Genomic DNA, 72,089 nt, shown 5'->3' with positions numbered 1-72,089 from the left:
AAACCTTTTCTGTGCGGTTGTTTCTGGATCCCCATTACAACTGCTCCACATCACTCAAAAGCTTTTCTTCCTCAACAAAATGCTGGCCTACCCAAATTTTGCCCCTTGCAGATTCCATATGAATGTCACAGACATTCTTATGAATGTCACAAATGCATTGATGGTGTAAACCAAAAATAAAATTCAAAGGCCCTCCACAACCATCTGACTGGACTTCCTTCTCAGCCATGGTACCTTAAAATTTAACCCAAAAGACTGGTCAGTCCATGTGGGGAAGTAGGGGTTGGACATGCCTTATCAAAGCCCTCCAGCACTAACGTCAACACAAACCTTAAGTCTGAATAAAAAAATATTTACAGTCTTCTCTCTACTTGGAGGCTTCACCTGCATGATAGAATCTAGGTCTCCACAAATTCCCATCATATCATCACATGTACCCCAAAACCTAAAACGCAATAAAAAAAAAAAGTAAAAAAAAAAAAAAAAAAAAATTCCCATCATAGCCCAGACATTCCTTTCTACTGATAACAACTCTTTCAACCAATTGCCAAGCAGACTATGTTTAAATCTACCTATGGCCTGGATGCCCTGCCCCCACTCTTTGAGTTGTCTCACCCTTCCAAATCAAACCAATGTAAATCATACACATAATGACTGATGTATTATGTATTCTTAAATGTATAAAAGCAAATTGTACCCCAACCTCCTTAGCCACATGTCATTAGGACATCCTGCGGCTGTCATTGGTGTATCCCTAATCTCGGCAAAATAAACTTTCTACATTGACTGAGACCTGTCTTAGATATGTGGAGTTCACAATGGCCTTTAGTTATTTGAATGACTGAAATATCTATTTGGCATTCCAATGAGTAGCCTTAAACTATGACTACATGAATGCAAAGCATTTATCTGAAAATTTTAAACTTCATCAGACCCTATGACACTTAACTCTCCCAAGACAAGTAACAAATTTATTACACTTGTTACTAAGGGCATAGAATTGATATGCTGTAGATTGACTAAGATTCTTTGCTTGACCAAACCTTAGTCGGGTTTCTCAGTCTTCTCGTAGGCCCATTTGTGAACTTCCTCATAAAATCTAGTTTTAGCAAGAACTCCTCACCCTCAGTATCTATACCCTCCAGGCCTGATCAAGGTTCCTCATCCTCCACTATCCCCCAGGTGGTTTCTGATCAACCTGGCCTGTCTTTAGCAAGAATCCTATTAGGTGAGGTTAGCCAGTATTCCTGGTGTTACCTCTTAGAAATTTTCCATCCAACAACTCCCTACTCTGCTTCTTGGCTATAAATTCCCACTTGCCCATCCTGTATTCGAAGTTAAGCCTAATCTCTGTCTGACTGTAAAATCCCACTGCTATGGTCTCTGTACCAATCATGATGGTCCTGAATAAAGTCTGCCTTACCTGTGCTTTAATATCATCAAGTAATTTTTTCTTTAGCAAGAAAAAAAAACTGGTCTATAGAAAGTTGTATTGGTCCTTTTCTTGTTGCATAACAAATTACTGTGCTTACCTATTACTTTCTTCCATGGCATGTATTCCACTTTTTCATGCAAAAGGGGATAGAGTTAGAATAATCTTACTGAAATTTAATTCATTGTTTTGGGATTTTACTGCTGGAAAATCATTAACATGGCACCTGAAATAAAATTATTTTAAAAGAAAAAATTATTCCAATTAGAACACTCCCTCCTGTTTTGAGACACACTGCTGGGGCTTTAAAAAATTTGTAATCTTGTAACTTTGGTATTTTTCAGAAGAGCAAACAGGATTTTCAAGGTAGAAGGGCACCTACCGTGCCTCTCACTTATCTTACTTAAGTCAGACTGGTAGCAATTAGCTCAAGAATTGGCTGTGTTTCTATTGAATGTGCCTTGCAGGTTCACCTCATTAGCATGCCTGCGTTTTCTGCATAAATCTACTCGAGGACGTTCTCCAAGGGGTTAAGCCTAGATGTGGAAGCAGTACAGCCTTTATGAAGAAATCCCTGACAAGATTCTCTTGGTTCAATTCAACTACGGTCCACAGTAGAAAAAAAAAATGAATTTGTTCTTCACAATGTAATTTTCCAGCATAAGAAATGTGCACAGTTCCTAGGAATATTTGGCAAGTTGACAATAGCGTGTTTGAGAATTTCTGCTCTGGGATGTGCCATGACTGGAATCCTTGATAATTTTTCAGATGAGAACTGAAAGCCACAAATAGTATGTAGCATTTATCCTCACAATGTTTGGCTTTGCCAAACATGATTCAGAGCAAGAAATAACCAGAGGTCCTATATTACTGCTTTCAACATAGGTTAAAACAAAATTAATCCTCAAGAATATATTCACCTGAGTGCATAAAAGACAATGACTCAGCATTCTTTAACTTTCATCGCCTCTCCTTATCACTCAACATTACTACTGGCCAGATGATCTGGTTAAAGACATATTCACAATTATCTGGGAAATCTATCTAAAGTAAAGATGAGGCAATTATCACAATGACTACATCAAACCAAAACAGAACCCTAAGAACATTTTCTTCGATAACAACTAAAAACCTGAAATAATTTTTTGCTTTAATAATGTAAATGTTACAAAAAATTGGGAGTAGAAGCAATTATTACTTTTCTTATAATTATCTCAAATGTCTTCTTTGCACCACCTATATAAATGAACGTAGCAAAAAAACTGAGCCAGAATTTAGAAAGCTCAACATTCATTCTTCTTCACTCACTGTTATACAAGTCTGCAAGATTCTCTGCTGGGCATTCTAGTAAGTACAATGGTGAGGTAGTTATACAGTAGTCCTAGCCTCACATGTTTATGTAATGTGAAATAAGCATTCAATTCTGATAGACAGTAAATTAAATAAGTGAACCCTAAATATAACTCCACTGAAACATGCAGATCTGTATTTACATCCGCAGTACTGGTGTCCAAAAGAATGACTGAGCAGGGTTAAATGCATATTTTCCTCTTTTCATTTATTCTTTATTTCATTTATTTCTTCTGAATGCGTATATTATTAGACATCAATTGTGTGTGAAATTCTCAGCTCAGAATAAATGTTGGCATACAACATTTACCAAAGTGTTTACATCTTATTTGTTTTCATCCTCTATTTTAATCTGTCATTAAAAATAATAGCGGAATCTTGCTTTCAGTTAGTACATCATAAGCAACACAGTCTTTAAAAGAAGATAGAGGCCAAACTCAGAAGTCTTCATTCAACTGTCAGATAATTCTGAGACAGGCTGGTTCCTTAACCTATTACGGCTGTTTATGTGGGGTGGTGAGATAGTGAGGCATGACAGAGAGGCAGGAGCAGGTTTGTGAAGAGGCATCAGACAGGATGATGACAGACGAGAGATGAATCCCATTGTGCATCCTTGGGCACATTACTTCCCCCCTCTCATACTCAGTGTCCTTTCATCTGTACAATGGGTATAAGTACTACTGCAGAGGTAAATACTAAATGGGATAAAGTATCCATATCTTGACTATTACAAACAATGCTGCAATGAACCCAGAAGTGCAATATCTTTATGAGGTGCTGATTTCACTTCCTTTGGGTATATACCCAGAAGCGGAATTGCTGGATCATATAGTAATTCTATGTTTAATTTTTAATGCCTCCAGAGTTTGTTCCATAATGGCCATACCAATTTACATTCCCATCAACAGTGTACTCAGGTTCCCTTTTCTGCACACCCTCGCTAACACTGTTATCTCTTGTCATTTTGGTAATAGTCATCCTAACAAGTGTGAGGTGATATCCAGTTGTGTTAGATTAAAACCTAAATACATCGAAACATTTATATAAATAATGGAATTACGTATTTGAAACACTTTATACATAGAGAGCACCCAGAAAATGGTCACTGTTTCTTCATCTATAAGATGGGGATAATAAAATACCCACCTCACAGATTGTGGAGGGAACCACATCAGTTCATGTGTGAGGAAATGCACAAGCATGGCATCCAGTGCTTCACAAAAATCAACAGACATTTACCATAGATGAACAGGGTGTGTTTGTGTGTGTCTGTGCACACCCATGTGTCTGCAAGGTTATGTTTAGTTTATTGTATTTTCCAAATCATCATACAGACTGGAAAATAACTCACTTGTGACTTTGGGAAAGGCATGAAATTAAAAAGTCTAGCTTTGCACCATGTTTGACAGCCTATATGGTTGGAATAGCCTAAAAACAGACTATTTGATCAAGATAGTAAACATAGCAACATGCCCTAGGAAGCTACGAAGTTGTGACCATCTAGTCCATAAGTCAGTGCTCATTTATTTTCGTGAATGTCTGTCTCATAAAACTTATTGAAAGATCTATCTGGTTATGGTGTCTCACACCTGTATTCCTAGCACTTTGGAAAACTGAGGCAGGATGGAAAACTTGAGCCCAGAAGTTCAGGGCTGCAGTGAGCTATGATCACAACACTGTACTCCAGCCTGGACAACAGAGCAAGACCCCATCACATGCAAAAAAAGACCCAGGCTCCAGCAGCCTCAGGTTTCTGCTTTCATCTATCTCATACAAAGTAGCTCATCTCAATCCACATTCTGAGCAGCAGGATGAAAAAAGAGGGTGGGGAAATGGTGAACACTATTCCCACCTGCTTTCAGGGCTAAGAGTTTCAGAAGTCCCACACATCTCTGTTCCTCATATCTCATTGGCCAGTGCTTAGTCACATGATCACACCTGGCTAAAAGGTAGGTTTGGAATAGAGTCTTTGTTCCACAAGCCAGGTGCACAGCTAAAAACCAGTGGTTCTATTGTAATAGAAAAACAGAGAGTGAATATTAAAGCTTAATTGTTAGCACCTGTCACACTTTTTTTTTTTGAGAAATCTAGTGATAATTAAATAATTCTGCAAAGTATTTTCTCTCAGTAAGACTTTCTTGAGTTGGGAGGGAAAAAGTTAAACATAGAGAAAAGAAAGAATTAACATTGTAGATAGAGGCAGGCTGATAAAATGAAAAAGAAAAAAAAAAAACTACTCTCCAAATTTTGAACTTTACAAATATCTTTCTTCAATCTCTTTTTTGCCATAACACTGAGTTTTCTAAAAGTCTGTTTATTCTTAAACATCAATGGGACATAAGTTCTTTTAATTTTTATTTTCACAGTTTGGGTGCCTGAGATTTTTTAATGCAGGTTTTTCCTGGAATTAGACTGTTTAGGAAACTTAAAGAGGCCAGATCTGCCTGGTTGAGTCTACAGAGAGGAAGGCTTGTTAACAGATATAATATTAATACGACTCATTTGTATATATTACAGCCTGCCTGCAACTACGGGGTACTTAACCTCATGATATATAACAACCTCTTGAAGTAAGAGTGGAAAACACAACTGCAGTGTTCTAGCCTAGAGGCAGCCGGTAAATGTAAAGTACACTGGAGCAAGAGACCTGGGTTCTGGCCTTGAACCTTATTCCTGGCCATGTGATCTTCAGCAAGTCAAGTAATCTCTGTAATCACTATCAATTTAATTGGTTGTGACAGGTGCAACTGGAAATCTGGGTGCACAAGAACTTGATTTTTTGTTGGATTAATGTCACATAGAGTCTAGAGGCACTATTGATTTAGATACTACAGGGAACCTGTACTCAAAAGGATGTGAACATTTTCTTGGAAGCAAATACAATAAAAACTGTTGTTTGATCCTGTTAATGAGTGGCACACCACCAACCTGGGTATCAAAAATATTTCCACCCCAAACTGCAATTCTTTTTGGCAGTGGGTGTCTCCCAAAGCCACAGGTTTGCTTTACTGCTTCCTCTTCCTGTGTTTCGTGATGGCTGGGGGAGAGCCTTAAACACCCTTTTCAAAGATGAATTTAACTTGTCTCCTCTTTCTTTGTGAAGCCTAGCAATTATTAAAAATGTTCATTCTGTTTCTAAAGTTTTGTACTCCACAAAAGTGCATTGAAGCATACAGTTATAAAATAGTAACTATTCATGAGAGTAATCATTCACTACGCAAATGTCTGTGAAGAGACAACTCTGTGCCAAGCAAAGGGAAACTACCACTAATGTAATCAGGGGTCCTCATTTGTCTAAGAAAAAAGAATGAGTTCCTTTTTAAATTATTTTTTTCTTCTTTCCTCCTCTTCCCCTGTTCTCCACTTTCTATTTGGCTCTTTAGAAATGTAATTATAGGCCGGGCGCGGTGGCTCAAGCCTGTAATCCCAGCACTTTGGGAGGCTGAGGTGGGCAGATCATGAGATCAAGAGATCAAGACTATCCTGGCCAACATGGTGAAACCCCATCTCTACTGAAAATACAAACAAAATTAGCTGGGCATGGTGGCATGCGCCTGTAGTCCAAGCTACTCGGGAAGCTGAGGCAGAAGAATTGCTTGAACCTGGGAGGCGGAGGTTGCGGTGAGCCGAGATTGTGCCACTGCACTCCAGCCTGGAACCTTGCAACAGAGTGACACTCTGTCTCAAAAAAAAAAAAAAAAAATGTAATTATAATCTTGTACCTTCCCTTCACCAGACACTCCCTACAATGCTAGTTCATCTAACTGTATGCTTAGAAGCTTCAAAACTGGGATCTCTTCAACCAGGAGATTGCCTCGAACAATTTACAACTTAAAGTAAGCCTGCTGTGAAACTCTTTCCCACCAATAGAGCATCTTGAAACAACAGCCACTTTACAATCTAGTTCTGTCCTCAGTGGTGCCTGGCCGGCCACCTGGTGGGTAAGGCATGAAGTCACATAGATCCCCACCTATTGCATCCCTCCCTTTGTGCCATTCATGCCAAATTCCCCTTTAAAAGCCTCTGCTTTCTGCCCCAGAAAGGAAGCAGTACCTTTAAGGCAAGAAGCCTGTACTTCTTCCCCTAAGCTATCTTTGGAATAAAGAATTGCTTTGTTTTTCCTTTTGTTTGTTTTTGTTTTTGTTTTAGTTTTTTGAGACAGGGTCTCACTCTGATGCCCATTCTGGAGTACAGTGGTATGATCATGGCTCACTGCAGCCTTGATCCATCTCCCAGGCTCAAACGATCCTTCCGAGTATCTAGGACTACAGGTGCACACCACCACACCTGGCTGGCTAGTTGATTGATTGTAGAGATGAGGTTTCACCACGTTGCCCAGGCTGGTCTTGAACTCCTAGCATCAAGCAATCTGCTTACCTCAGCCTCTTAAAGTGCTCAGATTACAGGCATGAACCACTGCACTGGCCAAATGGTGCTTTCGTTGTATCAGACCTCACTCTTGTTAATCGGACTGTGCAAGTAACAAGTGACTGAATCTGCATTTCTGTTACCTCAATGGCTTAAAACACAGTAATATATAAGGCATTGACCTGTTGTTCTCAAGAGATGACAGCCCAGCAGGTGAGACCATCACATATACAGAGAGCTACAAATCAGAACAGATGTGTCCTGATGAGGAAATTCAGCAAGAAGCTGCAATTAGCTGGCCTGGAGTGAGGGCTGGGTGGGTGGAGGAGGAGGGTCAGAGAAACAATATGACAGGGTGGTTAGGAAAGCTTGGACTCTGGGCTCAGAAAGACAGGAGTTGGGTTTAAGGCTTTGTTGCACAGTAGCTCAGTGCCAGCAATTAACAATATTATAATGGTTAATAATCCTAATAATAATAATATGCTAGATAGCTGTATTTTAGTGCTCCTGAAGTACCATCAGCTTCTTAAAACACAATTATGATTCAGGTGGGTAACAGGCGATCTCATCTCTCTTTTACTTTTAAATTTCCTGTTAGAATGCCTCTGTCCCCAAACATCTCTGACAAGATGCAAATGGCATCACTGAAATGAGAATAACTGAGATAGATAAAGGGATGATTGAAGCTATTTCAAAATCCTACTTAAACCTTTTGCTTGTGAAAATACGCATGAAAGAGCTATTTTCACTATCATATGAAAAATCCTTTTTTGGCACATACTTTAAGGATTAAACAGAGATTAAACATCTACCTTTTTTAACCTCCTACCTAAAGAAAATTTTAGGAATCATCAAATTAGGCAAATTAGGTTTGTAACTGGGTGCACAAAACCTGGGTTATTTTTCTTTATCACAACAAAACCTGAGATGTCTTGAAGTGACCCCACAGGTTGTGAATGCCAGAACTCGAACGAAACAGAAGGATTTTATCTTTAAACTTAATTTTGGAAGGAAAGATAGTGCTTCTCAAGAATAAAGCTTGTCCTCATCAAAGGGCTACTTCTCATTAAGCCAGGTGATGCCACAGAAAGAACACAAATAGAAAATAAAATAAAGGCTGTAAACATTTATTTAATCTTGTCAGTTCTTCCTCCTCTGCCCACTCTTCAGAAAACCAGATGGACAAAAAGATGGCCAACTTGAAAAGCAACAAAAAGTTAAAAACTTGTCATTTGCCCAAATGAACAGCATTTCCAAGCCTGTTCTGACTTTGGTATGGAATTATTTTTATGCTTTCTTTTGTTGTTCTTGGTTTGTCTTTAATATAAAAGGAGTTGTTTGGTTGAACCTCTTTCCCTCCAGCTTATTTCACCCATTTCAATGTGTTGCAAAATTTACCAAGCACTGAATATATTTAAACATGATTCATCATAGTGTCCTATTTTAGTTGAGGTAGTTAAGATGGCCAGTGCTAAGGCTTTGTGCCTACTATGGGAGAATTGTTTTTCTCTAGTTCTTCCAAAAGAAAAACCAGCTCAGCCATGGAAGAGCTGCAGTTCCCCCACAATGCGTAATTTGGGGTAAGCCTTTTGACTTACTTAAGATTCTATTTCTGGTCAGCAAGTGGGATCATAATACCTACCTCATGGGCTGTTGCAAGGTTCAAAATAATTAACAAATGTAAAATGCTTAATCCATAGTGAGCACTGCACAAATATTAATTTCCTCTTTTTCCTCTCCACATGTTTTCTTCTAATGCTCTCATTCTTTTCTTTCAATAGAATAAGAGTATTTTTATAGAATAGGATTAAATGTCTTATAGCTACTAATAAAACATACCAAATAATCCCACAAGTTAATTAAATATAAGACCTATCTCCAATTTCACAATATGTTGTAAAGCAGAGACACATAAAACTGACTATGTTAAGAAAACAGGGCTTCTTCAGAGACAGGCCTAATGCACACCTAAAAATCTGACTGTCTTTTGTTGTATTCTATCTGGTACGTCACCTCTATCATTTGTTCAAACAACGTCTGCTCTCAAGAAGAAAAAAATTGATTAGATATTGCTTCTTAATAACATATGAAACTTGAGTGAGAGTCCCTAATTTGGAATTTAAAAAGCAATTTTTGGTGTAAGAAACACTGCTATTCTATCCCTTTCTAGGAGAAGAATGCCTCATCTAATAACCTGCATCTTGAGATAAATGAATGCATTAAAGTTCTTAACACTCTTTTGATGGACTACAAATGGTCACAATACAGGACATATTTGAACAGTAATGATTTGTGCTTTCTTCTTAAATGTAAGCTGATTGCAAAGGCTCCTAGACCATGAGAAGTAAATAACTAAAGGGGTCATGAATCTTAATAGCTTCCAAATCAGAAAGATCTGCAACTTATATGCTCTGACTGGAGTGTGAATGGAATGTATAAATATTAATAGGTCTGTCAGAGCCTCTGCAGACAAGCTGTCTAAAATTTCACAGTGGGAAGACTGAAGTTGCAGCGTATGGGGCAGACATGAGGCTCCCACCTGGAAATGAACCGTCAGCAAGTGTGTAAATACATTTTTTCCTAAAGCGATATTTATCACGCAGTCCTGCTCTAGCACCCAGCAACACTATGCATTGATGTTTAACTCCAGTGTGCTATTTAACATTATGAACAGGCATGCCAGGTCCATCTTTGGAAACAATAAGACCGAATACCTGAGTTTAAGAGTCTCAAAATACAACTTCAAAAACAGCACTGCAAAACTCCAAACAAAACTCCCCTTGACCTAGGACTTGCTGGCTATTGGGATACAACTTTGTTCTGTAACATCCAAGACACTGATTCTGTTTTCAGTGGACAGGACATAGAGGAGTTAATGGGTCTAATTAGAATGGGTAATTTGTGTTACGGGTCATAATGGGAACTATGAAAAATAAACATTCATAAAACTGATCTATAACCAAGAAATTTTGTTTTAAAATGAAGGAGGTCTATGTTGAATGATGAACAAGTTTTTATCTTTTCCTATCCATTGCCTCCTTCCAAGAATCGAACCTGTATATTAACTTTTCTGTACTGTTTCCTGTAATCAGGGACCTCTCTCAGAACCAAGTATGTGAAGCTCATTTTACTATTCATAAATGAAAAGAAAAAGGAAGGAATGGAAAGATAAAATATTCTTAGGAGTAGTGAAGGGAATGTGGTCAAATTAGAAAATGCAAACTTATTTTGTAGTTTCAATATTTGCGAAGGAAACAGAAATGCATGGGTTTTTTTTTAACATTTGTTTAAGGATATTTTGCTTGTTTGTTTGCATAATGTGAACAAGGTATTCATTTAAAATTTTTCTGACTTTCACTTATCTTGAACAAAATCAAAGCCAAAGAATTTTCCACCAGCCATTCCTCATTCCCACAAAAACAATATTGATTATTTGCCTTCAAATGAGAGAGGTATGGAAGCCCTCAGGAAAAAGCAAACACTTCTTAGGTTTAAAAATGTATAACTTGTTAGAGATTTATCAAAAATTTGTCTACCAATTTGGGACTTTCCAAAGAAATTACCTGTGATTTCTTAGATTTTTCAAATCAAGTGTTGTGAGCAACCAAACTGACAAAATCAAGTCTTCCACCAAGCCACACAAAAGCAATTTAAAATCATTATTACCCTAAAGTAACTCAGGCCAAAACAAAAATCTGAATCCAAACAGTAGTCTTCATGTAACAACCACAATTGCCCTGGCCAATCACAATCATGTAACATACACAATCACCTACATTGACCAAAGAAGGTACCAAGAGATGCCATCATGTGGTCAGCTACATGTTGCCTTTCCTACAGGAGGCACTCAACTTCCTAAATTAGCTCCTGGAAATTGGGCATGTGTCAAACCTGATTCTTCCACTTAATTTCAGGCATTTTTTTGTTTTCACCTGCAATAGATCACCTGATGTAAATCATTTTTAACACTTTAGGGTAAGTTTCTCTGTCTTTACCCTACCTCCCCTAGAATGTGATCATTGTTAATGAATCTAAGGAACCCCATGGTAAAACTTTCAAAAACTAAATAATCCTTAATAATAATCAGCCCTCAGTTATCTACTTGTTCCATTTGGAATTTTTTAAGTTGCTACACCCTTCTGTGGACATTTTTCAGAGACTGGATTTTCATTAGCAATTTCCAACTTCAAGATTCCCAAGAAAATTTCAACTCTACTTAAAAATGAAGAGTGTCTTATGAGAGGATGGTTAGCAATCCTGGTTAAACCGCATTTGGCAATCAAAATCCTAGAGCAATTAGCACCTCACTCATCCACAAAATTACAGACCTGTGAGATTAGATCTGCATTCCAAGACTGTCTGCCTTCAGCCTGCAGACTGCAGATAAAAGAACATCCCTCAGAAGTCACTGTGGAAGGCTTTACATGTTAATTACAGCCATCCCAGGTCATGCTGTCCCTGTGGCTTTTTATGTTTTCAGCCAAACTTTATTTTTGAAGTGCTTGTCTTTATTTCCCTAACGTCTGAAACTTGCTTCTTTCTTTCGAGTGATATGTAGGGCACAGGTGTCATTTTTATCCCTGGGTTTAGATTTTTTGACTACACAAAGACAACTTTAATTTCAACTTTACATGTGACCTCTTTCACTGTGTATTGATGCATTTGTTCATGACATGGTTACTGGAACAAAGACTTGTGGTTAATATTATGCTCCATTTATTAAAAATACAAAAGTCAGCGGTCCGTCAGCATAGAGTTACATTTCTGGGAATTGTGATTGCAGGTATGCATGTCCCAAACAAAGGTTTTCTTGTCCTGAGCACTTTCAAAGCCTGTGAGGAACCACCTTCAGCTGAATGACAAATGTCAGTTACCCCAAATGCCCCTTTTGTAATCTTGCTTTTTACTACTGCAAAAAGTAGATGCTTTGGGCAATGGGGGGTGAATTGATAACTAGCTGTGATGAGTAATGAAACCATTAGAATACCAGCAAAAGCACAGGCTTATCACACAACAAAAATGCTTCAGAAACATTAAACTAAGCAAATCGCCCATACTACATCTATGGAACTGAATCTTTATATTTTGGGGAATATAAAGGTCTGATCAAGGAATCACAGGTGATTAAATTCTATTACTCTACTTTTCTATTTTTCTATTATAAATTGGTCAGAATTCAGTTGAATGTCAAGTATACCCCCAAGAGATTCTGGAGTTAGAATATAGAATCATGTACCCCTACACAGGCATAAGGGACAAAGAGTAATTTCTTCTCCTCATGCATCACAAGGGTCATGGCTGACACTCCTATAACAAGCACAGGTTAATAAGAGAAAAGCATAACAAATGTATCTGAACAATGGTTCCCATGACACAGGAGCCTTCACAGATGAAGACCCAAAAAGCCAGTGAAAACAAAGACAACTCAATTTCATATTTATATGTGTCCTTTTTTAATGTGTACTGATTTATTTTCATGCTTGGGTTTGATGAAGAACGGAGAGTCGTGTAGAAATATGACTGGACAGGCTGGGAGCCTGTAATCCCAGCAATTTGGGAGGCCAAGGCGGGTGGATCACCTGAGGTCAGGAGTTCGCAACCAGACTGACTAACATAGTGAAACCCCGTCTCTACTAAATACAAAAAAAATTAGCCCAGCATGGTGGTGCATGCCTGTAATCTGAACTACTTGGAAGGCTGAGACAGGAGAATCACTTGTACCTGGGAGGTGGAGGTTGCAATGAGCTGAAACTGTGCCGTTGCACTCCAGCCTGGGTGACAAGAGCAAAAGTCCATCACAAAAAAAATGTATGACTGGACAAAAAGAGGATGTGACCTACTAATGATCAACTGAAGGGAACTTAGCCAGGCATGTTTGTTCAGATTCTTCTTGGCCTCTCTGTGTAATACTCCTTCCCTCTGTGGAGAGGGCGGGATCCTGTCACATGAGGATCTTAAGGAGAGAAGTTCAGAGAGACTTTTCTACTCTGAGATTTTCAAAATATCCTTCAGCTTAAAATATTCAATATGCCAAGGTACCACATTTTGGAGTAGCATTCTCTGTACCCTGTCATTGACCAGGAGCTTCTTAACTACTGCAGGTCATCATAAAACTCTCTGGTGTGCTCATTTCAGCTGCTAATTCTCCTACAAAACTCCAGAGTTGGTGCAAAAGTAACTTTACTGAAAAAATGATGATAATTACATACCTCAGCATTTTTAGAACCTATTTCAACCAGAGCGTTTCCAAAATCACTGTGCCTCTTCTTTTTATTTGATGAAATATACATATTAAAATAGTTTTACAGAGTTCAAGTACAATGTTCAAGCAGAGATATACATCAGTTTCCTAGAATAAACCATTAAGACAGTACTTACATATCTAGGCAATATGACAGAGCCTATATTTACATATAAATTAGGCCCAGCACATCAAACAAAATGTCGTGACTTTTAAATAGTGCCATTAAATTCTACACAATAACTTAATATTCTTAACTTCAATAATTAATTAGTATGCCTGAATCTGCATTTACTCCAATTATGCATTTTAAAAATACTTTCACCCATTTTTAGTTTTTATTAAATACCTCCCCTCCTCCTAGGAGTTTAAAGTACTTTCAAAATTTTAAGATACTTTAATTTCCCCATATTACAGTAAACAAAAAATGAAGATATTTTCGTTATTCTTGTTGCTTTATTTTAGTTTTCCCCCACCTTCAAACATGAAGAGGAGAAGTTTTCTCATGGCCAAACAATGCCAGACAGTGGTAAGCACACCAAAACAGGTTTTTTTTCTATTTCACAAAGGAGGAAATTAAGGATCAGAGAGAAGAAATGACTTTTCAATAATACAGTTACATGGCTAAGAAAGGCTTAGCAGATTCCCTACTTCCTATGTCAAAGCTCTTTTAGTCATTTAAGTCCCCTCTTCAATTTAGTCAGCCAAAATAACAAAAAATATGAAAATACAAAAACATAATTATTTCTTAAAAAAATTCCTGAGAATTCTGATGTGAATAAAATGCACTATACAAAATGCTATCAAGAGGATTATCAGCAAATTTAAGAAATAATCAGATCCTATAACTTCTTGCAATGACATTTACATCTTGCAAATGTCATTGCAAGAAGTGATAGACATAATTATTTCTTTCGTCCTAAGAAAAACTATTCAATTATAGTCACACTCACAGTATGATTAAAAATTGGTCTTTCACTATCATTCTTAACCATATTAGACTATTCTAAAGGCAATATTTACCTTGACACAAGGTAAATATTGGCCAGGAAACAATATGGCAAAGGAGTGGGGAGAATTTTGAATATGGAGTTAAAACATCTGATTGTCTTAGGAAAGGTAATTTAGCAATATGTTTCAGGAGACTTAAAAACATTCATGTCCCGGGCCGGGCACGGTGGCTCACGCCTGTAATCCCAGCACTTTGGGAGGCCGAGGCGGGTGGATCACAAGGTCAAGAGATCGAGACCATCCTGGTCAACATGGTGAAACTCCGTCTCTACCAAAAATACAAAAATTAGCTGGGCGTGGTGGTGCCTGCCTGTGATCCCAGCTACTCGGGAGGTTGAGGCAGGAGAATTGCCTGAACCCAGAAGGCGGAGGTTGCGGTGAGCCGAGATCGCACCATTGCACTCCAGCCTGGGTAACAAGAGCAAAACTCCGTCTCAAAAAAAAAAAAAAAAAAAAAAATTCATGTCCTTCACCCAGCAATTTAGCTTCTATGAATGCATACTAAATTAATAATCTTGATTTTAAAATGAAATAATTTCAGCAAAAATATGTTTACTAGCATTGTGTTTATAATAGTGAAAAATTAAATGTAATCTAAATTTAAAAAGTAAGACGACTGTTAAATGAACTGAAGTATATCCAATGAGTATATCATGCAGTTAGCAAAATGGTAATTAATATCCTATTAAATATTACCAAACAACAATTAGTGAACTAAACTGCAAGTCAGAAGAAACTAACCAGAATAAAGCATAGAGAGACAAAAGAATGAAAAATACAGATGAGAAAGTAAAAGTCATAGAGGATATGTATGTCTAACACACATTTAGTTGTAATCTCAGAAAGAAAAGACTAAATAGGACAGAAGCAATATTTAGAATTTAATGGCAAGAAATTTTCAAAACAGATAAAGATATCAATCCACAGATTTAATAACCCTGTCAAAAAAGAAATTTAAAAATTCAGGATTTTTGCTGACTCAACTCTTGTACTACTGAGCATTTTAACCTCCCTGCATATCTGTTTTGTTATTTATAAAGCAAGAGCATTGACTTATATAATTTCTAAGAATTTATCAAATATTATCTAAGAACTGGTACCATTCTCAATAATAGTATTATTATAATGTAATCTTATAGGTATTTCAAAACCCCTGCACAAAAACATGTCCCATATCAATCAGCAATGTTAAGAGCCTACATTTCTACTGGTCTTTAAAATCTTACTATAGACATCCTTTGGACTGTTGAACAAAACTAGGTCATTTTTTTATTAAAGGATAGTATTAAAGTGTCCATATGCTATCTGACATGTGAGATGAATGAGTAAGCAACTCCAGGCCTCTAATGAAGTATCATGAACTGAATTTGTTTATTATATATTGTATTACCCTCAATTGATTAAGAAGCTATGGTAAGGTATATCAAAAAAGTAAATTTCAATAAAAGAACTAACCAAATACAGCAAATATATAGCATAAATATAAGTAAAATACTACTATTAAATTTTCCAAATTTATCTAGATTCTGATAGTCAACTTAATTAAATATAAAATTATAATATTTATTAGTGTCAGCTCATTAATGAAACCAAGTTATAGACATGGAAACAAAAACTGAAATTATAAGAATAGTAGCATCTTATCACTCAATTATTTAGAACAACTTCTGTGACCCCTAAATCATTCTTATATTTTTTAAAAATAGGTATGGGTAACAAAAAGAAAAAAAAAATAAGGAAAGTACAAATAAATTATATTAGTTAATATTCTACTTGCATTCCATAGTCAGCATGACTTTTTAAAAATGTGTATATATAAATAAGAAATGTGCCTCATGAGTCTTCCATGTTCATGGTCTAAAGATAAGGTATAATATTTCTGTTACCATTGATGAAAGCTGAATAACGTTACCACTAAACTAGTTTTAAGATTTACTGATCCTTTATAATCATCAATTCTAACAGCCCTTGTAAATAAGAAACATTAGATATCATTTTATAAATTTGGAGAATATACTGGAATTTCTTAAACAGATGATTGAAAGGTAATTTAGTAAGATTTTTTTTTTACTAGGAAAAAACTGGTATCCCATGTGATTTCTAACAGTTAATGAAATGCAAATTGAATGCTTCTCTCTGTTAAACATCAGAAGTTTCAATGTATAAGTTATTCTCTAATATTCAGATTCATGCTGTGAATTTTAAATTCTAATTCCATAGTTCATTTCTCTCTCACCTCACCACTGACAATATCAGCTCAGCCCTTCCCTGGAATAAGGTTCATTTTCTTTGGTGATAAAGGGATTGAAATTTGGCTTTTCCCAGCTTCCCTGGAGCACAGCATTTTGCCATTTCCATTTGAGGTCTAGCAAGTCTTACTAATCATGCAAATTTGCAAAAAACAAAAAGCTTTGCAAATTGTTTGGGGTAAGTTCAAGAAAATTAGGTTATCTTGGGCTAATATTAATATCCAGAGTAGAAGGGGACATTGAAACTAAGCAGAAAAATAGGGATAGGGTCTTTTAAAGCCATTTATGTAGAATGTGGCTTACAAATGAATGTCAACTGTAAAGACCCAAATATAACCCTTCAAATTCAGTACTGTGAACAGTTGCTATTCAACAAATGTAAACCCAGTGCAACTGTTACACAGCTGTCATTATACACTTTATATTAGAATGATAGAGAGGAAACATTGCAAAGTAATGCACTTGAGGAAAAAAATGTTAGGGATGGGTCCTCTCAACTAAAAATATTTACATGTAAAGTAAATGGTAAAGAGGTCGAAGTACTATAGAACTTGTTAATAATATAGGTAGAACCTGCTAATAGTCTGTAGATAAAACTATGGCTGTGTAATTTATTGAGATTTTTTTAATTTGACTTAATAAAAATGTATCTCTATATCATCAAATACAGTCATTTACAAATTCCAAAATAACAATGCATTTAAAATTGTTTTATTGAGGTTTTCAATACTTTATAGAAATGGCCTGAGACAAGGATACTTAAAAAGTTGAAGCACTAAAAACTGTAGGGAATAAATGGGGAAAACATGTTTGATTATGTAGAGGGTGACAAATTACAAGAACATTTACTTGGAAACTGCCACATCTTGGTTAGAATATGTGGTGCATGCCCTTGTTTCTGCTCTCGGCACCTATTCAATCTTCCTCTGGAAATGGTGCTTTTGTTTCCTTCTTAAGAATCATTCCTTTCCCTCACCCCAGTCCACGTGGACTTTCTGCAAGAGTGGAGTTGATTACCCAGGCCTATGTCAACCAGCATGTTTCACCCAATAAAAACCAATAATACAAACAGAATTTTTTCCCTAGGATTTTGGGACCTTCATTCTTTCCCTCCAGGCCGGAACCTGAAAGGATGGTAGGTTTGAATTCATTGCACATGGTTGCAGCTGTATAAAGCTAGCACAACAGAAGGCAGAGCTGAGAGATGAAGGGAAATCAGCTTCTCATACATACCTTTGATCTCTGAACTTGAACATATTTGAAGTCAGCCCTGTCTCTGAACCTTCTCTTGCGTTAGTGACAAATTCTCTTTTTGCTTAAGCCAGTATGTTTTGGCTTCCTGTCACATACAATCAATTGAATTCCAACTAACATAGTATGAAATATGTTAACAGGAATAAAAATGAAACTAGGATTGCCAATAATCCTTAAAAATATTCTTTTAAATTTAGTGACTTGCATTATAGATAATTATTTTCACAGCCAACTCTTCCATTAGATTATAAACCTTTGAGGGCAGGGATCATAGCTCATTCATCTTTTATTCATCTTATAGTAACTCAATATCATTCATGAAAATAGTAGGTGCTCAATAAATATGTATTTAATTACAGTAAAAGAAGATTATAAAATGTATTCTAAATAGAGCCACAATCGAGAAAAATCAAAATCTGGTGACCTATCCAAATTATCTTCTGATTTTATTGATAAAAATCTAATATGAAATAGCCAAAAATATACAAATATAGGTTAGGTTCCTAGAAAATTCATTTGTGTTGAAGACTCTTCCTCAACATTACTGAATAATTTCTCTACTTTAGAAAACTGAAATTTGACACTTTTTTTATTGACACAAGGTTTTGGGGAAAATAGTATATCCAGCAATTATATATAAGACAGTACACTCAAATAGTTACTACTATCAATACAGTGCATGGTCAATAATTGTGTGTTTGAACCACATCTTCTTTGAACTGTGTTTTATGGGCTAAGCTTTGGTAAATAAATTGCTAATGGACAATGAAATGACCAAATCCATCATCTAGAAGAAGGACTCTGAATCTTAATTTCAACTATTACAAAGATGCTTTATAAAAAGAAATTATTTCTTGCAGAATAAGGTTTTTACTTCATTTGGTGAACTTTACACCTTGAAATTTTTGTGAAAAGTGTCTGGAAGAAGGTTATAAGAAGCTGACTATAAAAGTTTTAAAATATACCAGTAAGCAATGGTAGCATTAAAACTCTGAGCTATCTGCAGCAAAGTTATAAATGGCTTTTGTAAGTAATTCCGAAGCAAAAGCTAAAAACCCGAAGAGGGGAGAGGCCTACTGAGTTTTGGTTTGGTTTCATTTCATTTGGTTTGGTTGTTTTATTATCTTTTATCCTAATTCTCAAATGTCAATGGGTCTCGGAATCACCTGAAGGGTCGTTAAAGCACGTTGCTCGATTGGCCTCACCCCTAGTGTTTCTGACATGGTGGATCTGGGTGGGACCCAAGTCTGTATTCCTAACAAGTTCCCAGGAGGTGCCTATATGGCTTGTCAGGGAACACACTTCGAGAGCCACCACTGTTCTGTACAGTTGCTAAACATTTATTATTATAGGCAAGTAATTTCCTGAAATATTGTCCAAACAGGGAACGCTGAGAAAAAAAATCCACATGTAATACCTTTTTAAAATTGATGTACAAGACCCATTTGTATGTGTCAAATGTCATCATCATATGCCCATATAGGAAAATGTTTATTATTTTTTAAAATGTATGATGGTTTGTGTGAAAAGTGAAAAAAAATCTTTTAGTAAATGAAAAAATCATAGTAGAGCCTTTAATGGAAGAAAGTGTACTTTTACTGATTTTATTGCCCATGGAACCTCACGCATTTGTGGACACATAAGAAATATTTGAGTAATTCCATTTTGCATGGGAGACACAGACTTTAGTTTTTGTAAACCTAGTTACTTTAAACACATTTTCCTGTACCCATTATATGGAATGTGTTGACTCCAAAATCACCACCTCCTGCCTCCCAGACCTTCTTCTGTTCTCTAATTTCACCTTCACTTCAACCATATCAAAACTGTATTCTTCCACCTGTCCTTTTTCTCACCATCTTTCAGCTTCCTTGGGTTTCAAGCCCTTCCAGCTCCACAATACATTAACTCTATCATTCCCCAATATTTTTTAGAACTATCCTGGCTCGTTTTGCCTGACCCACATCCTTTTAACAAAAGCCCTATCCCAGATCACACCAATCAGCCAGTATCTTCATTTCTACTTCATTATATCTGAGAGAGAAAACTCACACAACGAGGCACACTGGTGCTTCTGCACATTTTCGATTTCCCACCTCAGCGGAGCCCTCCATTCTACCTGATCATTCTACACATAAAAGGCCCTCCTTTCCCATTCTCCTGAATGGAGACTCCAAACCTCACTCTCCCTCCCCAGTCCACCTCTCCTTCTCGCTCTCAGGACATCAGTTTACCTTCCACTTCACTGAGAAAACTGGGGCCACCGGTCAGCCTCTCTCTCAGCTTTCTCCCCTTTTTTCTCATGCTCTTTTTATACAAAGCAAAGATACTCTTTTTGAGTTCTGCGGTGGGCAGTCTCTGAGATGAACCTCAGTGATCCCTATCTCCTGGGATTCATGCTCTATAGTCTCTTCCCACATTTTGTAGCAAAGTTAATCTGAGTCAACAACAGAACATAACAGAAGTGATGGCGTGTTACTCCATGACTGGATTATACAAGACTACTGCCTTCACCTCAGGCTTTTGCTCTCTCATTGTCTCTTAGGTCATGGGTCACATGCTCTAGGTGAAATCTTCTCATAAGCAGCCCAGCCCAATGGGGAAGCCCGTGGGGTGAGGAACCAAACCTTCTTGCCAATATCTTGAAAGCAGTTGCTTTGGCTCCAGTCCAGTTTTCAGAGACCATAATTCAGCCAACAGCCTGACTGCAACCTCCCCAGAGCTCCTGAGCCAGAACAGCCCAACTGAGCACCTCCCAGATTCCTGCTCTCCAGAAATTGTGTGAGATAATAAATATTGCTTTAAATTGCTCAATTTTCAGGTAATTTGTTATATAACAAGAGATGGCTATTGCCGTCTAAGACTAACCCACTTATCACTTCTTGTCCCCTCAGTGACATTACTCAGTCATCTCCTTGTCTTCATGGGTAAAATTTTCCTATTCTGTTTCCTTCCCCGCTTGAGCTTGCTTACATCTTTTCATTCTCAAGACAAGACAAAAAAACAACCCACTGCCTTACCACCTACAACCTCTCTTGTTGCCTTCTACCTCTCTCCTCCCTTTCATACCAGGCTTCCTGAAAGTAATGACTTGTTAGCCACAACTTCTAATTGCTATTACCTCCTCCACCCTCAGCATTCTGCCACACATATGCACAATGCCGCTAAAATTTCTAAAGAGCTTCTAATGAGCTCCATGTTGCCAAGGCCAACAGCCATGGCAAAGAGTTTGTATTTTATTCTAAGTGCAATGAGAAGCAGAGAGGAGCCAGGACAACATTTACCCAATTGTTCATCCCATGATCTCCTACTCAATTGCTCAGCAGAAAAAAAAAACTCATCAATCTCTCACCAACCAGCATACCCTCAGAAAAATTTAATATATCACCTTCTGCAGGAGTTACACGCATATACTCTAGAGCAGGAGAATAGTTCAAGAGAGGGCCACTGTGGCCAGGGAGATGACGTCCTCCAAGGCTGTGGGAGAAGAACTGGAAAGAAAAAGAAAGACTACAATTGTTTTTTCTTTTTTGAGATTGAAACAATAAGATTTGCTGATGGGTTGCTTACAGGAGGAGAGAGAAAGGAAGAAATTTAAAAGGACTTCTAAGTTTTGGGCATGAGTAACTGGTGGCTGGTCATGATTCTACTGAAATATAAAGTTTAGGGAAACTAGGTCAGAGTGAGGGAGGGTAAATAAGAGTCTGTTTTGTCATTTGTTTGAAATGTCCATCAGACATTCAAATGAAGAGATCATTAAATAAAATGGAATGTGTGGTATAGTCTGCCATCCATTAATAATTTCTGTCCATTTTAAAAATGACTGCTGAATTCAGAAACGTCTCTCAAAAACCGTTCATTATTTGCATTTTTCAGTAACTGTAAAAAAAAAAAAAGAAAAGAAAAGAAAGACTTCCCATATTTCAGCAGTTCTTGAAATCTGCATTTACAGAGTTTGGTTCATATTTCTTGAAATTAAGTCTCAACTAGGGTTTAATATTACATGAGCAATCAGACACAGCGACAGAGTTCAAAATCAGTGACTTGCAAAAGCAAAGTCTGCAGGGATTTTTAAGCTTCTGATTAAAATATATAGATAGCACATAATTTAGGGTTAAGTTTGTCTCATGTTCTGATCCCATAACTTTAGCCCCCAAGGAGAAACAAGACCCAGCATATTAAGCATCCATCAGGGAGTCCGTATACCAGGATCCTATTTGAGTAAGTCTGTGGCTGGATCACCTCGTCCTAACACTCATGCAAACGATTTACACTCTCCCGTTAAGCATAGAAAAGCAGTCACAGTAAAAATAGAAGAAATAAAATTAGTCACTGGAATTCAAATATCTTGAATATTTGGTTTCCTAGACCACAGAAGATCAGAAATAGCAAGTTAGCAGGGGAGTGAGGGATATTGTTATAAATGCAAAGTTGTATCAGGGTAACAGCCTAACAACAATGGCAAAAACAGAAACTACGAAGCCAGTAAATGCGTAGTAGCTTGGAGTCTTTTCAGGAAAGAGACAAAGAGGTTTGCAAGTATCAGGAAGGGCTTCATGTACAATAGTAGTTGTTTATGATGATAATTCAATACGTACTGAGTACCTTCCATCCACTGGGCACTGTGTTACCACATATCAAAGAATACATTAACCAGAAAAGGATAAAGTGCAGGTTTGGAAATTTTCCATTAAAAATCAAATGTTTTAATACCTCTATTTGGATGATTAGCTTGAGAAACTATGTCATTCGCCCACAATGATGCTTTGTAAAGTGATTTTCTACTTTTCTTTTCAAGATCATTTTACAACCTATGGTTAATTTGAGTACAAACTACTAGCACTAATTAAATAAAAGATAGAGATGAACTTCTGAAAAAAAAAGAAGAAACTCATAAGATATGATTTATATTGATTTATACCATTCACAACTGTGTGATTGGGGCAGGCTGTTTACGTAAAGAGATTCTTGTTTTCCTTGCCAGTGAAATGGGAATAAGCCTATACATCAAAATGTAACTGTGACATTCAAATAAATAGTGATAAACAAAGGCTTTCAAACTATAAAGCACTATGTAACTCCAAGGTTATAACGGAATTGTTATGCCGACTTCAGCTTATCAAGATCATCGTTTCAAACCTATCACTCCTTGGGAATTTTTTACTACGTGACTGTGGCCATCAACATTCCCATCCCTCACTCCTGTAGCTAGACCCCTCACGATAGCTGGGACAACACTTCCCCCACCACAGATGTCTCTACATGCCACACCGCAAGACAGCCAGGCTGGCTCAGAGACAGAGACAACAACCGGTGTGCACATGGGTAACAGGAAAGCTCCCAGTCATAGGTGCCTTGCCTTGGTCTATCAGTTAGTTAATAGAGACAAATCTTTATTATTATAATTCAGTGTTGGTTATCTACATTTTCCAAACTTAAAATATATTGTGCTGAAGTGGTAACATTACACTGTGACTTGAAATCTGAGAAATCAACAGCCACAAGCCAGAATTCTTATTTTGATAAATTATAAATGTCTCTCTCTTTGTTCCCCTATTATAATTCTTTCCCCCTTCCTCCATTCTTAGTCTCAGTGAAAGAGTATGTAATTATACAATTCAATTCATTTTAGTGAATCTATTACTTGTATTACAATACCTGTGAATAACTACATTATGAAATAAGCATTTTTTTAAATTTTACTATTCATCTGAGAACAATGTTTACCCAATTGTTCATCGCATGATACCTTGCCTATTGCTGCGCAGAAAACTCATCTCTCCCCAACCAATTTATCCTCAGAAATTTTTAATGCAAATATAATCATATCCATCACTTCCTGAAAAACTCTTTAATGCTGCTTTTTTTATTATTATTATTGTACTTTAGGTTCTGGGGTGCATGTACAGATCATTCAGAATTGTTGCATAGGTACACACATGGCAATGTGGTTTGCTGCCCCCATCCCCCCATCACCAACATCTGGCATTTCTCCCCATGTTATCCCTCCCTAACCTCCCTACCCTCCCTGTTGTCCCTCTCTTGGCCACCCACAACAGACCCCAGTGTGTGATGCTCCCCTCCCTGTGTCCATGTGTTCTCATTGTTCAACACCCACATATGAGTGAGAACATGCAGTGATTGATTTTCTGTTCTTGTGTCAGTTTGCTGATAATTATGGTTTCCAGATTCATCCATGTCCTTACAAAGGACACAAACTCATCATTTTTTATGGCTGCATAGTGTTCCATGGTGTATATGTGCCACATTTTCCTTGTCCAGTCTATCATCGATGGGCATTTGGGTTGGTTTCAGATCTTTGCTATTGTAAACAGTGCTGCTATGAACATACGTGTGCATGTGTCTTTATAATAGAATGATTTATAATCCTTTGGATATATACCCAGTAATGGGATTGCTGGGTCAAAAGGAATTTCTATTTCTAGGTCCTTGAGGAAGGGTCACACTGTCTTCCACAATGTTTGAATTAGTTCTATTTTGGCTTTTGTCACCAATGATTTTGGTGTTTTGCCTATGCCTATGTCCTGAGAGGTTTTGCCTAGGTTTTCTTCTAGAGTTTTTATGGTGTTAGGTCTTATGTTTAAGTCTTTAATCCATTTGGAGTTAATTTTAGTGTAAGGTATCAGGAAGGGGTTCAGTTTCTGCTTTCTGCACACTGCTAGCCAGTTTTCCCGACACAATTTATTAAACAGTGAATCCTTTCCCCATTGCTTGTTTTTGTTAGCTTTGTCAAATGTCAGATGGTTGTAGATGTATGGCGTTGCCTCCAGGGCCTCTGTTCTGTTCCATTGGTCTATATCTCTGCTTTGGTACCAGTACAATACTGTTTTGATTACTGTAGCCTTGTAGTATAGTTTGAAATCAGATAGTATGATGCCTCCAGCTTTGTTCTTTTGGCTTAGGATTGTCTTGGCTATGCGGGCTCTCTTTTGGCTCCATATGAAGTTTAAGGTAGTCTTTTCCAGTTCTGTGAAGAAGGTCATTGGTAGCTTGATGGGGCATGGAATGTGTCTCCATCTGTTTGTGTCCTCTCTTATTTCCTTGAGCAGTGGTTTGTAGTTCTTCTTGAAGAAGTCCTTTACATCCTTTGTTAGTTGTATTCGTAGGTATTTTATTATCTTTGTAGCAATTGTGAATGGGAGTTTGCTCATGCTTTGGCTCTCTGTTAGTCTGTTATAGGAATCCTTGTGATTTCTGCACATTGATTTTGTATCCTGAGACTTTGCTGAAGTTGCTTATCAGTTTAAGGAGATTTGGGGCTGAGATGATAGGGTGTTCTAAATATACAATCATGTCATCTGCAAACAGAGACAATTTGACTTCTTCCTTTCCTAATTGAATACCCATTACTTTTTTTTCTTGCCTAATTGCTCTGGCTAGAACTTCCAGTACTATATTGAATAGGAGTGGTGAGAGAGGGCATGCTTGTCTAGTGCCAGATTTCAAAGGGAATGCTTCCAGTTTTTGGCCATTCAGTATGATATTAGCTGTTGGTTTGTTGTAAGTAGCTTTTATTGTTTAGAGATATGCTTCTTCGATGCCTAGTTTATTAAGAGTTTTTAGCATAAAGGGCTATTGAATTATGTCAAAGGCCTTCTCTGCATCTGTTGAGGTAATCATGTAGTTTTTGCCTTGGTTCTGTTTATATGGTGGATTACATTTATAAACTTATGTATGTTGAACGAGCCTTGCATCCCCAGAATGAAGCCTACTTTATGTGCTGTTGCAGTCGGTTTGCCAGTATTTTATTGAAGATTTTTGCATCTATGTTCATCATGGATATTGCCTGAAGTTTTCTCTTTTTGTTGAGTCTCTGCTAGGTTTTGGTATCAGGATGATGTTGGTCTCATAAAGTGATTTGGGAAGGATTCCCTTTTTTTTGTATTGCCTGGAATAGTTTCGGAAGGAGTGGTACCAGCTCCTCTTGGTATGTCTGGTAGAATTCAGCTGTAAACCTGTCTGGATCTGGGTTTTTTTAGGTTGGTAGGCTATTAATTCTGCCTCAACTTCTCCCTTGTTATTGGTCTGTTCAAGATTTCAATTTCTTCCTGGTTTAGGCTTGGGAGGGTGCAAGCGTCCAGGAATTTATCCATTTCTTCCAGATTTACTGGTATAAACCAGTGCACAGTGTTGTTTGTAGTAATATCTTATTGTAGTTTGTATTTCTGTGGAATCAGTGGTGATATCCCCTTTATCATTTTTTATGGCATCTATTTGATTCTTCTCCATTTTCTTTTTTATTAATCTGGCTAGCAGTTGGTCTATTTTGTTGATCTTTTCAGAAAACCACCTCCTGGATTTATTGATTTTTGAAGGGTTTTTTGTGTCTCTATCTCCTTCAGTTCTGCTCTGATCTTAGTTATTTCTTGTCTTCTGCTAGCTTTTGAGGGTTTTTTTATCTTACTCTTGGAGCCCTTTCAATTTTGATGATAGGGTGTCCATTTTAGATCTTTCCTTGCTTCTCATGTGGGCTTTTATTGCTATAAATTTCCCTCTAGACACTGCTTTAAATGTGTCCCAGAGATTCTGGTACCTTGTGTCTTCATTCTCATTCGTTTCAAAGAACATCTTTATTTCTGCCTTCATTTCATTGTTTATTCAGTCAACATTCAGGAACCAGTTGTTCAGTTTCCATGATGCTGTGTGGTTCTGAGTTAGTTTCTTAATTCTGAGTTCTAATTTGATTGCCCTGTGATCTGACAGACTGTTCATTATGATTTCCATTCTTTTGCATTTGCTGAGGGTGATTTACTTCCAATTATGTGGTCAATTTTAGAGTAGGTAACAATGTGGTGCTGAGAAGAATGTATATTCTGTGGATTTGGGGTGGAGAGTTCTGTAGATGTCTATTAGGTCCACTTGATCCAAATCTAAGTTCAAGTTCCAGATATGCTTGTTAATTTTGTCTCATTGATCTATCTAATATTGACAGTGGAGTGTTAAAGTCTCCCACTATTATTGTGTGGCAGTCTAAGTCTCTTTGTAGGTGTTTAAGAACTTGCTTTATGTACCTGGGTGATCCTGTGTTGGGTGCGTATATATTTAGGATCATTAGCTCTTCTTGATGCAGTGATCCTTTTACCATTATGTAGTGCCCTTCTTTTCTCTTTTGGTCTTTGTTGTTTTAAAGCCCATTTTATCAGAGACTAGGATTGCAACTCCTGCTTTTGTTTGCTCTCCATTTGCTTGATAAATCTTCCTACATCCCCTTATTTTGAGCCTATGTGTGTCCTTGCACATGAGATGGGTTTCCTGAATACAGCACACCAATGGGTTTTGACTTTCTATCCAATTTGCCAGTCTGTGTCTTTTGATTGGGACATTTAGCTTATTTACATTTAAGGTTAATATTGTTATGTGTGAATTTGATTGTGCCATTTTGATGCTAGCTGGATGTTTTTCCCCTTAGTTGACACATTTTCTTCATTGTGTCAATGGTCTTTACCATTTGATACATTTTTGGAGTGGTTAGTACTGGGTGTTCCTTTCCTTGTTTAGTGCTTCTTTCAGGAGCTCTTGTAAGGCAGGCCTGGTAGTGATGAAATCTCTCAGCAATTACTTGTCCATAAAGGATTTTCTTTCTCCTTCTCTTATGAAGCTTAGTTTGGCTGGATATTAAATTCTAGGTTGAAAATTCTCTTATTTAAGGATTTTGCATATTGGCCTCCACTCTCTTCTGGCTTATAGGGTTTCTGCAGAGAGATCCACTGTAAGTCTGATGGGCTTCCCTTTGTGGATAACCCAACTTTTCTCTCTGGCTACACTTAGCATTTTTTCCTTCATTTCAACCCTGGTGAACCTGAGGATTATGTGCCTTGGGGTTGCTCTTCTTGAGGAATATCTTTGTGGTGTTCTCTTTATTTTCTGGACTTGAAAGGTGGCCTGGCTTGCTAGGATGGGGAAGTTCTCCTGGATAATATCCTGAAGAGTGTTTTCTAGCTTGGATTCATTCTCTCTGTCATACTCAGGTACGCCTAACAAACATAGATTAGGTCTTTTCACATAATCCCATATTTACTGGAGGCTTTGTTCATTTCTTTTCATTCTTTTTTCTCTATTCTTGCCTTCTCATTTTATTTCATTAAGTTGATCTTCAATCTCTGATATCGTTTCTTCTGCTTGGTCGATTCAGCTATTGAAGCTGTGTATGCTTTGGAAAGTTCTCTTGCTGTGTTTTCAGCTCCATCAAGTCATTTATATTCTTCTCAAGGCTGTTTATTCTAGTTAGCATCTCATCTAACCTTTTTTCTAGGTTCTTAGTTTCTCTGCATTGGGTTAGCACATCTTCTTTTAGCTCTGAGAAATTTGTTATTACCCACCTTTTGAAGCCTATTTCTGTCTATTCATCAGATTCATTCTCCATCCATCTTTGATCCCTAGCTGGTGAGGAGTTGTGATCCTTTGGAAGAGGAGAGGCATTCTGATTTTTGGCGTTTTCATCCCTTTTGCTCTGGTTTCTTCCCATCTTAGTGGCTTTATCTACCTGTGGTCTTTGTAGTTGGTGACTTTTGAATTGGGTCTCTGAGTGGACATCCCTTGTTTTTGATGATGAAATTATTTCTGTCTTAGTTTTCCTTCTAACAGTTGGGCCCCTCTGCTGTAGGACTGCTGGAGGTCCACTCCAGACCCTGCTTGCCTGAGGATCACCCCTAGGGGCTGCAGAACAGTAAGGGTTGCTACTGGTTTCTTCTTCTGTTATCTTTGTTCCAGAAGGGTACCTGCCAGGTGTCAGCCTTAGCTCTCCTTTATGAGGTGTCTCTTTGACTATACGGGTGTCGGAGAACTGCTTGAGGAGATAGTCTGTCCCTTATAGCAGCTCAAGTGCTGTGCTGGGAGCTCCGTTGTTCCATGCAGAGATGCTGGGCAGCTACTTTTAAGTCTGCTGCAGCAGAAGTCATAACCGCCTCTTTTCCCAGGTGCTCTGTCCTAGGAAGGTTGGCTTTATTTATAAGTTCCTGTTGTGATGCTGCCTTTTTTCATAGATGCCCTGCCCTGCCCAGAGTAGTCTAGTCACAGTCTGCCAGCAGAGGTGTTGCTGAGCTGCCACAGGTTCTGCCCAGCTGCTGTGTGAACTGCCTCAGTAGTGGCGGACTACCTCTGTAGGGGTGGTCACCTTTCCCTTCACTGAGCTGGACCATCCTGGGTTCAGCTGCACTTCCTGGGAAACTCTCAATCCAGAGCGTTTCAGATTGCTTGTTCTGTGGGGGTGGTTTCTGCCCAGCCAGATCGCCTGGCTCCCTGTCTCTGCTCCCTCCCTTTCAGTTGAATGGGTGGCTCTGTCTCCCAGGTGTTCCAGGTGCCAGTTCAAATGGCCACCCAGATTTGTGTGAGTTTCTGTGTGCCAACCTGGCACCAGCTGAAACTGCCGTGCTGAAAACTCATGGCGCTTTTCGGCCTGGGAATCTCCTGGTCTGCAGGCAGTGAAAAGTAGTTTGAAAATGCAGTAGGCCCTCACCCTCTGCGATGTTCTTGCTGGGAACTGCACTCAGGAGCTGTTCCTATTTGGCCATCTTGGATCCTCCCCCCAACTCTTTAATGTTTCTTATTGTTCTTAGAAATATTTTCTATTTCTTAACATAGTATTAAGTTAGTGCATGACTGACAACCCTGCAAACTTATCTCTCTCTATTGCTCACCTTTATGCTCCAGCCATGCAGAATTTATGTTCCTCAGTTACACCACAATTTCCTCCACCTCCAAATGTTTGTTTACACTATTAATACAATCCTTTCTTTATATTTTATCTGGTAAACTCCTATTGATTCATCAGGTCCCAGATGCAATGTCACTTCCTCCAGGAAGCCTTCTCTGATGCACCCCACTCCCCACAATATCAAGACTGGTTTAGGTTTCCATGTTATATGTTCCCTCCCACCCCATACGTCCCCAGTTAAAGCACTTATACTACTTTGTAATTGCCTGTATTACTCACAAGACTACAACCTCTGTAAGGGCAGTAACCATGTCTGTCTTGGCTCATAGTAATATTTCTAAAATCTACCAGAGTCTGGTTTTAGGCACTAAATAAATACTTGTATGAATGAAAGAAAAATGAATTTATCTGAAACTGTCAGATACAACACTAGATACAGGATGTGTAGTGGTAGGAAAAATTACATAATGGCTTTGCACTTGTGGGACTTGAAATCTATTGTGAGAGATACTAACAAATAAATAAGTAACTACTAAATTTGAGGTTCTATGAAGAAAACAAGTAGTCTGCTTACACAGAAATATGTGTCGTAGACAAGATCTTGGAGGGAATCTATTCCATGGTTGAGGAAAGCAACATTGTGGCATAGCATTTAAAATGAGATTTGGCAGCTGAGAAACATCCACTATGTAAAGATTAGAGAGAAGTATTTCAGGCAAGGAGGGCACCAAGTGACACGGTAATACAGGGGGGAATGTGGGAAATGGCTAAAACAAGGCAGGAGCATATGGTTAAGGGGAAGAGAGATGAGAAAAGAAGTGGGCAAGGGTCAGACCACACAGGACCCTGAAGACCAAAGAATTGTGAAGGAGAAGAATTGTATACCAAGTGCAGTTCAAGTACAAGTCATTGAAGAATTTTAAGCATGTTAGTTATATGATTTAATTTCTATTTTTAGACGATTGCTCCATGGGTTGTGCTGAGAATGGATTATAAGAGGCGAGAGTGGACACAAGGAGGCCAGTTATGAACCAACTGCAGTCTTCCAGGTAAGAGATGAAAATGGTTTTGTGGGAGCAGAGAGAGAAAGTAGAAGCTAAAGGCATTAAAGCTGGCAGAAGAGGTAGTTGTAGGCAGAAAGGGAGTAAAAGGAATTCAGGATCAAGTATCAGACTCTGACCTGATCTTTCAGAGAAGTAGTAGCATCACTTACTGAGAGAAGGAGGAATCGGGGGAAAGTATTCCAAGAGAAATAAATAGTTTCATTTTGGATATTTTAAGTTTGATATGTCTATTTAACATATAAGTCACATAAGCAATTGGGTATCTATATAAGTCAGGAACTTAAGAGTACAGTCTGGGCCAGAGATATAAAACTTAGTCATCAACCACTGGAAATCAACAAGACCACCTAGAGAGAGTGTAGGCAAACAGAGAAGGCAACAGGATTCTGGACACAGGCATGATGTACTGTCATTTCAGAATTGAAAAATACAGCCACTAAATTAAGACCTCAGGGATGGGACAAACATGTAAAGAGCTAAATGGATTGGCATAACTAAAGAAACAATAGTGAGTTGAAAGAAACCTGATTAAATAACTCTGAAGGAAGAAACAGAGATGGAAATTACGCAAGAAAAATTGAGAGAAGAAATACAGAATAAGTAGGTCCAACATACATCTAATCAGAATTCCAAAAACAATAGAGGGTATGGAGAAAATACAATATTCAAAGAAAACTGAAAGAAGATAACGAGTTCCAAACAGGATAAATAGAAAAACAAACCTATGTTAAAATTTTCTTTCTGGCACTGCAGTAATTGACATAAAGAGACCTTAAAAGTATTCCAGAGAAAAAACATTACTTATAATAAAATGATAATTAGACTCAAGATCTGCAATATCAAAAATCAGAAAACAATAAAATAATAGCTTAAAAGTACTCATGGGAGCCAACATACATATGAAAAAAATGTTCAGCAGCACTGATTGATATGGTTTGGCTGTCTGTCCACCCACATGTCATCTCGAATTGTAATGCCAACCTGTTAGAGGAGGTATCTGGTGGGAAGTGATTGGATCATAGTTGCATATTTCCCCCATGCTCTTCTGGTCATAGTGAGTGAGCTGTCACAAAACCTAATGGTTTTGAGAGTATGTAGCACTTCTCCCTTTGCTCACTTTCTCTCCTCTTACCATGTAAAGAAGATCCTTGCTTTCCCTTTGCCTTTTGCCATGATTTTAAGTTTCCTGAGGCCTCCCAGTCATGATTCCTGTTAAACCTAGGGAACTGTTAGTCAACTAAACCTCTTTTCTTCACAAATTACCCAGCCTTAGGTATTTATAGCAGTGTGAAAATGAACTAATACACTAATCATCAGAGGAATGCAAATTAAAACCACAATGAGATATCCCTTCACATCTGTTAGAATAGCTTTAGCAAAAAGACAGAAGATAATAAGTGTTGACAAGAAAGTACGAAAAAGGGAATTCTTATACACTGTTGGTAAGAATGTAAATTAGTACAACCATTATGAAAAACACTATGGTGATTCCTCAAAAAAACATAAATAGATGTGAGCCAGTCATCCCACTATTGTGTATACATCCAAAGAAATATCCAAAGGAAATGAAATCATTATGTCAAAGAGATATCTGCACTCCAGTGTTCATTGCAGCACCATTCACAATAGCCAAGATATAAAATCAATCTACGTATTCATCAAAAGATGAATGAATAAATAAAATGTGGTATATATACACAATCAAATATTATTCAGACTCTACAAAGAAGGAAATCCTGTCATTTGTGGCAACATGAATGATCCTGGAGAAAATTATGCGAAGTAGAATAAGCCAGGCACAGAAAGGCAAATACTACATGACCTCACTTATATAAAGAATCTAAAATCATTGAATTCATAGAAATAAAGAGTAGAATAGTGGTTACAAGGGGCTGGGAGTGGTTGTTGAGAAAATATTAGTCAAAGGATACAAATTTCCATTTAGACCGGAGGAATGATTTCAGTAGATCTACTGAACAACATGGTAACTATAGTTAATAGCAATCCATTGTATTCTGGAAAACTTCTGAGAGTAAATTTTAAGTGTTCTTACCACAAATAATAAGTATGTGAAGTAATGCATAGGTTAATTTGCTCAATTTAGCCGTTCCACAATGTATACATCATTCAAAATATGTTGTATATAATAAATATATATATAATTGTTATTTGTCAATTTAAAAAGTACTCATATAACTCAACCTTGAATTTCATTTTTCTCTAAACTAGGGCAAAGGAATTCATGTGAAAAATTTGAGAAATTTGAGAATACCAGAGACTAAGCACATTTACACCCACAGACCCTCCCTAAAAGAACTACTAAAGGATATACTTCAGCAAAAATAAAATTAAAAACAGAAAGAAGGATAAGATCATAAGAAGCAATAGTCAGCAAAACCTTTATAAACCTGTGGGTAAATGTAAGTAAACATTAAATTATTTATAATTATAATTGACTAATTTGAGAAAGGTATAAAAAATAAAATTGAACATAATAGACAAAAATCACATGAAATATTAGTCTGGAGGCTGAAAATTGAAGTTTAAAACTTTCTAAGATGCCCTTAAGTCATTCCAAAAGTAAACAGAGATGCCGATTAATTTTAAATATTGTAAATTTAAGAGTAAACAAACATTGTAAGGACAACCTGTATAAAAATAAAAATAGAATATATAACTTCCAAAACAGCAAAGGAAAAAAGAAAGAATCCTTTATCCACAGCTATTAAATACACATTCTTTTCAGGTATACTTGATGTGTTCACAAATTGACACACAGGTTAATTTAAAAATCAAAAGAAGTTTTAGCAAATTCTAAAGAATTCATTGTAAATAAAAAATTCCTGATACCATGTTATTAAAGTTGAAATAAATAGTTTAAAAAACGTTTACTGCTGTTTCTTTGTGATGCCATAAAAAACTGCAATCAACTTAAAAGTCCAAAAATGGTAGAATAAATGAATAAATTATGGTATATAATTGACTACCACAGAGGAGCTCAAATAAATTAAGTAGAACAATATGTCAATGTAAGTAGATCTCCAAAATATGATGTTAAGTGAATGAAGCTGAATGATAATTACATGGTAAATCTATGGATATTTATGTTACTATGAAAACACATTTAAAAACTTTATTTTTTATACACACACATATATATATATATATATATATATATATATATATATATATATGCCTTAAAATGTCAAAACATTATTGAAAGGACATGCACTGAAATAATGATAACACTGGCTCTGAAAATGGAGGAAGATGCTTGGAGCTGTGGAGAAGCTGTACATATAATGTTCTATTCTCAAGAAGCAGTAGTTTGAATATTAAGAGCACAGCCTCTGGGGCTGGACTGCCTGGATTCAAATCTTGATCTTGCTACTCTCTGCTTCACGATTTCCTCATTTGTAAAATTTAGTTAATAATATTTCCTACCCAATTGGGGTGAATTAGACAAACTAATACATGCAAAACACTAAAACAGTGCCTGGCACACTGTAGCCACTCAATAAGTCAATGTTAGTTTTTATTTTTTAGTTGATAATTTTTAAAGGTAATAAATGAAAAATGATAAATTAGAGAGAAAATTATAGACAATGCTTTAGAAAACTTTGGCTATGAAAAGCAAAGGGAAATGGTTTACAGCTAATGCAGCATGTGGGGTCCAGGGAGAGTTTATTTAAAATGGGAGATAGTCAATTGCGTTTATAAACTAATGAAAATGAACCAAATGAGAATGGGGAAAATGATGATACAGAAAAGAGAGAAAATGGCAAAAGGATAGTTTTTGATGAGGATAGAAGAAAAGGGCTATGGCAGACACGGAAAAATAAATCTTTGAGTAGAAGAGAAACAAACTTTCATTGTTTCTGGAAAGGAGAAAACAGATATGGAAGTTTGTGAGAAAGGTCTGATGAATTTCTCCTTTGTTAATTTGTTTTCTCAATGAATCTGAGGCAAGGTCTTCAGTGGGAGTTTGAGAAATGAAAAGATGTGAGAGTCCATGTGATGAATGGAGGCATGAGCTTACCAGAAAAAAGCAACAAAATGGCATGCCAGTGCTGAGTTTACAATGAGAGTGGTGTCTTAGTCTGTCTGGGCTGCTATCACAAAATGCCTTAGACTGGACAATTTATAAACAACAGAAATAGATCACTCACGGTTCTGAAAGATTCCAAAGTATCATCTGAGACAACACAAGTCCCTTCTGCCTGTGAACCTGTAAAATCAAAAGCAAGTTAGTTACTTCCTAGATACAATGGGGGTACAAACATTTGGGTAAACATACCCATTCCAAACGGGAGAAATAGGCCAAAATGAAGGGCCTACAGGGCCTATGCAAGTCCAAAATCCAGTGGGGCAATCAAATCTTAAAGTTTCAAAATGATCTCCTTTGACTCCATGTCTCACATCCAGGTTACACCATAAGAGGTGGGCTCCCATGGCCTCAGATAGCTCTGCCCCTGTGGATTTGCAGGGTACAGCCCCCCTCTCAGATGCTTTCACGGGCTGGCATTGAGTTTCTGCAGCTTTTCTAGGTATTGTGTTTCTGGAGCTTTTCTAGGTGCATGGTACAAGCTGTCAGTGGATCAACCATTCTAAAGTCTGAAAGATGGTGGCCCTCTTCCTGCGACTCCACCAGGCAGTGCCCCAGTTGAAACTCTGTGTGGGAGTTCCAACCCCACATGTGCCTTCTGTACTGCTCTAGCAGAAGGGCCCATGAGGGCCCCACCCCTGCAACAAACCTACATAGACATTCAGGTGCTTCCATACATCCTGTGAAATCTAGGCAGAGGTTCCCAAACCCTAATTCTTGACTTCTGTGTACCCACAAGTTCAACATCACATGGAAGCTGCCAAGCCTTGGGGCTTACACCCTCTGAAGTCATAGCCATAGCTCTATGTTGTCCCCTTTTAGCCATGGCTGAGACATAGGGCACCAATTCCCAAGACTGAACAGAGAAGCAAGGCCATGGACCTGGCCTAGAAACCCATTTTTCCTCTTAGGCCTCTGGGCCTGTGATGGGAGGGGCTGCTGTGAAGGCCTCTGACAATCCATGGAGACATTTGCCCTGTAGTCTCAGTTATTAACATTTGGCTCCTTGTTACTTATAAAAATTTTTGCAGCCAGCTTGAATTTCTCCTCAGAAAGTGGGTTTTCTTTTCTATCACATCATCAGACTGCAAATTTTCTGAACTCTTATGCTCTACTTCCCCTTTAAACATAAGTTCTAATTCCAAACCATATATTTGTGAATACATAAAACCAAATACTTTTAACAGTACCCAAGTCACATCTTGAACACTTTGCTGCTTAGAGATTTCTTCTACCAGATGCCCTAAATCATCTCTCTCATGTTCAAAGTTCCACAGATTTCTAGAGCAGGGGCAAAAGTCTCTGCTGAACATAGCAACTGTCACCTTTGCTGTAGTTCCCAACAAGTTCCTCGTCTCCATCTGAGACCACCTCATGGACTTTATTGCCCATATCACTGTCAGCATTTTGGGTAAAGCAATTTAACAAGTCTCTAGGAAGTTCCAAACTTTCCTACATCTTCCTGTCTTTTTCTGAGCCCTCCAAACTGTTCCAACCTCTGCCTGTTACCCAGTTCCAAAGTCACTTCCACATTTTTGGGTATCTTTACAGCAGTTCCCCATGCTACTGGTACCAATTTACTATATTAGTCAGTTATCACATTGCTGCAAAGATACTACCAGAGACTGAGTAATTTAGAAAAGAAAGAGGTTTGATTGACTCAAAGTTCAGTGTGGCTGGGGAGGCCTCACAATCATGAAGAAAGGCAAAGGAGGAGCAAAGGCACATCTTACAGGGTGGTAGACAAGAAAGACAGCATGTGCAGGGGAACTGCCCTTTATAAAACCATCAGATCTCATGAGACTTATTCACCATCACAAGAACAGCACAAGGAAAATTCACTCCCATGATTCAGTTATCTCCCTCAAGGTCCCTTCCACAACACATGGAGATTATTACAGTTCAAGGTGAGATTTGGGTGGGAACACAGCACAAATTGAGGGAAGGTATTCTCTTACCAGGTCCACAAGGGGGTCAACATTTAAGGGCAAGAACTTCCCAGCACCATGTCCCTCTCCCATCTCTCTCCATCCTGGAGATTTAATAGTCTCTGTTTTAATTTTCATGGGCATGGAAATAATCAAAAGTCAATCACTCCAGCAGAAGTTCTAAGGAACTCCTTTCATTGGCCAGGGGTCTTGGAGAAAGTAGGGGTTCCTCTCAGGTTAAAAGTCCCCTTCTTCTACACCCCCTTGGACTCCATATTTGGATCTCCTTCTACACACACTCTCTCTCTCGTGTGGAAGTTCTCTCTCTTCTCCTTTTTTTCTCTTTCACTACCTAAATAAAATCATCTTTCTGCAAAAGCTGTATTTGGGGTCTGGTATTTACTTTGTGAGTGCACCTCGTCCCCTCTCTCATTCTTGAGAGAGCAGGAGACCAAGAACCTTGGGGAAACATCCTCTCAGGGGAGCTGAGGGCACCCCTGAACCCCAACAATTAATGGTGAGCCAGCCAGGAGAAGAAGACTTCTAACTGTAAGTAAATCCAGCCCCATTCTGTCCCGTCTCTTTAAGAACAGCTGAAGCAGCCGCAGCCAAGCAGGGCTGTGGGGAACCCGAGTTTCAGCACCAAGTTGTGGGAGCATGGCCCAGCCCATCTTAAGTAGCAAGGACCAGCTGGAATTAAAAGAGCAGTTTCTTTTTCCTCCAAGCTCTCTCTCTCTCCCTCTCTTGGCTTTCTTTCTCTGTCTCTCTTTCCCTCTCCCTCTTGGCTGTTTCTCTGGGCAAAAACCTGTGGGAGATGGGACAGGCAAATGCTGTAGAACCAGGCGCATGCCGGCAGGTTGGAGCAGGTGAGCACTTTCCCTGGGCCTTTCAATCCTTACTGGCCGGGAACAGCCCAGCCCTGGGGGTGGGTCTGAGCATGTGAAGCAAGCTGTAGTTGGGCAAAGGAAAACAGCAGGGTAGGGGGCAAGGTATAACCTGAGTCTGTGTGAAACCAGAGCCTGCATGGGAGTGCGGTGGCCTGGTGCATGGTTCTGGCAGGCCTCTGTGGCATTCCCCAGTCCCAGGCAGCAGTGTAAAAAGGCTCCCCAGGGGCATTTGCCTCCTGGCCAGTGGGTCCTTGTGTGGGCAGCAGCTGGGGGAGTAGCCCCGGGTATGCACATGGTGCCGACATCATGGCGGAAGGAAATGCCTCAAGAGGCAGGGCAGGCCTTCCCCTCTGTCACATAGCAGGGTGGTGCAGAGGCCTGGCTTTTAAACTGACAGTGGCAAGTGGCTTTTTTCTCTACTGGCTGAGAGAAAGGAAATGGCTGCTGGCTGTCAGCTCTGCCTGGGACACTCCCTCAGGTTGCAGCATTCTCATTCAAAATATGACTTAAGAAAGCTTTCTGCCTTGCCTTAGCACAAGCAACTGCAAGGCTGCTGGTTCAAATCCCTGGTGGAGTCAGTCTTGATTTGGGGAAATCTTTTGGGGAAATTCAGAAGCTGAAGGTATGGGACTTTGTGTTTGGTATATAATTTGTCTTGCTTAGGATTGGCTCTCTCTCTCTCTCTCTTTCAATCTAAAAGATCATAGTTAAACCAGTTTCAGGGCCCAAATAGTCAATGGCAGGTCTCACAACCTTAAGGGCATTTTCCTACAATGGAAAATGGATTAGGGAAGAGAAGGCCTGGGTCCTGGGAGTGTTGTTCTGGCCTCAGCCACACCTGGCCTGCCTTCTTTGAACAGTGCTCTAATGGCCCCTCCCTAGAAGTTTACTCTTCTAGGGCAGTTTTATAAATAGGCCTGTGTAAATTGGACTTTTGCTGGGGAATATTATTAACCATCTCCTGAGCCTCACTGGCCTCATCAAGGGCTCATTGGTACATGAATACCCAACCCCATAGCCCCTTTCATTCCATGCCTCTGTGGTAGTCACTGGAGGTCATGCAGACAGTGAGTGTGAGTCCCAAGATGCTGGTAGGTCATGATTTGAATCCAGTACATGAGAGGCCCTCTGATAAGATGGATCACAGATCTTGGGCACATGAAACTTTGGGATACTGACTGCAAGATGTTTCATTTCAGTACTCATTTTACCTAAGGGATGCCTTAGGTTGAAGTGACTGTAATTTCTTTAACTGGGAGTGCAGGCATCCCTTGTGTTTGATTTCAGATGGGTGCTTCTATTCCCAAACTCAAGTCCTTATTAAAATTTATCCTGGAAAATTGGGACCAATTTGACACATGACCTTTGAAAAAGAGGTGGCTCATCTTCCTCTGCTAAACAGCATGGCCAAAATACCCCTGCCAAGTGGAAAATCTAGCTCCCAAAGGAAAGGGAAAAACCCAACAGCTTTCCTTGAGTGATTGCAGGAGGCCTTAAGAAAGTACTCTTCCCCATCACCAAACTCCATAGAGGGTCAGTTAATATTAAAGGACAAGTTTATTCCTCAGTCAGCAGCAGATAGGAGGAAGCTTCAGAAACTGGCCTTAGGGCTAGAACAGAGTCTAGAATCATTACTGAATCAGACAACCTCGGTGTTTTATAATAGACACTGGGAAGAATAGGCTAAAAGGGACAGGAGAGATCAAGAAAAGTTGCCGCCTTAGTCATGGCTTTCAAGCAAGCAGACCCCAGGGTCTCGAATGAGGGAAAGGCTCAGTTTAGCAGCCAGGCTGGCAAAGCTTATTACCCGTGCAATCTGAAGGTACATTTTATAAGAAACTGTCCTCAGAGAAATGGACCACCATCTCATCCCTGCCTGCCATGCCTAGGTAATCAATGGAAAGCACACTTTCCCATGGGAGAAAGGTCCCCAGGGCCTGAGGTGTCTCACCAGATGATCCAATGGCAGGACTGAACGTGCCTGGAGCAAGTGCCAGCGTGAGCTGTCACCCTCAAGGGCCCCAGGGTAAAGATAACCATAAAGGGCCAGGAAGTCAGTCTTCTCCTGGACACTGGCATGGTCTCGGTATTTCTCTCCTGCCCTGGAGACTTGGTGCTTGTTAATTCTCTCCCCTCAGACTCTCCCTCTCTAGGCTCATCCTGGGAAGTACCATTTTTGGTCGTTCTGTCCACCCCAACAGCAGTTAAGGTAGTGGAAATTGACTCACGGATTCATCACACTCGGCTGAAGCCTTGGATACATCCTGAAGAAAGTCATAAATCCTTCACTCAGCAGCCTGAAGTTCCAGAAGACAACCCTTTGTATCCCTGTGAGCCATTAGAAGAGCTACATTTGCTTTTCCAACAAGATCCTCAGGAAAGTAACCATGCATAAGTCTAATTTATATCCTGGCATTAACAGGACTATAACCCTCAACTTTGCTATCTCTCAAACTCTGAGTATCCTTTTCATAGTGGGAAAGGAACCTGTTTCTTTCTAATAAAAATGCTATTTTGTAACCCAGTTAAGTGTTGTTTTGCACATAGAACTCAGGAATCAATCAAAGACGGGCTAAAAACCTTCAAGAAGCAATACTGTAAAGCTGGTTTAACAACTGACTGTTTTGGCTCTATTCTCTTCTAGGATCATTTATATCCATATAATTGCTGACCTCTGGACCTCTCATCTTTAACCCTTTTGTCACATTTGTTTCTTCCAGAACCATAAGGTCACAAATCCTGCTTTTGGAACCCCAGATGTCCTTGGCTTATGGGCTCTATCACGGACCCCTAGATCAACCTGCACCCCTGAAAGCCTCCCCTCTGGAGGAAATCTCAACTGCAGGGCCCCTTCTATGCCCCATTTCAGCAGGAAGTAAAGGGCGATCGACACCTGTATTCCAGCAGAAGTTGAGCTTTCCTGTTCAGAGGGGAGAATGTGGGAATGTATTCTCTTATCTGGTCCACAAGGGGGTGTAGTTTTAAAGGCAAGAACTTCCCAGGACCATGCCCCCCACCCATCTCTCTCTATCTGGGAGATTTAAGGTCTCTTGTTTTAATTTTTGCAGGTGTGAGAAGAATCAAAAGTCAATCACTCCAGCGGAAATTCAGAGGAACTCCTTTCATTGGCCAGGGGTCTTGGAGAAGGTGGGGGTTCCTCCCAGATTAAAAGTCCCCTTCTTCTACACCCCCTTAGACTCCATGTTTGGATCCCCTTCCACACACACACTCTCTCTCTTATGTGGAAGTTCTCTTTCTTCTTCTCCTTTTTTTTCTCTTTCTACCTAAATAAAACCACCTTTCTGCAAAAACTCTGTTTGGGGTCCAGTATTTACTTTGCAAGAGCACCCGGTCCCCTCTCCCATTCCTAAGAGAACAGGAGACCAAGAACCTTGGAGAAACATCCTCTCAGGGGAGCTGAGGGCACCCCTGAACCCCAACAAAATCATATCAAGCACTAATCTCATTCATGAGGGCTCTGTGCTTATGAATTAATCACCTCCCAAGGTTCTCAACTCTTAATACTACTCCATTGGATTAGGATTGTCTCTAAATGATTTTTGGAGGAAGAAAAGCACTCAGGTACGTGATGATCACAAATTTATGTTCACTCCAACCTGCCTGCCATATGGCTTCTCTGTGCAACACTTGGACGTATAGGCATACGCCTGGAGAAGATGGAAGGTTAGACCTTACAGGGGTGTAGATTTCCCAGAATACAATCATAATTATTCATTTATATAACAAATTGTATAGTTATTTTAATGGATTCAAATATGTATAAGGAAGAAAAGTGAAGACAAGAGAGGGCGGAAGAATAGAAAGAATATTGATTAAAGCACCCAGTGTCTTCAAAGAATTGGTTTCATAAATAATTGAGGAAATAAACTAAAAATATAGGACATCTTGTTCAGGGAATGAAATGTATGAACTTATTATGGTTTTGAAGTTGGAGCAGCAGAGAGAATGGTGAATTGGAGTGGAGTAAATATTCATTGCAGGTGAAATGGCTAAGGTACTACGTGACCAGAATAAGGGTTAAACCATCAACAGGATGTTGAAGATACAAAATTGAAAAGGAGTAGATGGAACACTGTGATCAGGTTTGTATTTCAGAAAGATTCCTTCAGCTACCATGAGGAGAATGGATTGGAAGATATTGGCACTACAGAAAGGAAGACCACTGCTGAAATCCTGAGATTATGGGGATTCAGACTAAGGCAGTGATAGGGAAGATGGAAAGAAATTGGTGTTTTCCAGAGAAACTGAGATCATAGACATACTAAGCATGTGACTGGCAGTAAGGAAGGAGTCAAGGCATCAGAACCATGTGACGGGGGCAGATGTTATTGCCATTCTCTGAAACAGAAAAAAAGAAGAAAAAGCTGATCTGGGAACCACCTAAACCACTAGTGATAAATAGCCTAATCCATATAAATATAAATATGTCACAGTAAAGACAACAATTAACATCTCTATATTAAAATTTCAGCCCACATTTACAGTTTGAATGTTGATAATACATTTTCATGGGAGACTAGTGGTTTGATACAGCTTCTATAGCAGCAGCACACAATAAAGGCTTTCAAGTCTGGAAGAAAACCTAAATTATTAATAAAGTTGATCTTGACAAAACCGCTCTGCATGAAGACTAAAGGAGTTCCAAACATCATAAGGATTAAATATTAAAATAAGTTATTTCAATTTCCTAATAGACAAGGCAATACTGGTTTTTAAATTTACATTTTAAAAATTAGTTAAAAAGCATAACATCAGTGAAACTTGATTGAATTAATAAAGAAATTAACATTATGCTCTGCAACAGACAATCTGAATATTAAAAATCTTTAATAAATGAATATATAATTTTGTTGCCTAATGTAATTTCTCAGTGACTAGTTCATGTTTACAAGTTCATATGAACTGTGAGCACAGACTTTAGGAAAAGCTCTTTTTCTGGAAAGTTACTTTCATACATCTCTACTTTCTAAATGCTGAATCTCAACCTGAATCTCATGGAAAAATCAACATATCAACCTACATAGTAAGAATTTGTGATTCATTCAAATCATAATCCAATATCCATGTTAATTGCTGTGATTTAATTATAGCCTCTTCCCCATTTCCAGAATATTTATGAATTATTCTTTGTGTAATCCCAAGGTACATTATTAATGCACATCAAAGGACAGTTTAGTTATAAATATTAATGACCTGCACAAAGTAATTTGGGGCATGGAATTTTATAATACAGTCATTTTTTTTGTATTTAATTCTTCATATTGCTTGATTATAGATGAGTTTCAATTAGGCATGAGTATTATTCTTTTTTGGTGCTAAGTTAGAAATTACAGTATTATAATAAATTTTTAAAAATACAACATCATGTAATCCATGACAATTAAATTTCCATTTGGTTGTAAAATGTTTTGTTTTTTGTTTGTTTGTTTGTTTGTTTGTTTGTTTTTTGAGGCAGAGTTTTGCTCTTGTTACCCAGGCTGGAGTGCAATGGCGCGATCTCAGCTCACCGCAACCTCCGCCTCCTGGGTTCAGACAATTCTCCTGCCTCAGCCTCCTGAGTAGCTGGGATTACAGGCACGCGCCACCATGCCCAGCTAACTTTTTGTATTTTTAGTAGAGATGGGGTTTCACCATGTTGACCAGGATGGTCTTGATCTCTCAACCTCGTGATCCACCCGCCTCGGCCTACCAAAGTGCTGGGATTACAGGCTTGAGCCACCGCACCCGGCGTAAAATGTTTTTTGTAATAATTAAGTACATAATGAATTCAAGGCTGGATAACAGTTACTTTATGACATTTACAAGAAGCAATTTATATTATTGAGAGGAAGTAAGAAATTTTTTTTTAATTGTACTTTAGGTTCTGGGGTACATGTGCACATCATGCAGGATTGTTGCATAGGTACACACATGGCAATGTGGTTTGCTGCCTCCATCCCCCCGTCACCTACATCTGGCATTTCTCCCCATGTTATCCCTCCCTGACCTCCCCATCCTTCTGCTGTCCCTCTCTTGGCCCCCCACAATAGACTCCAGTGTGTGATGCTCCCCTCCCTGTGTCCATGTGTTCTCATTGTTCACCACCCGCCTATAAGTGAGAACATGTGGTGTTTGACTTTCTGTTCTTGTGTCAGTTTGCTGAGAATGATGGTTTCCAGATTCATCCATACCCCTACAAAGGACACAAACTCATCGCTTTTTATGGATGCATGATATTCCATGGTGTATATGTGCCATATTTTCCTTGTCCAGTCTATCATCTATGGGTATTTGGGTTGGTTCCAGGTCTTTGCTATTGTAAACAGTGCTGCAATGAACATACCTGTGCATATGTCTTTATAACAGAATGATTATAATCCTTTGTATATAAACTCAGTAATGGGATTGCTGGGTCAAATAAAATTTCTATTTCTAGGTCCTTGAGGAAGTACCACACTGTCTTCCACAATGCTTGAACTAGTTTATACTCCCACCAACAGTGTAAAAGTATTCCTATCCTCCACGTCCTCTCCAGCATCTGTTGTCTCCAGATTTTTTATGATCACCATTCTAACTGGCATGGGGTGGTATCTCAATGTGGTTTTGATTTGCATTTCTCTAATAATCAATGATGATGAGCATTTTTTCATGTTTCTTGTCCTCTTTCAACTTTTGGAGACAGCAATCAAATCTCCTTTTAATCTCAAATACTCCAGCTAATCCTCAGTTCCTTCAAACACTTCTCATTTGACATGAATAGTAAGACCTTCTGCCAATTCTGTCAACCTATTGTGTCAGTGCTATTGTTTGAATGTGCTTGCTCTAAAATTTTGGTGTTTCAGTGTGATAGTATTAAGAGGTGGGGTCCCGTTTAAGAGTTAATTACACCATGAGAGCTCCTTCTCTTATGAATGGGATTAGGTAACCTTATTAATAATAAAAATATAAAAAAACACTGGACAGAGGGGGTTGATTCCTTTTCCACTTCCACCTCTGCCATGTGAGGACACAGTCTTCCTCCCCACTGAAGGATGAAGTGTCAAGCTGCCATCTTGGAAGCAGAGAGCAGCCCTCTTCAGACAACTCAACCTGCTGGTACCTTGATCTTGGACCTCCCAACCTCCATTGAAAAATTGAAAAAACAAATTTCTATTCTTTACAAATTATCCAGTACCAGGTATTTTGTTACAGCAATGCAAAATTGAACAAGAGGGTCAATTATCTTCTTAAAATGTGCTCTACCCCCGCAACTGCTCATAATGCAGATCTGAAACATCATCTAATGAGAGTCAAGTACAATGGAGGTAACACTTTATAAAGCTGGACATGGTGCTTTCAGAGATGCAACCTAAGATTCCACTGGAGTCTCAGACAAATTACACAAGTCAGCCATAGAGCTCACAAAGTGCTTACCGTGAATCCATGTTAAGGCATTCACAGTTGTTTCGTTATGTTGTATGTGGTATGAATTATCAATGATTTCAGTAGCCTCCAGCTCTACAGCCAAAGCTTTTACCCAAAATTTACTTTCCCATTTTTTTAACCTATCTATTACTAGGATCTTGCCTTTGTATAAAACTAAAAGCTCAGATATATTGAACTCTTACTACGTGTTGTGCCAACCACTGATATGGCTGATCTCCACACAGCCCCACTAAACAGGGATTACCCATCATATACATTTTTTAGATGAGGAAAATAAGGCTTAAAGAGATTAAGTGACTTCCCCAAGGTCACACAGCTAGTAAATGGCAAATCCAGGATTTAAAGCCAGTTGTGTCAAAGCCCCAGAGGCTCCATAGATCTTTTTCTTTCTGTGTCACATCAGTGCCACCCTCCAACATGTTCTGTTTTGCAGTTACAGCTGCTGGTATTCTCCCTCCCCATTAAGTTACAATGTAGAGCCCTCTGAATCCATTCGGAGATCTGCCCAGCTCCTCTCTGATCCTCCAGGAATTGTCTGAAAATAGCAGAACGCTAACTTGGGACAGACTGAACCACCACTATAGAATGAATACCTCAAGCTGTTTATTATACTTTTAGTCCAAGCAATATTAAGTACAATAAATTATCAATAGTATATAGAGAGTACTAGTGTAATTAATGCCTGTTTCTTACTCCATGAAAACTCTTGTCCAGCTGCCTAAGACAAACTGTCTCCATGATGAAATATTCTGGATTTTGTTTGTTTGTTTTGCTCAGGTTTTCCTGAGTCTCATCTGCTCCTGTCGTTTGACAGCCTGCTAAAGGACATTCACAGCCAAGTATCTTGGATTTGATACTTCTGTCTAAAGTTAGCAGTCTCTGCATCTGCAGTTGTAAGCACATGATATTTGTCAACAATATTACTAAAAGGCTTTCCTTCTCTCCCACATGCTCTGCAAGACAGCCCCAGATACAATTTTGTATCTTGTCAGTTTGTGAGGCTGTGGCTCTGTTGACTAGGGGTCTCTGGTTCAATTACCTCTGTGTTTCATCCCACTCCTTGACAAGAAGAGAGGTTATGTTAACTCCTCCATGTGGTGGAGAGAGAAATCTTAAAAACTGGGTAACAGCTAAGACAGATTTCCCATTGGGCAAAATTTCAATGAAATCATACTTCCTCTGTATCAGAATTCAACATCTTTGTGGAGTGCAGTAGGCCAAGGTTTTGATAGTTGAACCTTACGGCTTGCATGGTTTCTTAATTAATGATCTTACCACACTTTACCCAGTGGAGGAGAAATGATTTCCTAGTATAAGATCAGAGTGCAGTAACCAAAATTGGGGGAAATGCGCATTTTATGATCAGTGCTTACGTAGGTTACTTATGCAACATTGAGTTGCCTAATATTCAATGATATGAGTATTTTCTCATTCTCTCCTTCATCACTCCCAATCTTCTGACAAATTATATAAACTGTGAACTAACAGTTTAATATGATTTGGCCATGTTCCCACCCAAATCTCACCTTTAATTGTAATAGTCCCCATGCATCAAGGGTGGCACCAGGTGGAGATAATTAAATCATGGGATCAGTTTCCCCTCTACTGTTCTCATGGTAATAAATAAGTTACAAAATCTGATGGCTTTATAAATGTGAGTTCCCCTGCATAAGCTCTCTTGCCTGCTGCCATGCAAAATGTGACTTTGTTTCTCCTTTGCCTTCTGCCATGATTATGAGGCCCCCCTAAGTCATATGGAATTGTAAGTCCATTAAACCGCTTTCTTTTATAAATTACCCCATCTCATGTATGTCTTTATTAGCAGTGTGAGAACAGACTAATAAAAAGGTATAAAAAATATAATATGAAATCAATAATACATTTCAGTGTGCAGTGGACAATTATTTCTTTGGGCTGATAAGCACACATTCCCTCCACTTTTGGTTACTGCACTCTTGTCTTAAACTAGGCAATCTTCTCTCCTACACTGGGTAAAATGTGGTCAGATCATTAATTAAGAAACCATGTGAGCCATGAGGTGGAAGGAAGGTATGACTGTAGTGGTCCATTCAGATGCCTCTTCCTGGAACTTGACCCCTGAGCCTCCATTCATTCTAGTGGCAGCACTCTGATGATCTCAAAGAAGAGTTCCTGCCCCATGGATTTCTGGAGCTCACTCAGTTCTTTTCTTGTTCTGAACCTCATTTTCCAGTATTCCTGTTCCTTCATAGCCTTCCAACAAATTTTCCTTTGACCCAGAGTCAGTTGCTGTTGTCTGCATCTAAATAACTTTGACTGATACACATTTCCATAGTACCACCTCTTGCAGACACTGCTTACATTTTAAATATCATCATGCATACTATATCATGTCTTCATTCATGCATGATTTGCAGCATTTGTGGAAAGAAAATAAAAACTAAACTAAATATTTCCAACAACCTTAGCATTTTGCACAATTTAAGCTAAGTGTCATGTGAAATTTACCAGCTGCTTCCATAGGGCTTTTCTTAAGAAGCACATTATTTTGTGTCTTTGTTTATTTATGCACTGTACCCACCACTTAAAGATTCTCTTGGGAAGGGACATCTGCCATCTTGATTTACATTCTCATGAGAGTCACCTGTATTTGAATTCTGAGCTTGTTGTTTGTCCCTCATTCTGAAAACAAAAGTGGTAGTGTGAGGAAAAGAAAGAAATGCTTATGACATATTTCATTGTAAGTAACAGTCAATGTTTAAAAAAAAAAAAATCTTTACCTGGAAGAGTAAAGTGGAGATGAGGAGTAGAAAATGGGAAGATCTTATTACCTCTTATTTAACTCACTTTAAACAGTCTAATGCTATTAAGCATCTCCAGACACACTGAATTTCTGTTTCTATCAAGATAACCATTTCACAATTTCAAAGTCCAAAACAAGCCTGTACAAACAGCCTGCTAGAGATCTCTTTACCGACATCTACCTCTGAGTTTGTAGCTACTTCACCCTAAATTGTTCCTAAGTGAACACGAATTAGTGTCAGATATCATAGCCAGAGGCCAAGAAGTCCCTAGGACTGGTGGAAATGAGAATTTAGCTAGCACTGTATACCTTATTTGTGTGTGTCAGAATGTTCCTATTTATTCTGTACTATTTCCTCCCTGTTGGAGAAGTTTCAAAGCCAAAAACTCATTTTATTAATTAAGTGTGATGTGTTTTTCATCTTCTCTCTCACACCTGAAACGCCCGCTGTCAGCTGATATCTCTATTGCCACATATGGGAAACCCTGGCCATTTATAGAATGCAAGAAAACCATGTCCACTGTCTAATAAAGGGAGTCTTATTTTTACCCAGTTGAATATTTTTCTGCTTTAGTTGTGTAACTTTGAGAGAAATACAGCATACATATATTGCAGTGTAATAAGGCAACTAATAACACTAGGAGCCAACAAAAGATGTAATGCGATGTTTTGCTTCTTTCACCTCTAACACATTAGGTTTAAGCTTTAGAATATAAACTATGGTTGTCTTTATCTTTATGCCACCAAAGAAACCCATAAAGATAAAGAATGACAGCTTCTGCAAAAGTATGTTTCCAAACATACCCTGTCATTTCAATGGCAGATGAAACATGCAATCAATCTCAAATGAAAGCCAGCAGACAGAAGAATAGAATTATTAGAAGAAAAATCTGATTTTCCTCATTTCTTAAAAAGAACGATTTTAATATGATATGGTCTTACATTCATTACAAAGGAAATTAGAACAATATGCCTTCACACACCAAAAAGGAAGAAAGAAGGAAAGGGGAAGTTGTGGGTGGAAAAACTGGCAAGGAAATCTGGAAAGATCTATTGCAGACATTTCCAGAAAGAATGAGAACACTGGCTTCCAAGCCCCGATGCAGCCTGTGCTGTTGCTGCATGAAATACCATGATTCGTGCAGATATTTGCTTATGCCTAATTTTTTAATAGTCTTGGCCTATGATACTTTACATGTTAGACAACTGGAATAAAGTCTGAGTTTGAAACACATTAAGACACACAGCACATCGTGCCTCCTTTACTATCATATCATTTAAAATTATAGAGGCTAGCAGCTGCCCATTCTTTTATCCAAGACAGCAACTAATATAGCTACATCTGCAAAAAAACCACAAAAGTTTTATTCTTATAGCAGAAGAGAAAATAATGTTTAATGGGAATTTGAGCTCTGTGGACCAAGATCCGCCCCCCCCCCTTTTTTTTTAAGAAAATAAGAAATTATCCCATGTGGAATATAGCTGGGTATAGCTTGATAAACACATGGTGGCTTTTAGAAAATTAAGTGATTGCCCCTGCTCATTCCTTTCAAATGAGCATCACCACCCCACCTGGACTCTGTCTATTTTCAGACTTTGGTCATTGGACAATTTTCTTTTTCTTGTCCAGTATGTATAACATTTATTTTAGAAGTTAGCCTAAGTGCTGTGGCAAGGTTAATACAATCTTCGGTGTTAATAATGTGTGCTATACTAAACAGAATCAATACATTCATATTTTACAGATGGCTTCTTTTAACTATGTAGTACCTAAACAATATTGTTGAAAGTCAATTTTAATATCCTTTGCACTTTCTCTTCTCTTGTTCAATCAGCTGTCGTTTTACTCAGCAGTCTGAGCACTCAATTTTTAAAAATAATAAAAGATTATTTTTAGATGTATTTTTTCACTTAAGATATAAAATGTGTAAAACAACTTCCCAAGTAGAAATACATTAAAATAGTGGTCCCCAACCTTTTTGGCACAGGACAGGGTGCTGGTGGTGGTAGTGGTGGTAGTTTTGTGATGAAACTGTTCCACCTCCGATCACCAGACATTAGCATTAATTAAGGAACACACAACCTAGATCCTCACATGGACAGTTCACAAAAAGGTTCATGGTTCTATGAGACTCTAACACCACCACTGATACTACAAGAGGTGGAGCTCAGGCTGTAACGCTCACTTGGCCACTTGCTGCTGATCATCTCCAGCTGTGTGACCTGAGGGTTATGGACCCCTGCATTGAAACACACTAACATGACTGTGTAGCTCAGCAATTAAAGGTCCAGACTTTGGGGTGAACTCATCTGAGGTCAAATTTAAGCTCTACTATTTTCTAAAATTATGTGACAAATGACTAAACTTCCCTAAACCTTTGTTTTCCTCCAAGTAACTTTATTAACTTAAATGACAAGTTACTAATCTTTCTCAGAGCCTTTGTTTTGTAATTAGAAAGGGTGGGATAACACTTATACCATAAGGTATCGTAAAGCTTATGTGAGAAATGGAGTAACATGCCCAATACAGTGTCTGGCACAGAAAAAGCAATCAAGAAAGACAGAAGTGGTGGCTGTTACAGGCTAATGGAAGAAGAGCTGGGAGCTGGACCCAGGAAATGTGGTTCTACTCCTGGCCTCACTGTTAACTGAGAATGCAGCCTTAAGTATCCTCATGTGCAAAGTGAAAAGGCATAGGCTAGGTGGTGTCTAAGGACTCTCTTGAGACTGAAATTCTATGGATCTTTGATAAATATTGATTATACTCTACCATATTGTATCACGTTTTTCCTCCACCCGAGAGCTCTTCCGTGGGCTCTTCGCAAGACCGCTCTTCCACTATTTGTGGCTCTCAGTTCAATAATGATATGGTTTGGTTATGTCACCACCCAGACCTCATCTTGAATTGTAGCTCCCATAATTCCCATGTCATGGGAGGAACTCAGTAGGAGATAATTGAATCATAGGGGCAGTTTTCCCCATACTGTTCTCATGGGAGTGAATAAGTCTCATGAAATCTGATGGTTTAATAAGGGGAAACCCCTTTTGTTTGGCTCTCATTCTCTCTTTTGCAAGCTGCTGTATAACATGTGCCTTTCACCTTCCACCATGATTGTGAAGCCTCCCCAGCCACATGGAAATGTAAGTCCATTAAATCTTTTTCTTTATAATTTATCCAGTATCTGGTATGTCTTTATCAGCAGTGTGAAAATGAACTAATGCAAATGTCATCTTAGAGTGCCATCCCTGACCATTGTGTGTGAAATAGCAATATTCTGCTCCCTCCTCACTACCTCTACCATCACCTATTCACTCTTCCTCACATCATTTCCTTCTCCCCGTTTCCTTCATTATGTTTATCACCTGCTCCTCCCATTAGATTTTTAGCCTCATGAGCACAGATACCTTTTCAGCTTAATCACCATCTTACTGCTAATGCTAACAGCAGTCCCTGGCACATAGCAGTTGCTCAGTAAATAAGTATTGAATGAGCAGATATCACACCAGTTATAAACCCAAGAGAAATGAGTGTACATGTTCACAAAATATTTCCACGAGAATGTTCTTAGCACCTTTATTCAGAATAGCCCCAAACTGGAAATGACCTCAATGTCTATCAACAGGAGAATGAATAAGCAAACTATTTGGATTTTTAGTAAAATGCAATATATTTTTTAAGCAGACAAAGAAGTGGAGCATTTTATTTTGACTGATACACATAGCAGACATTACTGAACTCCTCGACTTCAGTATGGATGCTTTCATAGAGCAATGCCCATTTAAATCAGAGACCTATGAGTTTGATGGAGCCTTGGCAGCATTTGGTCCAACCCTCTCATCAACATAAAATGGCATTCCTAGAGTTACACAGCCACTGGCTGAAATAAATGTAAAAGCCCAGGCTTCCTGACTCTAATTCAGTGCCCTTTCTGCTGCATTCAACCCTCTGCCTATTTCATGAGGCAATACAACTTAATAGAAAGAGACCAGGAATCAAACTTCAGTTCTGCCACTGACCAGCTGTGTGGCCCCCACATGACCTCCCCCTTTCTCAGCCTGCATATCTCCCTCTGCATTATGGAGTGTAATAATACCGACCTCAGAAATTTTCTGTAAGGTTAAGTGAAATACTCCGAGTCAGTGGCATATTAATCACTCAGTGAATATTACAGTCATGATGGAAACCAAGTGTGCTACATCCTTTGGGAAAAAAGCTCCACCTGGTGTGAAGTAAGATGGGAACTGAGCCACTGCTAGTTCACGGAAGCCAGTAGTATCTTCAGAAGACCAAAAAATTTCACATCGTTCTACTTGAAAGTTAAATGCATTTAAATATCAGTCTACATTGGTCCTTACAAAGAAAACTTCCCAGCTTCTTTTAAAAGTAAATAAGTATTTAAATAAGTCACTAAATATTGTATTTTATATTCTAACTAAAGAAGTTGGTTTAAAAACCTTTCACAGCTCTTTTTCCAGCTGGAACCATGGAGGGTGTAGAAGAGAAGAAGGAGGTTCCTGCTGTGCGAGAAACCCTTAAGAAAAAGGGAAGGAATTTCACAGAGCTGAAGATCAAGTGCCTGAGAAAGAAGTTTGCCCAAAAGATGCTTTGAAAGGCAAGGAGGAAGGTTATCTATGAAAAAGTGAAGCACTGTCACAAGGAATATAGGCAGACGTACAGAACTGAAATTTGAATGGCAAGGATGGCAAGGAAAGCTGGCAACTTCTATGTACCTGCAGAACCCAAACTGGCATTTGTCATCCGGATAAGAAGTATCAATGGTGTGCGCCCAAAGGTCCAAAAGGTGTCGCACCTTCTTCGTCTTTGTCAAATCTTCAGTGGAAACTTTTTGAAGCTCAATAAGGATTCGATTAGCATGCAGAGGATTGTAGAGCCATATATTGCATGGGGTACCCAAGTCTGAAGTCAATAAATGAACTAATCTACAAACATGTTATGGCAAAATAGAAAAGAAGCAAATTGCTTTGAGAGATAACGCTCTGATTGCTTGATCTCTTGGAAAATATGGCATCATCTGCATGGAGGATCTAGTTCAGGAGATCTATACTGTTGAAAAATGCTTCAAAGAAGCAAATAACTTCCTGTGGCCCTTCAGATTATCTTCTCCACAAGGCAGAATGATGAAAAGGACCACCCATTTTGTAGAAGGTGGAGATGTGGGCAACAGGGAGGATCAGATCAACAGGCTTATTAGAAGAATGAACTGAGTCTACCATGCTTACTTTTCTAAGCTGGTCATTTAATAAACAGTACCTGCTCTCAATTGAAAAAAAAAAAATCTTTCACGAAGTCATGCATTTACATTTTAAAAGTCATACTAGGTTACCTATAGATACATGGCATTTTGAAAAGCTGTTAAAATTTCTAGTATATTTATTTTCTGTACAAAGGTGAATGGTCTTGCTTTAAACAAAACCACTGGAATTTTTATTTTATATATTCATCAAGTTGAGCTTAAATGTTTCAAAAACAAAGGTGTTTGGTTAAGTATGTGAAATTAGTAGGGGATGGCAAATCCCTTTGCAAAAGTCACCCAAGGAAAACAGATATATGTATAATACATATAAACATAGTTGTCATCTAAGTAGAAATAAGTCCGTAAGTAAAAATCAATAACAATACCTTCCCCACAAAATACAAATGTTTTTTCATAAAATCATTTGATTGTGCAAATGGTCCCATTTCTTCATCACTGCAAACTCTGGAGTTGTCTTTTGTTTTTACTAAACAGTATCTAAAGCTGACTGATATACAGATCATTCTTTGATGTTAAAACATCAAAAATGGCATGTGTTATTGTATGACTTTTTTGGTGCCTGCAGTGGTGGGGGGGGTGGGAACGGGATGGGAGTGAGTTTGGAAGGAGTGTAAAAGGAAATGCAAGCGTAGTTTTAAAGGGCATCACCAGACATGTGTGGTCCTATGAATGAGCCACATCAGTACATTAAGAGCTAAGTGCTTTTCTTGTCAGAGGACAATTTGATGGTGGTGAAGGCTTTATATTTCCTCTGTTGTTTCTGAAAAGAAATGGGAAATATACTATTTAGATTAGGAGGGAACTAAAATAGAGGCGTTTTGTGGCAGATGGGATTTTTATGAGCTGTTTGTCACCATATACCAGTCTTGTTAAGAAGCAATCGTTTTCTGCTTCATTACACTAAGATAGCTCTGTTTAGGGTTCCACTCAGCTGTGAAATGATTTTAAAACTTCTATAAGGAATAGAGATGGGGATTTTTTTATATAATAAAAGATTGTTGACAAAAATGTACTAAAACACACAAAAAGAGTGGTCAAATGCACTATTTCTGTGTCAGGGAAATAAGAGATATGCTGAATCTCCTACTTATGCTCAATCTGCTCATTTGTGCCAACAGAGAAAACTACATAACACTCTTATTTTCTTCACCTAAGAAAAGCAAGAGTTTCTTTTTTGCTGTTTCTTAGTCTTCATGGCATAAATAGAAAGGGGCAAGGACTCGAGTGAGGAGCAATTTCAGCTTAAAGTATGTAAAAGGAAAAACAAATGTAGTAAATGCAAGAAATACGCTACATTTTTTAATAGCTTTACATTCCTCAAAGCTAATCCCCTTTTAGGTTTTATTCATATTTGACAATGTTTTAAAGGATCAGCATTGGGACCAGGAGGAGCATAAGCTTATTATTTTAAAAATTATGAATTTATCCTATCTTCTTTCCTGGTTCCAATCCCTTGAATGTAATTTGGGATCATCAGAAGACCTTGCATCACACTGTGACCCAGCTACTTTATTATGTGACCTTAGGTATATTAATCAACCTTTCTGAGGCTTTTTGTCTTCATCTATAAAAAAACAATTAATAACACAAACCTTGCAGTATTGGTTATTTATTGTCCCAATAAAGCTGCACAACAAGTAACCACCAAACCTCAGTAGCAGACAACAATTCACATTTATTTAGCTCATGAGTCTATGGGGTTCAGGCAATTGAGCTGAGGTCAATCAGACTTAGTTGTACACATCCCTGTGCCTGCCATGAGGCTGGCCTGCTTATGAGTCTGGTTGGCTCGGCCAGGCCTAGACTACCTGCTAGTTGATCTAAAATGGCCTCAGCTTGCACAGTTGGGGACGTTTTGTTCTGCTTCATGCATCTCCCATCTTCCAGCTGTCCAGCCTGGCCTTGTTCTAAAGACATGGCAAAGATTTTAAAAGAGAACAAACCCGGTGTCAAAGTCAAATAAAACACAGAGACCAATCTCTAAATTTAAAACAATTTATCTGGAAAGCAAGAATTATAATCTGGGGCATAGACAGAGAGCTGGTATTCCTCTGTATGTCCAAAGGACAAAGAGAAGTTTGCAGGTTTTATAAAAAGGAAAAATATGAATTGTTTTGAAGGAAAGTTCATTGGCATTGGTAAAGTTTTAGGGAGCTGGCAAGCTCTGATGGGTGAGTGACAGCCGTAGACAGAACTGGTCTTAGAGTAGCAGCAGGTGGTTTGGGTAACATTAGATAAAACCAGTTTTATATTACAATAGGCAGTTTTAGCAGCCATGCTTGCAGAAAATCACCTCTTGAAGACATGCTACATGCCCTGAGTGCTTTCTCTCCCTGATCTCTTACCCCTATTTTAATTGGATATGTTAAGAATGACCCAATTTGTGCAATTAACTTCCACACCAGTCACACAATATTTTTTCAGCCCTTGCTTGCATCACATTTGCTTGCATTCACTTGGTCAAAACAAGTCACAGGGTCCTTATATAGTCAAGCGGAAGGGTGCTACACAGTTACCTGACAAAGAGTTAAGAATCCTGCTGTTAACACCAACAACTGCATGTTTCTTGCCTCTTGTAAAGACTGAGATATCTTGTGAACACTTACGAAGCCCCTAGCTTAACAATTGGCACCCAGTAGATACTAAATGTTAATTTCCTTCCCTCCCACATGTACCTGTCTTCTTAAGCCCCACATCAATTGATCCCCTAAGATTTTAATTTGTCTGTTCAAAACGCCAAATAAAAATAAAGTATATAAAGGACTTAAAGTTTTCTCTCCTTCCCAGGGTATTCACTCGCAGGGAGACAAGTCATGTGGTGCTCCATCATTAAACATTTCATGAAAAGACGGGGGAAATGATATATAATTTTTCTACTGAACTACATGTTGCATTTTATACTGAACTGATATTGCATTGTCTACTTTGGGATCCACCAAAGAAAAAGCGCGACAAGCTTGAAACCTGAACCTCTGAGTTAAGCCTCTTCTGTAGAGCCAGATGTTCCTTATATATCTGCTTCTCAAACTTTCCCCCCATATCCCAAAGCTTAAACTGGTAAGATGGGTTGTGAAACAAAGTCGAATATTGACAGAAAGAAAGCGCACCTATATTTTTCTTGGAAACAAATGAAGTTTGGCTAAACAGTTGCAGAATTCTGGAGAGGCCCTATTCAGAGGAGAGTGGAGCATGGTTTTTGTCTCAGAAGGTGGAAGCAAGCTCACCAAAGGAAAGACTATGGACTCGTTAGTCCTGGGTGCTGCTGTGGGAGCTTCCAAAGCCCCCCAAAAAGCTGGAAGACCATCTCTACCAACACACACACACACACACACACACACACACACACACACACACACAGAGCACTCTTGCTATTCCTTGGCTGGCCAAGTCCTTCCACCCTGGTAGCGAAAAGTTTTTACTGCAAATGTTTAGATCCATGGACCGCAGCAGCCCACAGAGGCAAGAGTAAGGAGCAGGACCCAGCACTTCTGAAGACGGGACACAGCAAAGGCCACTCTTCTTACTCACTCAACCCCTCTCCTACCCCTCTTCAAGGCCTCTTTTATCATAAAAGACTTGTAAATTCTGAATTTCACTTTCTAACGCTGCTTGTTTTAATAACGTAAATTTCTTTTCGATCTTTAAGAAAAATAGATGCACCAAGAAGAAGAAATAATAACTGTGCTTTCCCTGGGTCTAGAATAAGCAGCAAACTCCAAAGCTAGAATAGAAGAACAAAAACCCAGGAAAAGTAAAATTAGTATTCCCAACAGATTATCAAGAAAAAGGAGCAAGAAAAGATTCTTGGAGGTGAAAAAACATGGTTGTCAAAATAAAAATAAAAATATTTAATATGTATAGTGTGGTCTGATTTTGTTACTTGTCTGTACATATGTATATATAATCTGTAAATATATACACACACAACATATATGTGTATATATTTATAAAGTTGTGTATGTATCTATACATGTAGTATAAGTATATATACATGTAGTACATGTACAAACAACGTATTTATATATGTATAGAATATATACAAGTAAAATATGTGTGTATATATGTTAGTTGTATATATACACACAGCATACAACATATACATACATATGCTAGTTGTGTATATGTAGAGATATACACACAGCAACTAACTAGTTGGGTATAACTAGTTGTATGTATGTATATGTACACAACTGTTATATTATTGGTTGCGTATATATGCAGCTATATCTGCAAACATATATGTATTTGTGCAAACATACATATAATAAAGATATGTATGTTTCCACATGGACAGATCTAAAGTTTATAACCCAAACTATTGATAGAAAGTCACCTCTGAGAAGTGGAATAGGATTAGCGGCATGAGAAGAGGGCAAAAAGGAGCTTTTACCACTTAATGTAGTACCCAAGAACACAGAGTCTACAGCAAACCTGTCACGGTCTACATCCCTGAACTTGCAGCAAGTTAATTTCTCTGTGCTTTTATTTCCTTATCCATAAACATGAGACTAATCATACTCTCTAGTTTATTGGACTAAGGTTGAAGTTTCAATGAGTTCACTAACGCACTCAACAGAGCTTAGTACATAAATATTAGCCATAATAATCAATATTGCTATCATCATTTTAATGAAAATGTATACATATACACAGTAGATAAAATTATTGACCCCAGTTCTTCACCCCTCCTCATTCTATTCCTTTTGCCATGCAACTAGGCTGCTCCTCATACTTTTTCTATTCCCAACTCCTTGACTTTTGGCTCCTCGATGATTCTCTTTGGCCAATGGGATCTTAACAGATGTGAAGCCAGATTTGAAACATGCTGGAGTGATGGCTGTTGCTCTCACATGCTTCTGCAAAGCCATTAGAAGAGCTGCCTGTTATGGACTGATAATTTATGTCCTCCCCAAATTCACAAACTGAACACCTACCCTTCAATGTGATGGAGGGTGGAGATGGGACCTCCAGGGGTAATTAAGGTTAGACAACATCACGAGCATAGGGTCCTGGTATGGTCAGATTAGTGCCCTTATAAGGAGAAACACCAGCGAGTTTGTTCTCTCTCTCTCCCTGAGTGCACACACTGAGGAAAGTCCCTGTGAGCATACAGCAAGATGGTGGCCATCTGCAAGACAGGAAGATAGCCTTCACCGAAACCTGACCATGCTGGCAGCCTCATCTTTGATATCCAGCCTCCAGAACGGTGAGAAAATAAATTCTGTTATTTAAGTCACCCAGTCTATGATATTTTGTTATGGCAGCCCCAGCTAATACACTGTCTTTAAGCCCAGACTTGAATATGCATGGAGCATACCTGAGCCCAGCTTCAGTGAGAAGCAAAGTGTAATTGGAACTGCTGTATGAAGCTGAGCTTTAGCCAAGCCAGGTCCAAACTAACCAATATGCAGTTAATCTGAACTCTTCCAAGAACATGAGAATAAAATCAGTATTACTGTATCTCACTGAGTTTGACGGTAGCTCATTATGTAGTATTTTTTAATTATAGCTAACTGATATATTTTTGTATGATTTTAAAAATAAAAGATTATGGTCCAGGAGCAGTGCCTCACAGCTGTAAACCCAGCACTTTGGGAGGCCAAAGCAGGCAGATTACCTGAAGTCAGGAGTTCAAGACCAGCCTGATCAATGTGGCAAAACCCTATCTCTACCAAAAATACAAAAATTATCTGGGTGTGGTGGCATGTGCCTGTAGCCCCAGCTACTTGGGAGGCTAAGGTAGGAGAATCACTGGATCCCAGGATCCCAGGAGGCGGAGGTTGCAGTGAGGCAAGATTGCACCACTGCACTCCAGCCTGGGCAACAGAGCAAGACTCTGTCACAAAAAAAAAAAAAAAAAAAAAAAAAAAAAAAAAAAAGATTGTCAATATGTATACTAAAATGCTTACCTTACCTTTAAATGGCAGAATTACAGTTTTTTTCTTTGTTTTTTGAGTTTGTTTCCCAAGTATTTTATAATTCAAATTATAAGGAAATGTTATTTCAAAAGTAATATATAAAAGGTCAAGTGTTTGGGGAACTAAAAGTGTAAGGAGGAAGAGAAATAAAAACAGTTAAAAAATCTGAGTTCCTAAGTGCATCATAGATAAAACAATTAAGATTTTTAAAAAATAAGTTCTCAGATTAATTTACACAGTTATTATATACCCTTTGGTTTCCTTATTTTCTTATACTTTATCTCCTTTCAAGGCATCTTTATACAAGAGAGGACAAAGGAAAGACATCATTTGTTTTACCCCTTTTTACTAATAGATTTAGAGAAAAGTTGAAATCAAGAAACAATAGTATTTCCTTCTTGAGTGTCAGAAAGAGAGAGAAAGGAAGCTAGCTGACAGAGCCTGACTTCCTGTTTTTGGTTCTGTCATGACAGCAGAAATCATACCAGCCCAGAAACTACAGGTTCTAAAACTTGGCTTAAACTCTTGGCCCAACAGGGATCATCTGAGGATGCCCTTTATCCAGATCATTATCACATAGAAGCAAGTTGGTACCAAGTTCATATGTGCAACTAGAGCTCCTCCTCCCTCTCTGCAAGGTGCTCCTGAAAGTCCTAGTTAGTTGCCATTATTTAAAGCTAGCACATATTGCCATTGCTTTTGGTGTTTTAGTCATGAAGTCTTTGCCCATGCCTATGTCCTGAATGGTACTGCCTAAGTTTTCTCCTAGGGTTTTCATGGTTTTACGTTTTAAGTTTTTAATCCATCTTGAGTTAATTTTTGTATAAGGTGTAAGGAATGAGTCCAGTTTCTGTTTTATGCATATGGCTAGCCAGTTTTCCCAGCACCATTTATTAAGTAGGGAATCCTTTCCCCATTGCTTGTTTTTGTCAGGTTTATGAAAGATCAGATAGTTGTAGATGTGTGGTGTTATTTCTGAGGTCTCTGTTTTGCTCAATTGGTCTGTACATCTGTTTTGGTACCAGTACCATGCTGCCATGCTGTTTTGGTTACTGTGGCCTTGTAGTACCATTTGAAGTCATGTAGTGTGATGCCTCCAGCTTTGTTCTTTGTGCTTAAGATTGTCTTGGCTATATGGGTTCTATTTTGGTTCCATATGAAAGATAAAGTAATTTTTTCTAGTTCTGTGAGGGAAGTCAATGGTAGCTTGATGAAAATACTATGCAGTCATAAAAAAAGAATGAGTTCATGCCCTTTGTAGGAATATGGATGAAGCTGGAAACCATCATCCTCAGCAAACTAACACAGGAAATGAAAACTAAACACCGCGTGTTCTCACTCACAAGTGGGAGTTGAACAATGAGAACACATGGACAAAGGGAGGGGAACATCACACACCAGGGCCTGTTGGGGGGTGGAGGGCAAGGGAAAGGAGAGCATTAGGACAAATACCTAATGCACGAGGGGTTTAAAACCTAGATGATGGATTGATAGGTGCAGCAATCCACCATGGCACATGTATACCTATGTAACAAACCTGCACGTCAAGCACATGTATCCCAGAACTTAAATAAAGAGAAATATAATTTAAAAGCCAGCACATATGAAATATGCTAGGAGAGTTTCCATTTTAAATAATCCTTGGTAAATATTTTTGTAAAGCAAATTATTAATGCTTATTTGTTTTGTAAAATCAGATTTTGATATGTGACATGTTTAAAGTGAGGTAAATCTACAATTCTGCTTCATAATGTGTGTTTCCTAGAAAAGTTCTGAGACTGCAAGTGTCAATATTCATGACTCTGTGACCTATGCATCCTCGTGCTTTGAATTAAGCAAGTACATTTTGCATGCCTAAGGTAGAGAGATGGTGGCCTGGTATTTCCCTCCTTCAATCCCACTTTGCCAAGGGACTTTCAAGTACTTGCAGAAAACACAAACATTTCTACTTCTCTGTGCCTCAGGCACCTGAAACCAAGTTCCACAACAGGGAATTAACTTCGCTTCTACCTCTTTTCTTGTTTTAAACCAGTTTCTTTACTAATATTAAGTTTCTATTTCCAATTATTAAAGAAAACAAGCACCTTATCAAAACCAAATATGCTTTCATTAAAACAAACAAACAAACAAACAAAAAAACAACTATGCCTACTCTTCACTAGGCACAAAGCACACGTTTTGTAATGCTTGTCGATTAGAGGATTAGGTGCCTGGCTGAACTGCCAGAATATATTGTGTGTGTGTGTGTGTGTGTGTGTGTGTGTGTGTGTGTGTGTATATAGTATTCTTAAAATTAGAATGCAATAATATTCACTTAAGTCAGTAGCCCTTGTCAATATAATTCAATGTTTTAATTCACTGAGACAAACACATTTTAAAAGCTAACCTAAGCTAAATAGTCCAAAAGGGAGAAAATGTCACGAAAGAGAAAGAATCCAGCTGGACATGGTGGCTCACACCCTTATCCCAGCACTTTGGGAGGCCAAGGCAGGTGAATCACTTGAGGTCAGGAGTTCAAGACCAGCCTGGCCAACATAGTGAAAATACAAAAAAACAAAAACAAAATTAGCCAGATGTGGTGGCACGCACCTGTAATCCCAGCTATTCAGGAAGCTGAGGCCTGAAAATTGCCTGAACCTGGAAGGCAGAGGTTGCAGTGAGCTGAGATTATGCCACTGCACTCCAGTCTGGGTGACAGAGTGAGACTCCAACTCAAAACAAAAAAGAAAGAAAAGAAAAAGAAACCAAGGTGGTAATGGAGAAAAGAAGACAAAGTGTCACATATCATAAGGCAGAAAACAGCTCATTGATGGTCCAGAAACCCCTTCTGTTGTGCCCAGTGCCTTAGGACCATCACTTCATACATTTATGGCCATCCAGTGGGTACTGCTTTAAGAGAGGAAATGTCATTAGGTCTCCTGTATTATACGTACTGTAATTTTTTTAACGGAAATTAGCTATGGCTAGTTTTTACATGAAAAAACTTTTCAAACCAGAGTCAGATTGATTTAAAACCTCTAACTGATATCATAAGGCAAGTGATGCCTTTGTGTGCTGACCTTGATTCTGAATGCTGCCCTTAAAAAATTCATTATGGGGAGGAAGGGACCTGAAGGAATTCCTTCTAGCATATTAATAGCTTTCACCAAGACAATTAGGTCATGGCTAAATCAAGTCAGAAGCACCCATCTCTAAAATATATTGAACTTTTAAAAGGGTTTTGCAGTAGTAAATTTTGTAAAACATCATTAAATGTGAGTCCTGCCTCACCCTGAGAGAGTTGGTTCTTTTGGACTTCGCAGAGAATTGGTAGGCAAGCATCCTCGTGTAGCTTTGCTGAGCACTTCAAGTGGGGAATGACATGGCCATAGGTATTTCAGGAAATAATTCAAATAACAATGTAGAGGTAATACGGTTCTGAACTAGGGCATTATCCATGGGAATGACAAAGAGGGAATGAGTCAAGAAATCTTGAAGGGGCAAAATGAATCATGATTTCTTACTAACCGGATGCAAGAAGTGAGGGAGATAACAACATTTCTAGGTTGAGTCAATCAAGGAAGGCGGGATCATGAAATCTAAGATACAGAACAAAGGAAAAGGAACATCAGATCTGAGGAAGGAAATTAATTCCCTCTTGGACGTGATGAATTGGAAGGAATTTTAGGACATACAACAAACAATTGGAAATTCAGATCTGAAGTTCAACAGAGAGAAATAAGTTCTGAAGAACAAGTTCTGGGAGCCACACATATGGTATCATAAATTTCAATCCAGGAAGCAGAGGTGATCACCTGAGGGAAAGGCAAAGGATGAGAGCTTAGATCAGAAGTTTGGAAATGCCTAAATGGAATGAGCAGGAGGAGATGGTAAGCCACTCATTCATTCATTCATTCATTCATTTATACAACAAACATCTTGAATTAAGCAACCTCTCCCTTCTACTGTATGACAGTATGCAAGAATTTGTCTGGTGGGGGACAGGGGGTTCCTAGTGGCAGTTTTCTGACTGGCTTTCACCACCCTCTTACCCTAGCACAGCTCCATTCTCTTTCTATTCCATCACTGGGGCTTGATTCTGATTTATCTCATGCCTTTGGTTTCTCCAGGCATCTGAAGGGCCATTTCCAGATTATCTGCCTGCTGTGCTTACCTCTGTGTCTCTGTGTCTCCATCCATGCCTAGCTCCCTGCTCTTGTCCCTCACTCAACAGCTGTGTTGGCCCTGAAATGTACACAAAGGCTGTAGGCAACTGTGAGCACAGTGAAATGTACACAAATCAGCTAGCGACATCTGTCAGAGGAGGTAATCCTCCTCACCCAGCCAAAAGGAGGGTACAACAGAGAGCAGATAATGTTGGGATTCAACCTAGCATTAAAAATACAGAGCACCATTGTGGCCTAAGCTAAAGGAACTACAAAAATACACTAGAAATAAGCAGCCCTCAGAGAGTCATATTGCAATGAAGATGTACATAATTTTCTGAAGTCAAACCTCCTTTTTATGAGCTAAAGCATAAATTCCAATTTTTGCCAATTGTTCAGAATTATCAGGTCAGAATAACTACTTTAAATAAACATTCATGATGTTTTCATTATTTTCTGTTTGAAGAGCTGTTCTCATTCAAATATATGCCCTGTAACTTCGCAAAGCATTGTTTTTATTGTTACCGTACTTGTGTTTTTACTACAAAAGTTCATTGTTGCTGATGTATGGTATTTTTCTTGCCATCAAATTATTTGCTACATCTATCTAATCCTTTTGCCCTCCGTATAATATTTCAATTTAGAAAGGAATATCAATATGCAGTTTCCTGTGCTGAGAATACTTTTATAGTGAAAAAAATCTAATGGCATATTCAATCACCTTATTATTGTTATCAGTATATCTTTATACAATGGTAAATGTCAGAGAATGCTAAAGTTCTGAAAGAAAAAAAGGGAGGTCATCCACAGGGGATACATATATAGTGATTATTACTGGGTTCATGTTTTCAATTTAATCACTTCCTATGACCCATTTGCCCTGAGGATATGACTGTTGAAACAAAATTATTTCACTTACACTCCGGTTAATGGGAACTGTAATTCTAGTCAGCAGCCCTTTGTGTTACAAAAGACTACACCTCCTACCAATCACTCATGAGGTTTAGAAATGCCTTATAATTCAAATAAAATTTCTCTGGTAAGGCAATGGAGCATGTGACCCTTTTATGATAAACTATAATTTTTGGGTGCATAATACAATTGCTCCATCATTTGGTGTTCCTGGAGTTAAAACAGAGATTAATATTAAAACATCTTGCTCTATGTATTCCATACATTACCTAGTAACATATCTCTTTGTTTTCTTGACAGTGATTTAAAAGTATTACAAACCTCTGCTATATCCAAGGAATAATATTTTAATAATCCCCTTAATCTCTTTGAAATCTCTCTAGCAGATTGTTCCTCAGAATTATTCTTCACCACAAGCCAAACCAGATGCCCCCCACCAAAAGAAGTCTATGGAATATTCTATACCTCTTATTTCTCTATTTACTTTGCTTCTGTAAAGTAAATGCAGTAGGATTAAGGCTAAGTAAAGTAAGATATCTTTGAAATGGCTTTCCTGTTGTCCCAGCCAATCTGCCAGAACTAAAACACATTTCCCTTAGTCGTACAACCAAGAGACAGACAGAATCCTGAGTCCCTAAATCCAAGACCACCCCTCTGTTGTGACCATAGCCAGCCACTTCCTCCAGCACCATGGACAGTTCACCCATCCACTATTCTCCCAGAGATCTAAGCAAGAAGACACTCCAGGAAAATGTGCTCTGGGTCCTGGTGCCTGAGTCTGCCTGCATTCCACCCAAGTGAACTGAGTGGGAGCCAGCTATGAGGCTCAGGATCTCTCTTGCCTTTTGACACAGGTCTGGATGATGACCAGCTTTTTTCCCCTTCAATCAGGGTCCCGCTATGGTCTTCCTCCCCGGGGTGTCTCCAGGTTTGGGTATTCCCAGCATCTGCTTCCCAGGATAGAAATGAGCAGAAATAAACATAAGCAAATATCTTTAGCCCAGCCACTAATCAAAGAAGGATCAAACTGTCCACTTCCTTCTTCCTTTCCCCTCACATGTCAATCAATCCCCAACCAACTCAACCTGCCCCCTGACCACACATTGCTTGGCCTTCCAAGTTTCTGATAAACTGATATTGAGAAGTATTTCATAATCTGTCTTATCACAACTGACCTCACCATAACTGCTGCATGGAGGGCAAAAGATGAGAGGGAGAAAAAGGAAGGAAGGAAGGAAGGAGGGAAGGAAAGAAGGAAGGAAGGAAGGAGGGAAGGAAAGAAGGAAGGAGAGAGAAATAGGCAGGGAGGAAAAGAAGAGGGAAGGAAAGAAAGCAGACAGACAGAAAGATATTGTTACTATTTCCAATTTCTCCATTCCTCCAGTTAAAAGCTACATTTCTTACTTTCCATACCACCTATTTAGTGACTTTATTATTTGCCCTTTATCTTTAATTACTCAACAGGACAAGTGAGGGGGCTGGAGAGAATGTTGACTTCCCACTAAAGATGAAAGTACATGACACAGACCCTCCTGGCCCAGTCCCCTCAGATTAAGATCAGCCCTTGACCCCTAGCCAACTTTAACTGACTGAGATGGAGCTGTTTGGAGCTCCAACAGGAACAGTCCCTTCTAGGGCCACAGTCTCCTTGATCACATGAGAGGGAAACTAGGACAAATATGTTCAAAATCTTTAGCTGCTTTCCTTTTGTCAAATAAGGAGGAAAACAAAAACATTAAAAAGGAAAACATTTAAAATGAAAAAGGAAACAATGAACTCTCAAGGTATGCTAGTTTGGCCAAAGCCTATAAATTCACTAAAATTATACTTCAGGCAGGTAGACTGCATTTTAGACCTTGAGGATTCCGGAAATCATTCACTCTCAGTTAAGTTTACTGAGAACTAAACTTAATGAGAACCACTGGGGAGAAAAGAGAAGGAATCAGATACCCACTCTCTAAGTCAGGGTTCAACCAAGCATGCAGAACCTGTAGGAGGGGTGTGTGTGTGCACGAGCACATGTATATGTTGTTACAAGGAAATGATTTACTCAATCATGAGGGTGGTTAAACAAGTCTAAAGTTTATAGAATTTTATAGGCTAGACACTTAGAAAGAGAAGCAATGAAATAGCAGTTACCCATGAGCACAGGCTGAAGCTCCTTCCACAGGCAATTTGGAAGGAAAGATCATAAGCAGATTGGAACTCTATAGGCACAACTGAGACTTGTTGACCAACAAGCAGGGAAAGGTAACAAGCAGACGAGAACCCCATGATTTAGAGTACAGGGAGAGGAATTGTGAACCTAGACCCATTTGCAGTCTCTAAGCACAAGAGATGGCCTCTTTGACGGGGTTCACCTAACTAGGTCACCCAGGATAGTCTCTTGATTGATTTAAAGTCAACTGATTAGGGGCTTTAATGTACAAAATCCTTTCACGGTGGTACGTAAATTAGTGTTTGATTGAATAACTAGGGACTATAAATCAGCCTCACCAATTTGACATATGAAAAAGCCATCATACCCATTGTCCCCTAGAAGTAGTTAGGGAACTCTGTGAGTCCACTAACATTTATTCGGCTGAGCACAAAGCCCTATGCTACACTCTAGACAAAAGCTACCTTACTGCATAGAAACCTACAGAATGTAATAACAAGTTAAGCAGTAGCAAGAGCAAAAGTTCCCTCCCCTAACCAAACAAAATTAATGACAAGGAGAGATGAATTTAAAACTAAGATGAAAACAGACTTTTAAAGTAGTATTAGAAACCATTGCAAAGAAAACCCTGAAATCTGTTGTTGTTGTTTTTTTTTAAAAAAAAAAGGAAAAGAAAAAGATATTCACATTTGAGTAGTATTAAAGTTATGTTAATGTTATTGTGTAATAGTACCTTCAGAGTGTAGATTAGGACGTAGTTGATTTTTAAATAATGCTTTCTCAACTTATAAAAATGTATAAATCTATAAATATGTTAAAGGGGAAAGCATACTTAAGAGTTCATGAATGCTGGGAAGATGGCCGCCTAAGAACAGCTCAGGACTTCATCTCCCAGTGAAAGTGCAGAAGGTGAGTGGACCCGCATTTCCAGACGAACTCTTATTGCCCACAGACCAGGAGATACCCAGGCAGAGGGGTCGCCAGCGTCGGGTCGCCAGCATCGCAGTCCCAGCCGGTGCGGCTGTTTTGGCCCCCGCGGGGCTGATTCCACCCACGCGGCTGCTGTGACCACTCCCTGTTGCTGCGGTTCTCCGTACAAAAGCCACTGGTCTGGGAGCCCTCTTAGCTGGCGAGCAGAGCCCTGAGACGGCAGAGTTGCCCATTCATCTGAAATAGCGAGTCAGGCCAGGAGATTCCTAGGCAAAAAATCCGCCAGGAGCTGGCGCCACAGTTCGAGCCGACTCCGTGAGTCGCAGCACGGGAGATCCAGGCGCCTTTTCAACTAGCGACCGGAACGCGGGGTCGTTCAACTTAAAAGAAAAGACTCTGAGTCAGGGAGCCAGGTGATCAGGCTCGGTTGGTCCCACCCCTCCACCCCCAACAACAACGGAAACAAAAACAGTAATTGGAAACCCTCTGGGTTGAGCCCTTCAAACCAAGCACAGCTGAACCGGGACGGTCCGGCTCGGTGGGGGAGGGGCTTTCACCATTACTGAGACTCTCCACCACTACGGAGGCAGGCTGCCATTGCCAAGGCAACCCGCTGTTGCCAAGGCAACCTGCCACAACAGAGAGAGTCCGCCATAACAGAGGCGGGGCCACCATTGCCCAGACAGTTCTAACTACGCCCATATAAAAAGGACTACAGGGAAGAGCTCAGGGCAGCTAGGCGGAGCCCACAGAAGCTCAGCAAAGCCCCTGCGGGCAGGCAGTGGCTAGGCGTGCTGCTAGCTGGGCGGGTCAGACCTGAAAGAAAAAATCAAAAAAGGCAGTAGTGCAATGGAAACTCATAAAGCTCCAACTCCCTGGGACAGAGACAGACAACAGGTGGATAAACCCACAAAAATGGGAAGAAACCAGCGTAAAAAGGATGAAAACTCCCGAAACCAGAACACCTCTCCTCCTAAAAGGGATCACAACTCCTCACCAGCAAGGGAACCAGACCGGATGGAGAAGGAGGGTGATGAAATGACAGAATCAGACTTCAGAAGGTGGGTAGTAAGAAACTACAGTGAGCTAAAAGAACATGTTCTAACTGAACGCAAAGAAAATAGGAACCTTGAAAAAAGATTGGACGAACTGCTGACGAGAATGGACAGCATAGAGAGGAGTATAAGAGAATTGATGGAGCTGAAAAACGCAACACGAGAACTTCGTGAAGCATGCACAAGCTTCAACAGCCGAATTGACCAAGCAGAAGAAAGGATATCAGAGGTCGAAGATCAACTCAATGAAATAAAAAGAGAAGGCAAGAACAGAGAAAAAAGCGCAAAAAGGAATGAACAAAATCTTCAAGAAATGTGGGACTATGTGAAGAGACCTAATCTACGTCTGATAGGTGTACCTGAATGTGATGAAGAGAATGAATCCAAGCTGGAAAATACTCTTCAGGATATTATCCAGGAAAACTTCCCCAACCTAGCAAGGCAGACCAATATTCAAATCCAGGAAATACAGAGAACACCACAAAGATATTCCTCAAGAAGAGCAACCCCAAGGCACATAATCGTCACATTCACCAGGGTTGAAATGAAAGAGAAAATGCTAAGGGCAGCCAGAGAGAAAGGTCGGGTTACCCACAAAGGGAAGCCCATTAGACTCACAGCAGATCTCTCAGCAGAAACCCTACAAGCCAGAAGAGATTGGGGGCCAATATTCAACATCCGTAAAGAAAAGAACTTTCAACCCAGAATCTCCTATCCAGCCAAACTAAGCTTCATAAGTGAAGGAAAAATAAAATCCTTTGTGAACAAGCAAGCACTCAGAGATTTCATCACCACCAAACCTGCTCTACAAGAACTCCTGAAAGAGGCTCTGCACATATAAAGGAACAACCAGTACCAGCCACTCCAAAAACACACCAAATGGTAAAAGAGCATCAACACAATCAAGAATCTGCATCAACTAACCAACAAAATAGCCAGGTAGCATCAAAATGACAGCATCAAATTCACACATAACAATACTATCCCTAAATGTCAATGGACTAAATGCCCCAATCAAAAGACACAGACTGGCAAACTGGATAAAAAGCCAAAGCCCATCAGTGTGCTGTATCCAGGAAACCCATCTTACATGCAAGGATACACAAAGGCTCAAAATAAAGGGATGGAGGAAGATCTACCAAGCAAATGGAGAGCAAAAAAAGGCAGGAGTTGCAATTCTCATCTCTGATAAAATAGACTTTAAAGCAACAAAGATCAAAAGAGACAAAGAAGGACATTACATAATGGTAAAAGGATCACTCACTGCAACAAGAAGAGCTAACGATCCTAAATATATACGCACCCAATACAGGAGCACCCAGATACATAAGGCAAGTTCTTAATGACTTACAAAGAGACTTAGACTCCCACACAATAATAGTGGGAGACTTTAACACCCCATTGTCAATATTAGACAGATAATTCAGACAGAAAATCAACAAGGATATCCAGGACCTGAACTCAGATCTGGAACAAGCAAACCTAATAGACATTTACAGAACTCTCCACCCCAAATCCACAGAATATACATTCTTCTCAGCACCACATCACACCTACTCTAAAATTGACCACATAATTGGCAATAAATCACTCCTCAGCAAATGCAAAAGAACAGAAATCATAACAAACAGTCTCTCAGACCACAGTGCAACCGAGTTAGAACTCAGAATGCAGAAACTAACTCAGAAATGCACAGCTTCATGGAAACTGAACAACTTGCTCTTGAATGTTGACTGGATAAACAATGAAATGAAGGCAGAAATAAAGATGTTCTTCAAAACCAATGAGAATGAAGACACAACATACCAGAATCTCTGGGACACATTTAAAGCAGTCTCTAGAGGAAAATATATAGCAATGAGTGCCCACATGAGAAGAAAGGAGAGATCTAAAATTGACACCCTATCATCAAAATTGAAAGAGCTAGAGGAGCAAGATAAAAAAACTCAAAACCTAGCAGAAGACAGGAAATAACTAAGATCAGAGCAGAACTGAAGGAAATAGAGACACAAAAAACTCTTCAAAAAATCAATAAATCCAGGAGCTGGTTTTTTGAAAAGATCAACAAAATAGACAGACCACTAGCCAGATTAATACAAAAGAAAAGAGAGAATAACCAAATTGATGCAATAAAAAACGATAAAGGGGATATCACCACAGATTCCACAGAAATCCAAACCATCATCAGAGATTATTACAAACAACTCTATGCACATAAACTAGTAAACCTAGAAGAAATGGATAAATTCCTGGACACCTGCATCCTCCCAAGCTTAAACCTGGAAGAAGCCGAAACCCTGAATAGACCAATAACATGGTCTGAAGTCGAGGCAGCAATAAAGAGCCTACCACCCAAAAGAAGTCCAGGTCCGGATGGGTTCACAGCTGAATTCTACCAGACATACAAAGAGGAGCTGATACCATTCCTTCTGAAACTATTCCAAACAATCCAAAAAGAGGGAATCCTTCCCAAATCATTTTACGAAACAAACATCATCCTGATACCAAAACCCGGCAGAGACTCAACAAGAAAAGAAAATTTCAGGCCAATATCCATGATGAACATAGATGCAAAAATCTTCAATAAAATACTGGCAAACCGATTGCAACAGCATATCAGAAAGCTCATCCACTATGATCAAGTAGGATTCATCCCGGGGATGCAAGGCTGGTTCAACATATGCAAGTCCATAAACGTAATTCTCCACATAAACAGAACCAAAGACAAAAACCACATGATTATCTCAATTGACGCAGAGAAGGCTTTTGACAAAATTCAACAACACTTTATGCTAAAAACCCTCAATAAACTAGGTATTGACAGAACGTATCTCAAAACAATAAAAGCTATTTACGACAAACCAACAGCCAATATCCTACTGAATGGGCAAAAACTGGAAGCATTCCCTTTGAAATCTGGCACTAGACAAGGATCCCCTCTCTCACCACTCCTATTCAATATAGTACTGGAAGTTCTAGCCAGAGCAATCAGGCAAGAAAAAGAAATAAAGTGTATCCAAATTGGAAAGGAGGAAATCAAATTGTCTCTATTTGCAGATGACATGATTGTATATCTGGAAGACCCCATCATCTCAGCCCAAAGTCTCCTGAAACTGATAAACAACTTCAGCAAAGTCTCAGGATACAAAATCAACGTGCAAAAATCACAAGCATTCCTATACACCAGTAATAGACTTCAGGAGAGCCAAATCAAGAACGAACTGCCATTCACAATTGCTACAAAGAGAATAAAGTACCTAGGAATACAACTAACAAGGAACGTAAAGGACCTCTTCAAGGAGAACTACAAGCCATTGCTCAACGAAATAAGAGAGGATACAAACAGATGGAGAAACATTCCATGTTCATGGTTAGGAAGAATCAACATCGTGAAAATGGCCATACTGCCCAAAGTAGTTTACAGATTCAACGCTATTCCCATCAAGCTACCAATGACCTTCTTCACAGAACTGGAAAAAAACACCTTAAACTTCATATGGAACCAAAAGAGAGCCCGCATAGCCAAGTCAATTCTAAGCAAAAAGAACAAAGCAGGAGGCATCACACTACCGGACTTCAAACTATACTACAAGGCTACAGTAATCAAAACAGCATGGTACTGGTACCAAAACAGAGATATAGACCAATGGAACAGAACAGAGGCCTCACAGGAAATACAACATACCCACAACCATCTGATCTTCGACAAACCTGACAAAAACAAGCAATGGGGAAAGGATTCCCTGTTTAATAAATGGTGTTGGGAAAACTGGCTAGCCATGTGCAGAAAGCAGAAACAGGACCCCTTCCTGACACCTTATACCAAAATTAACTCCAGATGGATTAAAGACTTAAACATCAGACCTAATACCATAAAAACCTTAGAAGAAAATCTAGGCAAAACCATTCAGGACATAGGTGTAGG

The 72,089-nt window shown here is 38.9% G+C and overlaps 1 pseudogene; it reads left to right on the top strand.

Annotated features, from left to right (window-relative positions):
* Positions 1 to 52,254: 52,254 nt before the first annotated feature.
* On the top strand, positions 52,255 to 52,996 carry LOC120365063 (large ribosomal subunit protein uL30 pseudogene; annotated as a pseudogene).
* Positions 52,997 to 72,089: the final 19,093 nt, after the last annotated feature.

The sequence above is a fragment of the Saimiri boliviensis genome, chromosome 7 (genome assembly GCF_048565385.1).
Source record: "Saimiri boliviensis isolate mSaiBol1 chromosome 7, mSaiBol1.pri, whole genome shotgun sequence".
In the NCBI taxonomy this organism is placed as follows: Eukaryota; Metazoa; Chordata; class Mammalia; order Primates; family Cebidae; genus Saimiri; species Saimiri boliviensis.
The sequence above is the reverse complement of the archived record's forward strand: the minus strand, read 5'-3'. Positions and strand labels throughout refer to the sequence as shown.